This window comes from Salarias fasciatus, chromosome 8 (genome assembly GCF_902148845.1).
Source record: "Salarias fasciatus chromosome 8, fSalaFa1.1, whole genome shotgun sequence".
Taxonomy (NCBI): Eukaryota; Metazoa; Chordata; class Actinopteri; order Blenniiformes; family Blenniidae; genus Salarias; species Salarias fasciatus.
In genome coordinates, this window is record NC_043752.1 from 2,762,827 (window position 1) to 2,832,499 (window position 69,673).

General features: G+C 46.4%; 5 protein-coding genes across 5 annotated transcripts; 4 read left to right on the forward strand and 1 right to left on the reverse strand.

The window, feature by feature from the left end:
* The first annotated feature begins 7,367 nt into the window (after window positions 1–7,367).
* LOC115393692 (glucose-6-phosphatase-like) lies at window positions 7,368–16,146 on the forward strand. The gene is made up of 3 exons (XM_030098801.1): window positions 7,368–7,477; window positions 15,638–15,753; window positions 15,851–16,146. The coding sequence occupies exons 1-3, from the start codon at window positions 7,368–7,370 to the stop codon at window positions 16,144–16,146; spliced, it is 522 nt and encodes a 173-aa protein (XP_029954661.1).
* A 530-nt stretch (window positions 16,147–16,676) lies between these two features.
* LOC115393693 (ninein-like) lies at window positions 16,677–22,063 on the reverse strand. The gene is made up of 4 exons (XM_030098802.1): window positions 22,001–22,063; window positions 21,123–21,723; window positions 16,824–17,986; window positions 16,677–16,688 (listed from the first exon to the last, which is right to left on the reverse strand). Exons 3-4 carry the CDS (start codon window positions 17,856–17,858, stop codon window positions 16,677–16,679), a joined length of 1,047 nt encoding a protein of 348 aa, XP_029954662.1. The 5' UTR covers window positions 17,859–17,986; window positions 21,123–21,723; window positions 22,001–22,063.
* Window positions 22,064–35,992: 13,929 nt separating this feature from the next.
* On the forward strand, window positions 35,993–37,961 carry LOC115393694 (glucose-6-phosphatase-like). Its single transcript, XM_030098803.1, has 3 exons — window positions 35,993–36,027; window positions 37,453–37,568; window positions 37,666–37,961. Exons 1-3 carry the CDS (start codon window positions 35,993–35,995, stop codon window positions 37,959–37,961), a joined length of 447 nt encoding a protein of 148 aa, XP_029954663.1.
* A 19,302-nt stretch (window positions 37,962–57,263) lies between these two features.
* Window positions 57,264–58,706, forward strand: LOC115393696 (glucose-6-phosphatase-like). The gene is made up of 3 exons (XM_030098804.1): window positions 57,264–57,310; window positions 58,197–58,312; window positions 58,411–58,706. Exons 1-3 carry the CDS (start codon window positions 57,264–57,266, stop codon window positions 58,704–58,706), a joined length of 459 nt encoding a protein of 152 aa, XP_029954664.1.
* A 2,286-nt stretch (window positions 58,707–60,992) lies between these two features.
* LOC115393697 (glucose-6-phosphatase-like) lies at window positions 60,993–67,738 on the forward strand. The gene is made up of 3 exons (XM_030098805.1): window positions 60,993–61,033; window positions 67,229–67,344; window positions 67,443–67,738. The coding sequence occupies exons 1-3, from the start codon at window positions 60,993–60,995 to the stop codon at window positions 67,736–67,738; spliced, it is 453 nt and encodes a 150-aa protein (XP_029954665.1).
* The last annotated feature ends 1,935 nt before the right edge of the window (window positions 67,739–69,673 follow it).

Sequence of the window (69,673 nt, forward strand, 5' to 3'; positions counted from 1 at the left end):
GCATGCAAATTACACAACACTGGCAGTTGTGAATAAATCCTAATGGCGCGTTTCCACCTCCCCTACTCTACTCGGCTCGACTCCGCCCCACTTTACTCGACTCCACTCTACTCGGTCTGGTTGTGTCTCCACCGGCCCTGTTTGTCTCCCTGGAAACCCGTCAGTGGGCGGGGAAATCAGACGGTGAACACTCAGCCCCTCAGTGGATGTAAACACGCTGAAGCAGGACACAGAGGCCGTCATGTTTCTTTTGGCTGTTTTTTTTCTTCTTCTGTTTTTTCGTTGTAAGAAGAGAGTCATAAAATGTTACAAACAGCAAGAAATAATGTGAAAGATCAGTAGGGAAGGGTCTGGAAGGCCCTGCAGCCGAATCAAGCCCAAGATGAGACGTGAGGAGCCGGGAGGAGACGACAGCTCCAGGTGAGTTACCAATGCAACTGCAGCTATTAAGAGAAGTTTGTGCTTTAAATTATTTGCAATATTCTAACACCAGGTCACGTTTAGCATTAGCTTATTAGCAATTAGCAGTAGCTTCAGCAATTAAAGAGCATTTCTGTTCTGTTGTCAGCAGCTCAGAGGAGTCTTTTAAATGCTAAGATGAAATTTCAGATGCACGGTTGAACATGCATTTAGTGCACACGACAAACCCAGGAAAAGTAATAACAATTCAACAATTAAATTAATAGCCCCTCTTCAATGATTAGCGTTGCTGTGACATTAGAGGATCCAGGTTCTCAACACCGTTCCCTACATCAAGTTGTCATGAAACTATAAGCAGGCTGGAACAAACAAAGCTTTGTAACTATTGATATTTAAAAAGTGTAAATGGCCATAATGTTATTTTATTGTGTTTTAATTTGTATTAAATGGAAAACGAAACGGGTAAAAAGACAAAGGGCTGGACAAATATGGATTTGAATATTGTTGAGTAATGTGTGATTCATTTTGTATATTTTATATTCTTTGCATTTGAAAAGATGACCCGGAATTTACCTGCGCGCGATCTTTAAATGCGTCCGCTCGGCTGTCAGCTGTTTTGTTTGACACAGCTGTCAGGCAGCCGCTGCTGCTTCACTTGGAGTTTGCATTCTTTGGAGAGCGCAGCGAGGTAAATCGGGGAACTTATAATTGTGAAACGTTTAATATCTGATTGCACTGTGAAATGTTGATTTAAAATGTTTATCTTTTTTTTTTTGTTTTGTCTGCATGCATGTTTTAAAATACAGTTTCACGGTGCCGCAAGCAACGCATCCTGAGTGAAATAAAGAAACCTTGCGCATCAGTATGAGCTCACGCCTCGTCACTCCAAGGTCTGCTGCAGTGAAACTCGACGCTGAAGTGAACTTCATCACTACAAAGTGAGACTCAACGCTTCACCTGGGTCTTCTGCAGTACTGCTGATCTACACGCTGCTGTCATCGCAATCTGCGGACGCCGACGTGCTCCTCGTTGATCTGCAGGATCACAGGCAAGATGGAACAATGACAGCAATCTGAACGGAGGCTGCAGGCGCAGTGAGAGACTGGTAAATTTATTTACCAAAACGAACTGAGGTACTGACTTCATCGACCTGAAACGGACTGAGTTGCTGCACGCCATGATGTCATTCAAGTCATTTCTGGTTTCAATGATCGTGAAACAAGCCAAAGGTGCATGAAACTTTTGATCAACTTTAAGGTTAAATTCAGTCTGAAGGTTTGGGCATAAGTTTTATTTAATGATCCTGTTTAGTTACGTCTTTGGGAGCCCTTTTTGTGAAGCCGATCTGATTGATCTACGTAAAATATTTCACCTCACTCATGGTGGCTTGTGGAAGTGATATTCAGAGGCTGAAGCATAGTCTGGTGCGTAGTATTGTAATCAGCCATATCACAGATTCATCCAAGCATAAAATTCCACAAAATGTCAGCATCAGAAAGGGTGAAAGAAAGTCTTAATGAAAATCAGGAAGATATTCCCAGGAGGGATGTTCGTGAGCGGCAACTTACAGAAAAAGGAAAACAAATGCGGGATGAAGCAGCTAAAAAACACTTAAAGAGCTTCTTTAAGGCTTATGAATCCTGGAAGGTGATAGCCAGAAACTCCAGAACAAGACTAAAGAATTTCTGTGGAACTGAGGATTTGGAGAAGATGAACAAACAAATTCAAAGTGCATATGATCATGTGAATCAAAATTATGAGCCACTCCAACGCAACTCCCTAAATAATGATAATGTTGTGCAGAAAATGGACGCTTGTAATACTCTCACAACAGAAATATGTGATCTTGTCAGCAAACGACTGGAAGCGGAGCCAGATAAAACCACCTTTGAGGCTGAAGTTGAAAAGCAAAGAGTGCGCATGATGTTAAACCGTTACGAATATGCTTCAACATTTGGTGGTACAAACACAGAAACAGTTCTCTCTGAAAACTCGGACAACTCGTCAGCCATCTCCAAAACCTCAAGTAAGTGAGCAGATGCAGAAGCTGATCTTGCAGCTAAATTAGAACAAATAAGGTCCATGCAGGAAATAGAAGCTCAGAAAACTAAACTCAGTAAGCTTGAAACTGACTGGAAGCTGCATGAATCACAAATGATTGTTCAAATGAAGGAAAGGCAAGCTGAAGTTGACATGAAATTAGAGGAAGAGAAAACAAAACTAAAAATGCTGGCAGCACAGATGGATGTCAACGTGGCTGCAGCTCGTGTTCGAACTTACAATCAGATTGAAGGCAATGCAGGAGGGGAGTGCAATATCTCAACGTGTGCTGTCAACAGTGTTGGGAATAACGGCGTTAGAATAAATGGCGTTAGTAACGGCGTTATTTTTTTCAGTAACGAATAATCTAATTAGTTACTTTTCCCATCGTTGCAACGCCGTTACCGTTACTAAGAATATGAAGTGGCGCGTTACTACTGACTGAATGAAGCGCGAGTGTCCGCTGCTGCCGTACACATCAGCTGCAGGAGAGAGCAGGGAGGACGGGGGAGAGGGGAATGGAGAGGGGGGGGGGGGAGAGATGAAGACGCGATGATGATTGGTTGGTGGGCGGGCATGCCCTGCCCACGTGTCTCAGTCACTGCACGCGCTGACCGGTAAACACAACAAGACAGAGACAATGGCGTTGAGCTCGAGCCCAGGACATAGAAAGGTAGCGTTCTGAAACTGGAAGCCTCACTGGAAGACTTTATCCACGTCTGCCACATGCTAGCATGACACTTGTTGCTGCTGCTGCTAACCCGACCCCGAGTCCAAACGCAGCAGGAGGGAGAGGGGCCGCTCTGTTAAAGCTGGGGTTGGCGATCTTGGAAAACTAGCGTTAGCATGTAGCATCTCCCCAAGGCTCCGCCTGGCTAGCTCCGCCCAGCTCCCACCCCATTGGAGGAGCTCCCGTTGGCAACGGAGACGCGGAGACGTTCGCGGCGCGTGCGGTGCGCGCGGCACTTCCGCGTCCAGTGCGTTCCTGGCGTAACCTGTCCTCAGCGCTTCGTTTCTTCGTTTTTCTTTATTTGCACAAGGTATGGCGCACTGAACGGTGAGTGAATCTCCAAACATTCGTCTCCGCCGTTCTGCAACGACGCTCCGTCCTTCTACGTGCGCACTGAACCAGAGTCAGTGCAGGCGTACATGTACGCGCAGGGGGCAGGTCGAACGGCGAAGGGATTTGATTGGTTTAAAAAAAGGTGTCCCCTCAAGACTATTGGTTGCTGTTTTTCCTGTTTTACTCCTGCTGTAGATAGCGGATATTTTCCAAACTACTTTAAAAACACGCTATGAATTGCTTCCCATCAGGTCATAAAGATCATTTTAACCAGTATTTAAAAAAATGTATCTCATTCAAATCGCCAACCCCAGCTTTAAAACAAGCAACCAGCAGGCGACCAGAGCCGAGCTGAACACACTGACTGCAGGTCCACTGGAACACAGTAGGCCTAATGTACAGTTACAGAGATTTGCAATACTTAATGGCCAGAAGTTTACATTTGTGTTTTCTTAACAGGCTGCAATTTAGTTCAAATAAATACTAAATGTTCTAAAATACTGTATAAAGTGTTTTTATTCTTCAATCAGTTGATATAAACATCTTTGATGTTATAGATGTTATAGAATGTGGTAATGTGTAGAACATGAAAAAATAACGTCAGTTACTTTGCTGAGTAACTAATTACTTTTTCAATGAGGTAACTGAGTTACTAACTCAATTACTTTTTGGGAGAAGTAATTTGTAATTCTAACTAATTACTTTTTTAAAGTAACTTGCCCAACACTGGCTGTCAAGACAACCTCACCTATGGATTTGAATGGACAACGCAGCACAGCAGCCATGTTACCCTAGTCACAGGAATCTTCACAGAATCTAACAGCCAGCTTAGCTGAAGCAATTGCAAGCTCTCTTACTTTGAATCGTCTGCCCGTTCCCGAACCAACTATGTTTTCTGGTGACCCATTAAGATTTATAGATTTCAAAACGTCATTCACCACGCTAATTGACAAAAGGCCTATTCCTGTGTGTGAAAAAATGTTGTATCTGAAAAGTTACCTCACGGGAGAGGCACGGAAAGCTGTTGAAGGATTTTTCTACAGGAGCTCTGAAGATGCTTATGAGGGGGCCTGGTCTGTTTTAAAGGAAAGGTATGGAAATCCTTTTGTGGTTCAGAAGGCATTTCGAGATAAGCTCATGAGGTGGCCTAAGATTGATGCAAATGATCCCCTTGCACTCAGGGATTTTGCGGACTTCTTAAAGGGCTGTGCAGAGGCTATGCCCCATGTCAAAGGTCTGTCTATTCTGAATGATTGTGAAGAAAATCATAAACTTTTGAGAAAGTTGCCGGACTGGGTTGTACGCAAGTGGAGCAGGATTGTTGTGGAAGAACTTGATGCATCCGGGGAGTACCCCACCTTTGATTGCTTTACTGAGTTTGTGCAGAAAGAGGCTCATATAGCCTGCAATCCTATCGCTTCTCCGTGGCTGTTCAATTCTAGATCGTATGATGACAAACACTCTAAGAGAGTAAAGGCTCTTAACACCAATGCTAAAAGATCATACATCAGAAAGTCTTGTTCACAGGCCAAAACTGCCATGTCTCATCTGCATAAATGAGCTTCATGGCATAGCGAAGTGCCCGGTCTTTGCTTCCAAGTCAATGGGAGATAAAAGAACATTTATACATCAGCATCGTTTGTGCTTCAGTTGTCTGTGCAAAGGACATATGACGAAGGACTGTAGAACCAAACATATCTGTTTTGAGTGTGGCCGCCGCCATCCCACCTGTCTGCATGAGGAACGGGAGTCTGAGAGTGTGACAAGCAGAATCACTGCCCCTATGGAAGGAGAAACAGGGCAGGAGGTCCACAGGGCCTTGTCACATGCCCTGGTCCATCAAGCTTCTGTCACCTCCAGTGTTGTTCCAGTTTTCGTGTCATCTGCTAAGGAACCTCAGAAGGAGATTCTTACATATGCACTTCTTGATACTCAGAGCGATTCAACCTTCGTTTTGGAAGGCCTTGTCAGAGAGCTGGAGGTTATGACTCAACCTTTACAGTTGAAACTTAGCACGATGACTGCCGTTGACACAGTAATATCTAGTCAAAGTGTGTGTGGTTTGCGTGTTAGAAGTTTTCATTTTGAAAGGCACATACAGTTGCAGCAGGCATACACACGTGACTTTATTCCTGTCAACAAGTCCTGCATTCCAACCAAGATGTAGGAGCCAATTAGCACCGGAAGTATAAATAGGAAGTAATCACGGCCTGACAGGTGTTGCTGCCCGTGAGAGGAAACACGGTTTTGACCGCTGTCGCTGCTGCCTCGCCATCGCTGTGTGGTTCGTATCCTGTGGTGAATTTTGTAAGAAGTGGAAATAAATGGACATATTTCATTGACGCAAACAATCGCCTCAGCTACGTTATTCACTCCATTCAAGTGCCAGCGTGTCAGCCGAAAACTCCGGGTAGAAGCCGTAGGGGCTTCAAGCATAGGCTTTGCCCCTACATTCAAGTCAAAACCGTTTACAAGGACTAAGAACTCTGGTGGAAAGCCGCATGTGGATCACGCTGTGAGCAGCACACCTGTCAGCGCGCCGCACTGGTGTCGGAGAGCGCACCAGACAGGAGAGACGTGGCTGAGTGCACGATTGGAGAGTGCACGCAGGAGCTCACCCGTCGGGGTGGAGGTGCCACAGGGGCACCTGGTTCGCTCACCTCCCGGAGAGGACACTGGAGGGCCGGACGCCACATCAGCGGAGCCAGGTTTGCTCACCTGCCGGAGAGCGCGCCAGAGTGGAGGTGCGTCACCGCGGCGCTGCGGAGCTCACCTGCCGGAGAGGACACCGGAGGGGCGGACGCCACATCAACGACGCCTGATCTGCTCACCTGCCGGAGAGGACACCGGAGTGGAGGAGCCCCGCTTCGCGGCATCGTTGGGCACGGAGGCCGTGGAGGAGCGGAGTCGAGCAGCGGAGTGGCGAGCGGCCGCTGCGGTGCGGCAGTGAGCGTCGGAGACGGGGCCTGGCAAGGAGCCAGGTGTGCCTTTCTTTAATTGTGCAGCGCTGAGGACGCCGTGGGATTTCTTTGAATGGATCATGGAGCCGACTCTTCTGGACAAGGTAAGGAGAGCGCTACCATGTGATAATTGGCCATAAAACTCCGTGTGCACACACTGCTTGCATAAACCCAAGCCTTGGTTGTGGAAGCAAATGAACAAAGACACAACGACGCTGCAGCATTTCTTTTGCTGATCGACTCTGACTATTTAGTTTAAATGGAAAAGCGCGTCGTGCAGGACACACATTCTGGTGTGAACGTGTCCACAGTCGGTGCGCTGGACGCAGTGAGCAGCTCTAGTGACACACAACTGACTAAAAGATTGCCAAAGCTTTCTGCCAAAGCTCTTGCACATAAATTGGAGTGTTTGCAGCATGACAGAAAGGGTAAACTGAGCAAAGCTTCTCAGTTAAGAGACAAGATACAAGGTTGGATGCAAGAATGCAAAGTGGGAGATGTGCAAAGTGGTCTTGATCATTTACTTAAGTTATGTACTGAAATAAGGTTAATTCATGGTTCTGTTTTGAGTTTATTGCCACATGTTGAGAAAGAGCGACATGAAATATGGTTTAAAGCGAAAATGATGTTCAATGATGAGTTTATTGTCAACACTCAGGGCTGGTTGTCAGGTGATGGTGTGCGTGAAAGTGATGCAGTCAGTCATGAGGGGAGAGTGTCTCATCAGGATGACATCAATCCCAACGACAGTGTTTCGAATGCGGGTAAAATCAGGAACAAGAGTACATCCAGCTGCAGGTCAAGCACAACTTCCTCTGCACGAGTTAAAGCTGCTGCCGAGAGAGCTGCACTTCTCGCTCGCATGTCATCGTTAAAGGAGCGACATGCACTGGAGGAACAAGAACAACAAATACGGAGGAAAAGAGAGCAAGAACGACATGCACTGGAGGAACAAGAACAACAAATACGGAGGAAAAGAGAGCAAGAACGACATGCACTGGAGGAACAAGAACAACAAATAAGACGGAAAAAAGAGCAACTTGAACTGGAAACCGAGCTGGCTGCCTCCACTGCTAAGCTGGAAGTTCTGCAGTTCTCGGATCAAAGAAGTTCTTCTCATGGATCAGCAGATGGCATGAACTCTTACTTGGAGAAGGAGAAAAGGAAAATGACAACAAGCAACACTCTTGACCCTATGGCAAAGGAATATGAACCTGCAGCTTCAAAACAAACGCACACAGAGAAGAAACAATCAGCAATGGTCACAAAACCTAAGAGAACAGACACTCAAGAAAGGCATGTGCTGAATATGTGTGCTGACACACAACAGCAAAGATCTTTAAACCCAACAACAGCTTCACAACCTGGTGCAACAGCAGCTTGGTTAAAGAAAGCAGACGCTCAATGTATGGATCAACTGCAAAACAATCAAATACCTGCTGGAGACGTTGTAACCATCATGCATAGACAAAATGAGATCCCAAGCGCTCTTGTACATCAGCAGCGTTTACTGTCCCTGCCTGCACGGGACATTCCGGTGTATGAAGGTGATCCACTCCAGTACAAAGCTTTCATTAAAGCATTTGAACAAGGTGTTGAGGACAAAGCCAGTAGAGCTGACTGCTTGTACTATCTGGAACAGTTTATAGCAGGACAACCTAAGGAACTGGTTAGAAGCTGTCAGCACATGGCTCCTGAGCGTGGATACATCGTCGCGAAAGCTCTGCTACAAGAACATTTTGGCAATGAGTATAAGATTGCAAGAGCGTACATTGAGAAGGCTCTAGCCTGGCCAGCTATAAGGGCTGAAGATCTCAAAGCCATGCAAGCTTATGCCATGTTCTTGCGTGGTTGCTGTAATGTTATGGAGGAGCTGGATTACATGATAGAGCTGGACATGCCGACCAACATGAAACTGCTTGTGTCAAAGCTACCATTCAAACTCAGGGATCAGTGGAGATGCAAAGCACATGATATTTTTGAAGCCACAAATGACAGGGCTCATTTTGTGGATGTGGTTTCCTTTTTGGAAAGACATGTAAGAATTCTGTCTGATCCGATCTTTGGAGATCTGGAATATGCCTCAAAACCCACAGTTGGTGTGAGGAATCTCAACATGAAACCTCAGTCAAAGATAAGAATGAAAGGAAGTACCTTTGCTGTGACTGTGGAAGCCGTGGATGAGAAACTGGTTACAAATGTCAAGAAAAAGGAGATCTTGAGTTGTCTTTACTGTTCACGTGCTCATCTGTTGGAGAAGTGTAATCAATTTAGGAAAAAGAAGCACAGAGAAAAGATCCACTTCTTAAAGGAAAAAGGAGTGTGTTTTGGGTGTCTGTGCTCTGGTCATTTAAGCCGTGAGTGTACCAAACGCTTGTGCTGTGAGGTCTGTGAACAACAGCATCCGACTCTGCTTCACATCGAAAAGCCAAGCGAACAGTGTGAACAAATAACTGGTTTATCAGAGACAAAATTACAGGTTCCTCCTCAGCTGTGTGGTCGTACAGGGGCTGGTCAAGAGAGATGCTTACTTTCCATCATTCCAGTACATGTTAAGTCAGCAAAGGGAAATGAGATCATAAAGACTTATGCCTTTTTAGATCCTGGCAGTACGGCAACCTTTTGTTCTGAAAATCTCATGCGAAGGTTGAAGATGACGGGAACAAGAACTCATTTTCTGCTAAAAACCATGGGACAGGAAAGGCTTGTTCCGTCCTATTCTTTGGTCGGTCTGGAAGTGTCGGGGCTGGAAGCTAATAATTTCTATTCTTTGCCAAAGGTCCTCACACAAAAGCAAATTCCAGCCTCTTCAGATAACATCGCCACCACTGCTGACTTAAAAAGATGGTCTTACTTGTCTAGGATACATATCCACAACATACACGCTGACGTTGACTTGTTGATAGGTAGCAACGCTCCCAAGTTACTGGAACCATGGGAGATTGTCAACTGCTGTGGAGATGGCCCATATGCTATAAGAACAGTGTTAGGTTGGGTCATTAATGGTCCTTTAGGTGATAATGGTGAGAGCAATAAAGTCAAGCGTTCTTCTTTTGTTGTCAGCAGGATTTCTGTGACGACACTCGAACACATGTCAAACAGTCAAGGCAAACATGACTTCAATGAGAAGACATCAGTGGGCATGGAACCCTCTGCAGTGGTGCAGGATGTGAGGTACTCCTCGAAGTTTCCATTCAAAGAACCTGATGTTCAACTTCCAAGTCAATTTGCTATGGAAAAGCATAGACTTCATGGACTGAAGAAGTTTCTGAAAATTCCAGAGCTGTACAAGAAACATTCAGCATACGTCAATGAGGTGACTGAAAAGGGATATGCTGAAGCTGTACCTCAGAAGCGAGCTGTGAAACTCTGTATTGACGGAGACAATGAGGAAAGAAGAGAAGCTGTACAGGTGTCTTCTGAGAAGCAGAAGTCACCAGTCATGTTTCCAGAGAAGAAAGTGGCCCACAGCAATCTGAGACAGAAGCAGCAGATTGAAGCGCATCCAAGTGTGTTGTTCAAGAAACGCCTGGATGTCACTAACAAAGAGCTTAAAGATGAGCGCCATTGTTATGCCCTCCTGCAAAAACTCAGCTTGCAGGACAAAAGCCATCTGAAATTCCTTCTGAATGAAGCAACATCACAATCAACTGATGTTCACCTGAAGCTTGCAGATGTTTATAAGAAGATCGACACAGAGAGGAGCTGCTTCTCCAGACAGGTGGACAAGCTTGGTTGCAGACATGAGGATGATGCTGTCAGAGACACAAAGTTCACTGTCGACTTGCGATTCCAGCTGAAGCAGGTGCAAAGATGGTTCAAGGACCTGGCAGCTGTGCTAGACAAACTGAGAGGCGAGTTGCAAAGCAGAAGGAAAGCGAAAGAAGAGGACCGCACAAGGAGGTCTGAACTTGAGAGGGAGCAAGAGGCAATCGCCAAATATCACATTGATATGGAAAATTCAATGGATCAGAAATGGGGAAAAACCTGTTCTTTGGAGATGGAACATAAGCAGTCTGGATGCCAAAGGATGTAAGACTCAAAGAATACTGATGTGTGCATAAATGCTCTCCATCGGTTCAGCAGAGGAAAAGGAATCTTGTAGCTGGTGGTGTTATTCACGTCATCATGGATGTCTCAGGTTTTCGTGGTGCAAAGTACTACAGTTGTCATGGCAAATGGGGTCAATTTCTCTGTCAAGTTACAGACGAAAACTAGTGTGATGGAAAGACCTGTGACAAAGCTGTGTTTATTGCACGAAGTATGAACAGCTATGGTTTATATTATGATTTAAGTTATTTATGTTATGGCTCCTTGTATAACCTGTGTTGGAATTGTTATGTTTATGCACCAGTAACAATTAGGGGCTGGTGTGTAGGAGCCAATTAGCACCGGAAGTATAAATAGGAAGTAATCACGGCCTGACAGGTGTTGCTGCCCGTGAGAGGAAACACGGTTTTGACCGCTGTCGCTGCTGCCTCGCCATCGCTGTGTGGTTCGTATCCTGTGGTGAATTTTGTAAGAAGTGGAAATAAATGGACATATTTCATTGACGCAAACAATCGCCTCAGCTACGTTATTCACTCCATTCAAGTGCCAGCGTGTCAGCCGAAAACTCCGGGTAGAAGCCGTAGGGGCTTCAAGCATAGGCTTTGCCCCTACACAAGACCACAGCCTTGCAGTGGCCTCATATTAAACATCTTGCTGATAAGTTTCCACCACTTCAAGATTGTGATGTGGGACTATTAATTGGGTGCAACTGTCCTTCAGCTTTAGCCCCACTCAAAGTCATCAGGGGTGTTGGAAGTGAGCCGTTCGCACAGAAGACGGAGTTGGGATGGAGTATAATAGGCGCGGTAAATCCTCATCTTGACAGACAGGGTCCTGGACTCTTAAGGAAGGAGAGCGTTCAAAAGGAACTCCAACCATCATCTGACCTGATGGTTGGCGACCCAGAGGTCAAAACCGTCCAGGCCTTTGCCACAACAGCTCGTGAGAGTGTAGATGTGCTTGATCGTTTGTCGAGATTCTCTTCCTGGGCGACACTTCTTAAGGTGGTGGCAAGAATCAAGAGGCTGTCTTCAAAAAGGAAATGTCACGCAGGTGTTGTGACAGTCAAGGAGCGTGAAGTTGCTGCTGAAGCAGTGATAAAGCTTGTCCAAAACCAGGCTTTCAATAGAGAGATGAAGTTACTTGAAGCGGGCGAAGATCTTCCTTCCTCTAGTTCCCTCTTTCATCTTGATCCGTTTCTGAAGGAGGGCCTGTTGCGTGTTGGTGGGAGATTTAAATCGTCCTCTCACAGTGGAGAGTTCAAGCATCCGCTAATTCTCCCAAGGGACAGTCATGTCACTCAACTTATTATATCTCATTGTCATCTTCAAGTGTGCCACCAAGGCAGGAGTCAAACCCAGATGGAGCTCAGGTCAAATGGGTTTTGGATTGTTGGCTGCAGCAAGCTGGTTAAACAATTGATTCAAAGGTGTGTGCAATGCCGGAAACTGAGGCGTCCAGTTGAAGAACAACAGATGGTGGAGCTTCCAAGGGAGCGTGTTGAGGCATCTGCTCCATTCACATACTGTGGGACGGACTGTTCGAGGCCTTTTGCTGTTGAGAGGAATCATAAAGAGAATCAACAGAAGCGAAACTACCTTCTAAACATTTCAACCAAACAGAAGTGGCATGCGGCTCAGCGCAATCTCAGAGTGAATGATGTGGTCATCATAAAGGAACATATCCTCCCACGCAACCAGTGGCAATCGGGACGGATAGTAGAAGCGACCGTGGATAGTGATGGCCTGGTGCGAAGAGTGAAGCTACAAGTTGGATTAAAGGATTCAGGAAAGCTTGGAATAAAAGCTCCGGTCATAGAAAGACCAATTCAAAAATTAGTGCAGCTTCTTGAAGGCCAGTGATAAAAGCACATATGCACTTTATATTTTAAATGTCTAGCCCTGCATATTATGTAATCTATAGCGCGATTGGCACAATTTGAAGATTTTAAGGGCCTTCTTTTTCTTTTCGTTCTTCTCATTTTGGGTTAGAATCATTCATAAATATATTGGCTGTTATGAATGATTGGTGGGAGGGTAAATGGCCATAATGTTATTTTATTGTGTTTCAATTTGTATTAAAGGGAAAACGAAACGGGTAAAAAGACAAAGGGCTGGACAAATATGGATTTGAATATTGTTGAGTAATGTGTGATTCATTTTGTATATTTTATATTCTTTGCATTTGAAAAGACGACCCGGAAGTTACCTTCGATCTTTAAATGCGTCCGCTCGGCTGTCAGCTGTTTTGTTTGACACAGCTGTCAGGCAGCCGCTGCTGCTTCACTTGGAGTTTGCATTCTTTGGAGAGCGCAGCGAGGTAAATCGGGGAACTTATAATTGTGAAACGTTTAATATCTGATTGCACTGTGAAATGTTGATTTAAAATGTTTATCTTTTTTTTTTGTTTTGTCTGCATACATGTTTTAAAATACAGTTTCACGGTGCCGCAAGCAACGCATCCTGAGTGAAATACAGAAACCTTGCGCATCAGTATGAGCTCACGCCTCGTCACTCCAAGGTCTGCTACAAAAAGAAATGAGAAAAATTAACCACTGGGGTGACTGGTCATGTCTTGCCTGGTGATGTTTTAAGGTGTTAAGGCGATTATAATTATAAATTTAATTATTATAGATGATCTTTGTGGAATTAGTTGTATTATTAATAGTACCTGTTGTGGAATTTTTGGTGAATCAGAGCCAAAGATGACGAGTCAAGGTGTTGACGCTGCACAAGGAGGATTTATTGAGGATTGCAGAGGAAGCACACACAAATCAGCTGATTGAGAGCAAGGCTGTTGCTCCGGGGAGAATCCAACCCAACTCTGGCATGACTTCCGGCCATGCCAGGTCATATAGCTAGATCTCACGAGACTAGCAGACGCTGTTTCCAAGTGACTTCAGACAAAACAGAGCGGCCTTCACACTGTGTTCCTGAGAACTTTGAAAACAAAGCATTATTCCACATCAGTACCAGTAGTAGTCATGATAACTCATAATATCTATTGAAAAGTCAAAATGCCATCTTTATTTTGATCTAATTTCATTGCATATACTGTGTTTCTTTCAGAGGTTCTGTCCTATCAGGACCGGCTGGACCAGACCTGTCTCTGGACCCACATCTGAGCTGCAGTGGTGGATGAAAAGGTTCCAGCTTCTCAGCTGAGCGGTGGAGGGATGTTCCTGGTTCAGCAGCGCCGGAGGCCACAGGTGGAGTGGTGAAGATGTAGAAGCAGGAAATGGGATCCAGGATGTTCTGATGCTCCATCTGATCAATCACTATTAAGGACGACTGAGTTTTGAACAGATGGTTACTGTAATCAGTTAAACCAGCGTTGATCAATTGTAAAGACATAAAAACTGCTTTTTACTGCAGCATAAAAGTATGTTGAAAATAATGATTGCTGATCTAAGTTCACTGAATATTGCCCTTTGTGTTTTTTCAACCTGTCATTCAGTAAATTTGTTGTGCTTCTGCAGATCTGTTGTTTCCATACATGATTCAAAATATTTCACGTAACAATTTTCTCATATTGTTTACAACAGCAGAGAGTAAACCAAGCTTAAATAAAAACTTTATTGATAGTTAATATCAATTACAACTCCACAAAAAAAACAAATCCAGTTGTGTTATTAATGGTTCTCATGGTTCCCGGCCTCCTCCGTGTTGAGCAGGTCCTGTCAGAACCCAGAACAGCCGGACTGAAAGCAGCCTGGCGTCACTCTCTTCCCTCCTGCTCCCTGGATTCTCCAGCCTCGCTGAGGACCAGTTCAGATGTTCGTCTCGCTGGATCCGGTTCTGCCTCTGATGCTCCAGATCCTCAGAAAGGGTTTCTGGCAGGACAGCAGAGACGTCTGGCTGGAACAGGGTCCTGGTTCTCTGGCCTAAACAAACAGAGTGATGGAAACTGATATTAAATGTTGTTCAATCCCTCATCATCTTGTAGTTGTGATGGTTTTGTGTAACTACTTAAAATTGCACACTCTTCTACACTTCCCATTACCGCGTTTATACGGGTGTGTGACTTAAAAAATATATAAATATAAAGAAAGATTCAGATGAGCCTTCACATTTCGATTGAGGCTTTTGTCTTGATATCAGTGTTTGTTGCTGAGCAGCAACTGGATTTCCCCCCTGTGCAATTTAGAAAATATATGTCCGTGTATTTATAAAGATGTATGTGGAAACAGTTGGAAGGAAACCTACGGTGCAGAGCAGCAGGTGGAGGAGACGGTCCCTGTGCAGGAGGAGGAGATGGAGCTGCTGTCATGGCAGGGAGTCTGGGAGTTCAGATGGGGAGACCAAACTGTCCTCACTGAATGAAACAGAACACACACACACAAAGAACAATAAAGTCAAGTCAGTGTGGTTCAAACTCAGCCCTAACATGTTCTACTCATTTCGAAAGTCCACCTTCCTCTTTAGGAGGGGCTTTAAAATGTGTGTGATAACTTTAGTAGAGCAGTGCTCCCAAAAAACTGTTCAAAAAAATGTGTGAGCTTTCAGTCGACATGAGGGCTTTAATATTGACTGTCTCAAGTCGTTTTTTACATAATAATGAAGGGAAAAACACGTTTCATTTCACTACATGAAGGAAAAGAATCAGACACAGAATCTTTATGCATATGCTGAAATTGAAAGTGCCTCAGAAAATAAAACTTTGTCCGGTGGTTATGTTAAATACCAAGCGTGCTATCAGCAGCTTTACTGCTGGCTTTCTGAGTGTGATCACGTGACTTCGAGGACAATGACTGTAAACTCCTGAGAGCAGCAGCGTCTGAACACATTCTTACACAAACTGTCGATCCAGATAACTCATTTTTCTACCTTATAACAAACTCTGATCACCAGAAACTCACCATTATGCTCCATCAGCGACTCCAGCAGCGCCGTGGCAGAGTCGTGGTCACGTCCTGGTGTTTACAAGTCGGTGGCCGTAGATTGTCCATCTGATGGAACCATCCCCAGGTCTTTCCAGCCCTGCTCTTTGAGTTCTGGTCCGTGTTTCAGTTTTTCTTGGCACTGGGTTGCGGTTCGGTGGGCTCGTGCTTCAGACTGATCGGCCCCCGGACGACCTTTAACCCTCACACGTTTCGCTCCGTCAGGGCCGTGCAGGTGGGCCTGTGGGGTCTCATGGGCCTAGTGGAGCTGCTGGTCTGCATGTCCAGGGTCTTCATGGCCGCTCACTTCCCTCACCAGGTCATCGCTGGAGCCGTCACAGGTAGCAGGACGTCAGCCGTGAGGCGGCGGAGCGGCGTTTCAGGGTGTGAACGGAGCCCAGTAAACAGCCCGCCTGTGTTTTCTGTTTCGGCGAGCAGGCGTGCTGGTCGCCGAGCTGGTCTCCAGGGTCAAGTGGATCTACGGCGCCAGCCTGGCGAGGTACGTGCTGGTGACGCTCTTCCTGACCGGCTTCGCGGTGGGCTTCTACCTGCTGCTGCGCGCCGTGGGCGTGGACCTGCTGTGGACCATGGAGAAGGCCCAGCGCTGGTGCGTGAGGGCGGAGTGGGTGCACCTGGACTCCACGCCCTTCGCCAGCCTGCTGAGGAACATGGGCAGCCTGTTCGGGCTGGGCCTGGGCCTGCACTCGCCGACGATGCTCTATTTGTGGCTTTAAATGAGGAGTCTTCAGCTCCATTTGAGCAACTTTTAATTCCATCTGTTTAATTTGCAAAGAATAAAAAAGTGTGTGCATAATTTTGTTTTGATCACTATCATTAAAAACAGTGGTTTTGATATTTAAGGTTTTCTATATATTCAGCGAAGCAGAAGCTCTGTTATCTACAGTATGAAAAACTTTGAATGGAATAATCGACCAACGCTGGACATAAGGTTTAGATTGTTTTTTTTTTTTTCTTTTATTGTTCATAAACTGAGAAAAAAACAGAACAGGAAACAGCAGCTTTGTGTTTTCTAGCAGGTTTTGGGCTCATTTTAGCAGCAGCAGCAGCCCCCCCACCCCCCCCTCAGCAGCAGCAGCAGCAGCCCCCCCACCCCCAGCAGCAGCAGCAGCTCACCCCCCCTCAGCAGCAGCAGCCCCCCCTCAGCAGCAGCAGCACCCCCCCCCCCCCCCCCCCCCCCCCCCCCCCCCCCTCCCAGCAGCAGCAGGGGTGTGTCTTGAGAGACTGCTGACATCTTCACCGGCCTTCAACATGAAAACTTGTGGAAAAGATGATTGTTTTGTGTTTCTTAGCTTTTTCTTGATTTCTTTCTTCTGTGGAACAAGCGGCCCCAGAAGCCTTTGGGCCGGCTGTCCCCCTCCCCCTCCCTCTCCCCCTCCTCTGCTGCTTTCACCTCCTCCTGCTCTTCAGAAGCTGCTCCCTCTGACTGTCTTATCGCCAGTGCCTCTAATTCGGTCACCTTCCTCTTGAGCTCTTCTCCTTCCTCCAGCACTTCCACCTTGGAAACAGTCATGTTTCCCTCAATGGTGGTGACCACCTCCTTCACCCCAGAGCTGTTCTTTAAATGTAACACCGTCCATCTGCCGAACAAATCCCTCGTCTCCATCACAACAACCTTCTTTGTCTCCTCTGTGGCATTTACAGTCTTTTTTTTCTCTCCTCCTCTGAACAGCTTCCTGAAGCCTCCCTTCAGTTTTCTCCTGGCCTTTATAGTCTCCACCAAGATCTTGTTAGTGTCTTTGATCTTGGTCTTCTCTGCCTGGAGAGTCTGGTTCTGCTCCTGGAGGGTGTGCTTCTCCTCCTGGAGGATGTGGTTCTGCTCCTGCAGGAACTGCTTTTCCTCCTTTAGAGTTTGGTTCTGTTCCTGCAGGGTCTTGTTGTCCTCCTGGAGGATGCGGTTCTGCTCCTGGAGGATGCAGTTCTGCTCCTGGAGGATGTGGTTCTGCTCCTGGAGGATGTGGTTCTGCTCCTGCAGGAACTGCTTTTCCTCCTTTAGAGTTTGGTTCTGTTCCTGCAGGGTCTTGTTGTCCTCCTGGAGGATGCGGTTCTGCTCCTGGAGGATGTGGTTCTGCTCCTGGAGGAACTGCTTCCCCTCCTTTAAGGTCTGGTTCTCCTCCAAAACGGACTGGTTCTGGGCCTCAAGGAACTCGTTCCTCGAATGAAGGAACTGGCTCCTCGCCTGGAGGGACTCGTTTTTCTCCTGGAGGAGCTGGATTCTTGCCTGGAGGACCTCCTTCCCCTCCTGCTGCTCATCCTGCTCCCTCAGAGCAGTTTTCATAGCCAGCATCTCCATTTCTCTGTTGTGAAGCGTCTCCAGGAGCTGGTCGATGTGGGAGCGCATTTCTAGAAGCTCCTGAGGAATGTTGAATCTCCGGCGAGGGTTGCCAGGAAATCCTCTTCTGCCTCTGGGATTCTGACTGTGGGCCATTTCTGAGGCGTGTTTGTCGCTTGTGGCTGAAATGTGGCTGAAATGTGCTGAAACGCGTTGGATATCTCTCAGAGCTGCAGAGCCGCCAGATGTTCTGATGGTATGTGGACCAGATCAGCAGAGCAAAGCTGAAAGGAGCAGAACACATGATGATGTCATCAGAGATGGAACGCGGGATCAAAGCTTCAAAGCTCCGCCCAGTGACGTCACACCCAATGGTTTAACAGTAGCGTGGAAACCCCGCCCCCTTTACGTTTTGTTTTTCGTTTTGGCTTTTTTTTTTTTTTTTGCATGTTTGTCACCCCTAAATCAGATCACAAAATTCAGATCATTCAATACATTTAAATATAAGACCAAGATAACACCATTAAAAAAATAAGTAATGCAGTTTTGATTATTAAGAGAGGAAAAAGAAGCAAACCCACATGGAGAAGTGTGGCGGAACATAATATCTGTGGCCACTAGGTGGAGCTGGCGCTCCATTATGAGGTTGTTGTCGTGTTGTCAGCCTGCAGTAAAGACCGCTGAACCCAAGCTGCCTTCTCAGAGCTTTATTATGGATACTAAATGAGCACGTTGCAACCCACGAGCAACACAAGGCATGAAGCCACAACATGGTGTCGGAAGTTCGACTGCCAAGGGACAAGAGACAGCGGTAAGAGTAAACTAACTCAAGAAAGCTTGAAGCTAACAGGAGCTAGCTAAAACAAAGCAAGCAGTTTAAGCCGCCATCACCGCTTATGCTCACCGGCAATCTGTCTGAGGCGTGGCCTATGGAGTGAAATTAATGCCAAAACCTCTCCAACACAAAAAACGTGTTTTATTCACAGCCGATGATTCACACACAAACTCAGTGTGTTTTGCAAAAGCAAAATGTCATTCACAACTAATGCACTTAGGTGTGTCCATCAAAAAAACGTTCCACAAATTAAAAATATATATATATGCACTTACATTAAAATATTCTTTAAGTGCAAAATAAAATCTTTCAAGATTAATTTTTTTTTCCGAGTACAAAAAACAGTTCTGCGGGTTGGAGAAAAAATTCCGCGGGTTGGAGAAACTATTGGCTCCCCAGCGTCACGTGACTTTTGGCAGCGATTTTGCACCTTCCTGATTCGCATCCGCAGGATTTAGGATTTATTCACAACTGCCAGTGTTGTGTAATTTGCATGCCACGACAGGAGGTGGCGCTGTTGATGCCGTTTAACGCATAGCACCATCCACAACCAGCCAGGACCACAACCGAGTGAGTCAGTCGCCCCAGAACAACGCGCCCTGAGCAGCCAACAGGTGAGTTTGTGGTCATTGTTGATGAAAAATTTAATTATCTTCGTGGGTACATGTCATTTTTGTCACTGCCGGAGCTAACCCATGTTGTGGTGTCCGTGGTGTTAGCTGGTTGCTAGCGTTAGCCACGCTAGCTCAGGGCAGTAGTGGCAAAGCAAACACTCTTTCCTCCTCTTCTTTATAGATTACTGTTGAATTTATATCATAATTGTCCTCACTCATAGGAGATCGACTTTGAGAGTACATTGTAACTGACCTCATGTTAAAAGTCATAATGGGCAAGTGTGTTTTTCAGGAGAGCTGCTGATGAAGTGAATGAACCTCATCCAGACTGCGCTCCTGTCATCACATCTCAACACACGGAGGTGAAAGCTGCGGAAAGATTCCAACGGAGAAAAAGGAGACAGGAGAGTGTGACGGCAGTTAATGCAGCTGCTGCACCTGAACCTCACACACCTGATGTGTATCAAGCTCCACAACAGAACGACATGGTGGAGAATGAGCAGTGTGTCAGTTGTAAACGAATGAATGGTGAAATTAAGTCCATGTGTGCTGAGATGAACCGCTTGTTTTGTTTATCTTGTTTATATGTGACCAACTTCTGTTTTTCTGTAAATAAAATTGATGGCTAACAGTCTTCCTCTGCTTAATTCTAATATTTATCCTGAACATTTCATTCTGTCAGGACAGGTAAATCTCCTCAGCTGTTACTGCTCATATGGTGACAAAAACCAGCCTCTGCTTTAATAAGTTAATAAGACTATGGTGAAATTAAATGTTGTAGCTCAGTAGCCATTTATGAAACTTCATTTTAATGGGAAATCCTCTGTGAGACTGCGCCATTTACCCATGCTGCAATAATGTCACCATTTCTGGTTTCACTGTTAAAGTTACAGTTCAAATAAGGTGCAAAAGTCTGTGCAAACAAATATCACTGCAACTATATAAAGTACGATTAGATTGTGCATAAACAAATAACACTGCAAATAAAATAAAGGAAAACATTGTGCACCTTGCAGTCCACAGTAGTCCACACAACTAAGTCACAAAACTTAGCAGCTGTCACAAAGAATTCAGTCTGTCTGGCTGTAGTATTTCTGTGTCTGGCTGTAGTATTACTGTCTTCTTCAAGACAAAATGCCATCACTGAATCCAGACAAAAGTTTGTGCCCTGACAACCTGTAGCGCCGTGCTGCTGCGATGCTTTGATGGACATTTCACTTCCAGGCAGCCTTTTCCACAACAGGAGCGGTAAGTGAGCCCAGCCGGGTCTGAAAAGGGTCCAGCTGGTCTCCGTACGGTCCGTCGCCTTTCTGTTTTGGTTCATTTCTCCTTGTGTTTAATTCTGTCTTGTTGCAGCACAGTACATGATCATTTACTGTAAACACTGTAAACGTGAACGCGCACAGCGCCACCTCCTGTTGTGGCATGCAAATTACACAACACTGGCAGTTGTGAATAAATCCTAATGGCGCGTTTCCACCTCCCCTACTCTACTCGGCTCGACTCCGCCCCACTTTACTCTACTCGACTCTACTCGGTCTGGTTGTGTCTCCACCGGCCCTGTTTGTCTCCCTGGAAACCCGTCAGTGGGCGGGGAAATCAGACGGTGAACACTCCGCCCCTCAGTGGATGTAAACACGCTGAAGCAGGACACAGAGGCCGTCATGTTTCTTTTGGCTGTTTTTTTTCTTCTTCTTGTGGCAGAATGAATGGGGGGGATAACCAAAATTCAACCAAATCAAAGACAACGCCACCTGGGGGCTTGCACCCCAGGATCTCAAATGCTAAACCAAATTAAACCAAAAAAAACAAGGGCTCGCAGGTTCAAAGGATTCACTGGGACAGGAGACGTGAGTTCAAATTAAAACAAACTTTATTAAATTCCTAATGTTAAAATCAACAGACTAACTCAAAATAAATGGGGTTTGAGGCCTGCCAAACAAAACCAAACTGGACAGGGCTGGGGCTTACCACGACAGCGGTAACAGAAAGGGGGGAGGATCCAAAAACACACAGCACCCGTGACACGCAAACCAAAAAGTGAAAACGGAACCACCACCAGGGAACCGCTGCCGCTCTGGGGGCCCCAGCACCTGTCAAAAGAAAAGAAAATCAACAATTAAACTCACAAAATGATGGCAGCCCTCATACCCTGAAAACAAAAACCCAATACCTAAATATTCAAACGAAAAGAGGAACAAAGTAATTTATACGAAATGAAAAAAACAAATCATTACAAAATAACAAGAACCAAAGGGATAGAACAGAAAACAATAAAGCAACGTAATCACTATTAAACGCAATCGAACAGAAGAAGGAAAAAAAGAGGAAAATCAGAAAGAAAAGTGCATCTGCATTTCTAAAAATGCCCAAGCACGGCGCATGCCCAAGCTCCTAGGCTCGATGCAGGAGAGCCACACTTCTCAAGGAGCCTGGGTGGTCCATCAGGCCCTAGGGCAGCAGGGTGTACTGAGGAGGCCGTGGTGCGACGAGCAGGTGTCAAGCACATCCAAAGAAGGAGAGCCAAAACAGCAGTAAAGCCCGGGGTCAACTGCAGCTGATGACTGCACCACTGTAAAACAAACCATGAAATCACACCAAAATAATGAAATTAATCTAAACAATAAATCACTGTTCCCTACTGAGGAGGGATTGGCACTCCTGGCAGCATGAAGGAGAGCATACACAGCCCGATACAGCAGTGGCGGCGGCTGCAGGAAACACACCGCTCCCACACAGACTCCAGGGCAGTCCAGCTCCCAGTCAATTCACAGCTGTGAAACGCAGGGCTGGGGTAAATACACTGCTGAGGCTGCTAAGCGGACGAAAGAGAAACAGGACATGCGTACCTTTGTGGGAGGCCAAACACTATCCTGCACAGACACGCTGTCAGGACAGCAGCCACATGTCTGTCAGTCCCATGAAGGAGGAAGAGGAAGAGGAAGGGCGGAGCAGGGATATTTATAGACGCACAGTAATTAGAAGCCACACTGCCTCAAGTGGAGGGGAGTGCAACTCCCCACCATGCCACATCCTGTTTTTTCGTTGTAAGAAGAGAGTCATAAAATGTTACAAACAGCAAGAAATAATGTGAAAGATCAGTAGGGAAGGGTCTGGAAGGCCCTGCAGCCGAATCAAGCCCAAGATGAGACGTGAGGAGCCGGGAGGAGACGACAGCTCCAGGTGAGTTACCAATGCAACTGCAGCTATTAAGAGAAGTTTGTGCTTTAAATTATTTGCAATATTCTAACACCAGGTCACGTTTAGCATTAGCTTATTAGCAATTAGCAGTAGCTTCAGCAATTAAAGAGCATTTCTGTTCTGTTGTCAGCAGCTCAGAGGAGTCTTTTAAATGCTAAGATGAAATTTCAGATGCACGGTTGAACATGCATTTAGTGCACACAACAAACCCAGGAAAAGTAATAACAATTCAACAATTAAATTAATAGCCCCTCTTCAATGATTAGCATTGCTGTGACAGAGGATCCAGGTTCTCAACACCGTTCCCTACATCAAGTTGTCATGAAACTATAAGCAGGCTGGAACAAACAAAGCTTTGTAACTATTGATATTTAAAAAGTGTAAATGGCCATAATGTTATTTTATTGTGTTTTAATTTGTATTAAATGGAAAACGAAACGGGTAAAAAGACAAAGGGCTGGACAAATATGGATTTGAATATTGTTGAGTAATGTGTGATTCATTTTGTATATTTTATATTCTTTGCATTTGAAAAGACGACCCGGAATTTACCTGCGCGCGATCTTTAAATGCGTCCGCTCGGCTGTCAGCTGTTTTGTTTGACACAGCTGTCAGGCAGCCGCTGCTGCTTCACTTGGAGTTTGCATTCTTTGGAGAGCGCAGCGAGGTAAATCGGGGAACTTATAATTGTGAAACGTTTAATATCTGATTGCACTGTGAAATGTTGATTTAAAATGTTTATCTTTTTTTTTTGTTTTGTCTGCATGCATGTTTTAAAATACAGTTTCACGGTGCCGCAAGCAACGCATCCTGAGTGAAATAAAGAAACCTTGCGCATCAGTATGAGCTCACGCCTCGTCACTCCAAGGTCTGCTGCAGTGAAACTCGACGCTGAAGTGAACTTCATCACTACAAAGTGAGACTCAACGCTTCACCTGGGTCTTCTGCAGTACTGCTGATCTACACGCTGCTGTCATCGCAATCTGCGGACGCCGACGTGCTCCTCGTTGATCTGCAGGATCACAGGCAAGATGGAACAATGACAGCAATCTGAACGGAGGCTGCAGGCGCAGTGAGAGACTGGTAAATTTATTTACCAAAACGAACTGAGGTACTGACTTCATCGACCTGAAACGGACTGAGTTGCTGCACGCCATGATGTCATTCAAGTCATTTCTGGTTTCAATGATCGTGAAACAAGCCAAAGGTGCATGAAACTTTTGATCAACTTTAAGGTTAAATTCAGTCTGAAGGTTTGGGCATAAGTTTTATTTAATGATCCTGTTTAGTTACGTCTTTGGGAGCCCTTTTTGTGAAGCCGATCTGATTGATCTACGTAAAATATTTCACCTCACTCATGGTGGCTTGTGGAAGTGATATTCAGAGGCTGAAGCATAGTCTGGTGCGTAGTATTGTAATCAGCCATATCACAGATTCATCCAAGCATAAAATTCCACAAAATGTCAGCATCAGAAAGGGTGAAAGAAAGTCTTAATGAAAATCAGGAAGATATTCCCAGTAGGGATGTTCGTGAGCGGCAACTTACAGAAAAAGGAAAACAAATGCGGGATGAAGCAGCTAAAAAACACTTAAAGAGCTTCTTTAAGGCTTATGAATCCTGGAAGGTGATAGCCAGAAACTCCAGAACAAGACTAAAGAATTTCTGTGGAACTGAGGATTTGGAGAAGATGAACAAACAAATTCAAAGTGCATATGATCATGTGAATCAAAATTATGAGCCACTCCAACGCAACTCCCTAAATAATGATAATGTTGTGCAGAAAATGGACGCTTGTAATACTCTCACAACAGAAATATGTGATCTTGTCAGCAAACGACTGGAAGCGGAGCCAGATAAAACCACCTTTAAGGCTGAAGTTGAAAAGCAAAGAGTGCGCATGATGTTAAACCGTGACGAATATGCTTCAATATTTGGTGGTACAAACACAGAAACAGTTCTCTCTGAAAACTCGGACAACTCGTCAGCCATCTCCAAAACCTCAAGTAAGCGAGCAGATGCAGAAGCTGATCTTGCAGCTAAATTAGAACAAATAAGGTCCATGCAGGAAATAGAAGCTCAGAAAACTAAACTCAGTAAGCTTGAAACTGACTGGAAGCTGCATGAATCACAAATGATTGTTCAAATGAAGGAAAGGCAAGCTGAAGTTGACATGAAATTAGAGGAAGAGAAAACAAAACTAAAAATGCTGGCAGCACAGATGGATGTCAACGTGGCTGCAGCTCGTGTTCGAACTTACAATCAGATTGAAGGCAATGCAGGAGGGGAGTGCAATATCTCAACGTGTGCTGTCAACAGTGTTGGGAATAACGGCGTTAGAATAAATGGCGTTAGTAACGGCGTTATTTTTTTCAGTAACGAATAATCTAATTAGTTACTTTTCCCATCGTTGCAACGCCGTTACCGTTACTAAGAATATGAAGTGGCGCGTTACTACTGACTGAATGAAGCGCGAGTGTCCGCTGCTGCCGCACACATCAGCTGCAGGAGAGAGCAGGGAGGACGGGGGAGAGGGGAATGGAGGGGGGGGGAGATGAAGACGCGATGATGATTGGTTGGTGGGCGGGCATGCCCTGCCCACGTGTCTCAGTCGCTGCACGCGCTGACCGGTAAACACAACAAGACAGAGACAATGGGGTATTTTCACAGCTTCACTACTTCCTGAAAATAGCTGTGCACATTCATTTCCTGTCTTACATTATTGGCCAAACTGATTAATCCAGGTGTGTCTGGTTTAGACTGCTGCAACAAGACACACCTGGATTAATCATTTTGGCCAATAATGCAAGACAGGAAATGAATGTGCACAGTTAATTTCAGGAAGTAGTGGAGCTGTGAAAATGGCCCATGGCGTTGAGCTCGAGCCCAGGACATAGAAAGGTAGCGTTCTGAAACTGGAAGCCTCACTGGAAGACTTTATCCACGTCTGCCACATGCTAGCATGACACTTGTTGCTGCTGCTGCTAACCCGACCCCGAGTCCAAACGCAGCAGGAGGGAGAGGGGCCGCTCTGTTAAAGCTGGGGTTGGCGATCTTGGAAAACTAGCGTTAGCATGTAGCATCTCCCCAAGGCTCCGCCTGGCTAGCTCCGCCCAGCTCCTACCCCATTGGAGGAGCTCCCGTTGGCAACGGAGACGCGGAGACGTTCGCGGCGCGTGCGGTGCGCGCGGCACTTCCGCGTCCAGTGCGTTCCTGGCGTAACCTGTCCTCAGCGCTTCGTTTCTTCGTTTTTCTTTATTTGCACAAGGTATGGCGCACTGAACGGTGAGTGAATCTCCAAACATTCGTCTCCGCCGTTCTGCAACGACGCTCCGTCCTTCTACGTGCGCACTGAACCAGAGTCAGTGCAGGCGTACATGTACGCGCAGGGGGCAGGTCGAATGGCGAAGGGATTTGATTGGTTTAAAAAAAGGTGTCCCCTCAAGACTATTGGTTGCTGTTTTTCCTGTTTTACTCCTGCTGTAGATAGCGGATATTTTCCAAACTACTTTAAAAACACGCTATGAATTGCTTCCCATCAGGTCCTAAAGATCATTTTAACCAGTATTTAAAAAAATGTATCTCATTCAAATCGCCAACCCTAGCTTTAAAACAAGCAACCAGCAGGCGACCAGAGCCGAGCTGAACACACTGACTGCAGGTCCACTGGAACACAGTAGGCCTAATGTACAGTTACAGAGATTTGCAATACTTAATGGCCAGAAGTTTACATTTGTGTTTTCTTAACAGGCTGCAATTTAGTTCAAATAAATACTAAATGTTCTAAAATACTGTATAAAGTGTTTTTATTCTTCAATCAGTTGATATAAACATCTTTGATGTTATAGATGTTATAGAATGTGGTAATGTGTAGAACATGAAAAAATAACGTCAGTTACTTTGCTGAGTAACTAATTACTTTTTCAATGAGGTAACTGAGTTACTAACTCAATTACTTTTTGGGAGAAGTAATTTGTAATTCTAACTAATTACTTTTTTAAAGTAACTTGCCCAACACTGGCTGTCAAGACAACCTCACCTATGGATTTGAATGGACAACGCAGCACAGCAGCCATGTTACCCTAGTCACAGGAATCTTCACAGAATCTAACAGCCAGCTTAGCTGAAGCAATTGCAAGCTCTCTTACTTTGAATCGTCTGCCCGTTCCCGAACCAACTATGTTTTCTGGTGACCCATTAAGATTTATAGATTTCAAAACGTCATTCACCACGCTAATTGACAAAAGGCCTATTCCTGTGTGTGAAAAAATGTTGTATCTGAAAAGTTACCTCACGGGAGAGGCACGGAAAGCTGTTGAAGGATTTTTCTACAGGAGCTCTGAAGATGCTTATGAGGGGGCCTGGTCTGTTTTAAAGGAAAGGTATGGAAATCCTTTTGTGGTTCAGAAGGCATTTCGAGATAAGCTCATGAGGTGGCCTAAGATTGATGCAAATGATCCCCTTGCACTCAGGGATTTTGCGGACTTCTTAAAGGGCTGTGCAGAGGCTATGCCCCATGTCAAAGGTCTGTCTATTCTGAATGATTGTGAAGAAAATCATAAACTTTTGAGAAAGTTGCCGGACTGGGTTGTACGCAAGTGGAGCAGGATTGTTGTGGAAGAACTTGATGCATCCGGGGAGTACCCCACCTTTGATTGCTTTACTGAGTTTGTGCAGAAAGAGGCTCATATAGCCTGCAATCCTATCGCTTCTCCGTGGCTGTTCAATTCTAGATCGTATGATGACAAACACTCTAAGAGAGTAAAGGCTCTTAACACCAATGCTAAAAGATCATACATCAGAAAGTCTTGTTCACAGGCCAAAACTGCCATGTCTCATCTGCATAAATGAGCTTCATGGCATAGCGAAGTGCCCGGTCTTTGCTTCCAAGTCAATGGGAGATAAAAGAACATTTATACATCAGCATCATTTGTGCTTCAGTTGTCTGTGCAAAGGACATATGACGAAGGACTGTAGAACCAAACATATCTGTTTTGAGTGTGGCCGCCGCCATCCCACCTGTCTGCATGAGGAACGGGAGTCTGAGAGTGTGACAAGCAGAATCACTGCCCCTATGGAAGGAGAAACAGGGCAGGAGGTCCACAGGGCCTTGTCACATGCCCTGGTCCATCAAGCTTCTGTCACCTCCAGTGTTGTTCCAGTTTTCGTGTCATCTGCTAAGGAACCTCAGAAGGAGATTCTTACATATGCACTTCTTGATACTCAGAGCGATTCAACCTTCGTTTTGGAAGGCCTTGTCAGAGAGCTGGAGGTTATGACTCAACCTTTACAGTTGAAACTTAGCACGATGACTGCCGTTGACACAGTAATATCTAGTCAAAGTGTGTGTGGTTTGCGTGTTAGAAGTTTTCATTTTGAAAGGCACATACAGTTGCAGCAGGCGTACACACGTGACTTTATTCCTGTCAACAAGTCCTGCATTCACCACCAACCAAGATGTAGGAGCCAATTAGCACCGGAAGTATAAATAGGAAGTAATCACGACCTGACAGGTGTTGCTGCCCGTGAGAGGAAACACGGTTTTGGCCGCTGTCGCTGCTGCCTCGCCATCGCTGTGTGGTTCGTATCCTGTGGTGAATTTTGTAAGAAGTGGAAATAAATGGACATATTTCATTGACGCAAACAATCGCCTCAGCTACGTTATTCACTCCATTCAAGTGCCAGCGTGTCAGCCGAAAACTCCGGGTAGAAGCCGTAGGGGCTTCAAGCATAGGCTTTGCCCCTACATTCAAGTCAAAACCGTTTCCTCATAAGGAGGTTACAAGGACTAAGAACTCTGGTGGAAAGCCGCATGTGGATCACGCTGTGAGCAGCACACCTGTCAGCGCGCCGCACTGGTGTCGGAGAGCGCACCAGACAGGAGAGACGTGGCTGAGTGCACGATTGGAGAGTGCACGCAGGAGCTCACCCGTCGGGGTGGAGGTGCCACAGGGGCACCTGGTTCGCTCACCTCCCGGAGAGGACACTGGAGGGCCGGACGCCACATCAGCGGAGCCAGGTTTGCTCACCTGCCGGAGAGCGCGCCGGAGTGGAGGTGCGTCACCGCGGCGCTGCGGAGCTCACCTGCCGGAGAGGACACCGGAGGGGCGGACGCCACATCAACGACGCCTGATCTGCTCACCTGCCGGAGAGGACACCGGAGTGGAGGAGCCCCGCTTCGCGGCATCGTTGGGCACGGAGGCCGTGGAGGAGCGGAGTCGAGCAGCGGAGTGGCGAGCGGCCGCTGCGGTGCGGCAGTGAGCGTCGGAGACGGGGCCTGGCAAGGAGCCAGGTGTGCCTTTCTTTAATTGTGCAGCGCTGAGGACGCCGTGGGATTTCTTTTGAATGGATCATGGAGCTGACTCTTCTGGACAAGGTATGGAGAGCGCTACCATATGATAATTGGCCATAAAACTTAGTGTGCACACATTACTTGCATAAACCCAAACCTTGGTTGTGGAAGCAAATGAACAAAACACAACGACGCTGCAGCATTTCTTTTTGTTGATTGACTCTGACTATTTTGTTTAAATGGAAAAGCGTGTCGTACAAGACGCACATTCTGGTGTGAACGTGTCCACAGTTCGTGCACTGGACGCAGTGACCAGCTATAGTGACACACAACTGACTAAAAGATTGCCAAAGCTTTCTGCCAAAGCTCTTGCACATAAATTGGAGTGTTTGCAGCATGACAGAAAGGGTAAACTGAGCAAAGCTTCTCAGTTAAGAGACAAGATACAAGGTTGGATGCAAGAATGCAAAGTGGGAGATGTGCAAAGTGGTCTTGATCATTTACTTTAGTTATGTACTGAAATAAGGTTAATTCATGGTTCTGTTTTGAGTTTATTGCCACATGTTGAGAAAGAGCGACATGAAATATGGTTTAAAGCGAAAATGATGTTCAATGATGAGTTTATTGTCAACACTCAGGGCTGGTTGTCAGGTGATGGTGTGCGTGAAAGTGATGCAGTCAGTCATGAGGGGAGAGTGTCTCATCAGGATGACATCAATCCCAACGACAGTGTTTCGAATGCGGGTAAAATCAGGAACAAAAGTACATCCAGCTGCAGGTCAAGCACAACTTCCTCTGCACGAGTTAAAGCTGCTGCCGAGAGAGCTGCACTTCTCGCTCGCATGTCATCGTTAAAGGAGCGACATGCACTGGAGGAACAAGAACAACAAATAAGGAGGAAAAGAGAGCAAGAACGACATGCACTGGAGGAAGAAGAACAACAAATAAGGAGGAAAAGGGAGCAGGAACAACGTGCACTGGAGGAACAAGAACAACAAATAAGACGGAAAAAAGAGCAACTTGAACTGGAAACCGAGCTGGCTGCCTCCACTGCTAAGCTGGAAGTTCTGCAGTTCTCGGATCAAAGAAGTTCTTCTCATGGATCAGCAGATGGCATGAACTCTTACTTGGAGAAGGAGAAAAGGAAAATGACAACAAGCAACACTCTTGACCCTATGGCAAAGGAATATGAACCTGCAGCTTCAAAACAAACGCACACAGAGAAGAAACAATCAGCAATGGTCACAAAACCTAAGAGAACAGACACTCAAGAAAGACGTGCTGAATATGTGTGCTGACACACAACAGCAAAGATCTTTAAACCCAACAACAGCTTCACAACCTGGTGCAACAGCAGCTTGGTTAAAGAAAGCAGACGCTCAATGTATGGATCAACTGCAAAACAATCAAATACCTGCTGGAGACGTTGTAACCATCATGCATAGACAAAATGAGATCCCAAGCGCTCTTGTACATCAGCAGCGTTTACTGTCCCTGCCTGCACGGGACATTCCGGTGTATGAAGGTGATCCACTCCAGTACAAAGCTTTCATTAAAGCATTTGAACAAGGTGTTGAGGACAAAGCCAGTAGAGCTGACTGCTTGTACTATCTGGAACAGTTTACAGCAGGACAACCTAAGGAACTGGTTAGAAGCTGTCAGCACATGGCTCCTGAGCGTGGATACATCGTCGCGAAAGCTCTGCTACAAGAACATTTTGGCAATGAGTATAAGATTGCAAGAGCGTACATTGAGAAGGCTCTAGCCTGGCCAGCTATAAGGGCTGAAGATCTCAAAGCCATGCAAGCTTATGCCATGTTCTTGCGTGGTTGCTGTAATGTTATGGAGGAGCTGGATTACATGATAGAGCTGGACATGCCGACCAACATGAAACTGCTTGTGTCAAAGCTACCATTCAAACTCAGGGATCAGTGGAGATGCAAAGCACATGATATTTTTGAAGCCACAAATGACAGGGCTCATTTTGTGGATGTGGTTTCCTTTTTGGAAAGACATGTAAGAATTCTGTCTGATCCGATCTTTGGAGATCTGGAATATGCCTCAAAACCCACAGTTGGTGTGAGGAATCTCAACATGAAACCTCAGTCAAAGATAAGAATGAAAGGAAGTACCTTTGCTGTGACTGTGGAAGCCGTGGATGAGAAACTGGTTACAAATGTCAAGAAAAAGGAGATCTTGAGTTGTCTTTACTGTTCACGTGCTCATCTGTTGGAGAAGTGTAATCAATTTAGGAAAAAGAAGCACAGAGAAAAGATCCACTTCTTAAAGGAAAAAGGAGTGTGTTTTGGGTGTCTGTGCTCTGGTCATTTAAGCCGTGAGTGTACCAAACGCTTGTGCTGTGAGGTCTGTGAACAACAGCATCCGACTCTGCTTCACATCGAAAAGCCAAGCGAACAGTGTGAACAAATAACTGGTTTATCAGAGACAAAATTACAGGTTCCTCCTCAGCTGTGTGGTCGTACAGGGGCTGGTCAAGAGAGATGCTTACTTTCCATCATTCCAGTACATGTTAAATCAGCAAAGGGAAATGAGATCATAAAGACTTATGCCTTTTTAGATCCTGGCAGTACGGCAACCTTTTGTTCTGAAAATCTCATGCGAAGGTTGAAGATGACGGGAACAAGAACTCATTTTCTGCTAAAAACCATGGGACAGGAAAGGCTTGTTCCGTCCTATTCTTTGGTCGGTCTGGAAGTGTCGGGGCTGGAAGCTAATAATTTCTATTCTTTGCCAAAGGTCCTCACACAAAAGCAAATTCCAGCCTCTTCAGATAACATCGCCACCACTGCTGACTTAAAAAGATGGTCTTACTTGTCTAGGATACATATCCACAACATACACGCTGACGTTGACTTGTTGATAGGTAGCAACGCTCCCAAGTTACTGGAACCATGGGAGATTGTCAACTGCTGTGGAGATGGCCCATATGCTATAAGAACAGTGTTAGGTTGGGTCATTAATGGTCCTTTAGGTGATAATGGTGAGAGCAATAAAGTCAAGCGTTCTTCTTTTGTTGTCAGCAGGATTTCTGTGACGACACTCGAACACATGTCAAACAGTCAAGGCAAACATGACTTCAATGAGAAGACATCAGTGGGCATGGAACCCTCTGCAGTGGTGCAGGATGTGAGGTACTCCTCGAAGTTTCCATTCAAAGAACCTGATGTTCAACTTCCAAGTCAATTTGCTATGGAAAAGCATAGACTTCATGGACTGAAGAAGTTTCTGAAAATTCCAGAGCTGTACAAGAAACATTCAGCATACGTCAATGAGGTGACTGAAAAGGGATATGCTGAAGCTGTACCTCAGAAGCGAGCTGTGAAACTCTGTATTGACGGAGACAATGAGGAAAGAAGAGAAGCTGTACAGGTGTCTTCTGAGAAGCAGAAGTCACCAGTCATGTTTCCAGAGAAGAAAGTGGCCCACAGCAATCTGAGACAGAAGCAGCAGATTGAAGCGCATCCAAGTGTGTTGTTCAAGAAACGCCTGGATGTCACTAACAAAGAGCTTAAAGATGAGCGCCATTGTTATGCCCTCCTGCAAAAACTCAGCTTGCAGGACAAAAGCCATCTGAAATTCCTTCTGAATGAAGCAACATCACAATCAACTGATGTTCACCTGAAGCTTGCAGATGTTTATAAGAAGATCGACACAGAGAGGAGCTGCTTCTCCAGACAGGTGGACAAGCTTGGTTGCAGACATGAGGATGATGCTGTCAGAGACACAAAGTTCACTGTCGACTTGCGATTCCAGCTGAAGCAGGTGCAAAGATGGTTCAAGGACCTGGCAGCTGTGCTAGACAAACTGAGAGGCGAGTTGCAAAGCAGAAGGAAAGCGAAAGAAGAGGACCGCACAAGGAGGTCTGAACTTGAGAGGGAGCAAGAGGCAATCGCCAAATATCACATTGATATGGAAAATTCAATGGATCAGAAATGGGGAAAAACCTGTTCTTTGGAGATGGAACATAAGCAGTCTGGATGCCAAAGGATGTAAGACTCAAAGAATACTGATGTGTGCATAAATGCTCTCCATCGGTTCAGCAGAGGAAAAGGAATCTTGTAGCTGGTGGTGTTATTCACGTCATCATGGATGTCTCAGGTTTTCGTGGTGCAAAGTACTACAGTTGTCATGGCAAATGGGGTCAATTTCTCTGTCAAGTTACAGACGAAAACTAGTGTGATGGAAGACCTGTGACAAAGCTGTGTTTATTGCACGAAGTATGAACAGCTATGGTTTATATTATGATTTAAGTTATTTATGTTATGGCTCCTTGTATAACCTGTGTTGGAATTGTTATGTTTATGCACCAGTAACAATTAGGGGCTGGTGTGTAGGAGCCAATTAGCACCGGAAGTATAAATAGGAAGTAATCACGGCCTGACAGGTGTTGCTGCCCGTGAGAGGAAACACGGTTTTGACCGCTGTCACTGCTGCCTCGCCATCGCTGTGTGGTTCGTATCCTGTGGTGAATTTTGTAAGAAGTGGAAATAAATGGACATATTTCATTGACGCAAACAATCGCCTCAGCTACGTTATTCACTCCATTCAAGTGCCAGCGTGTCAGCCGAAAACTCCGGGTAGAAGCCGTAGGGGCTTCAAGCATAGGCTTTGCCCCTACACAAGACCACAGCCTTGCAGTGGCCTCATATTAAACATCTTGCTGATAAGTTTCCACCACTTCAAGATTGTGATGTGGGACTATTAATTGGGTGCAACTGTCCTTCAGCTTTAGCCCCACTCAAAGTCATCAGGGGTGTTGGAAGTGAGCCGTTCGCACAGAAGACGGAGTTGGGATGGAGTATAATAGGCGCGGTAAATCCTCATCTTGACAGACAGGGTCCTGGACTCTTAAGGAAGGAGAGCGTTCAAAAGGAACTCCAACCATCATCTGACCTGATGGTTGGCGACCCAGAGGTCAAAACCGTCCAGGCCTTTGCCACAACAGCTCGTGAGAGTGTAGATGTGCTTGATCGTTTGTCGAGATTCTCTTCCTGGGCGACACTTCTTAAGGTGGTGGCAAGAATCAAGAGGCTGTCTTCAAAAAGGAAATGTCACGCAGGTGTTGTGACAGTCAAGGAGCGTGAAGTTGCTGCTGAAGCAGTGATAAAGCTTGTCCAAAACCAGGCTTTCAATAGAGAGATGAAGTTACTTCCTTCCTCTAGTTCCCTCTTTCATCTTGATCCGTTTCTGAAGGAGGGCCTGTTGCGTGTTGGTGGGAGATTTAAATCGTCCTCTCACAGTGGAGAGTTCAAGCATCCGCTAATTCTCCCAAGGGACAGTCATGTCACTCAACTTATTATATCTCATTGTCATCTTCAAGTGTGCCACCAAGGCAGGAGTCAAACCCAGATGGAGCTCAGGTCAAATGGGTTTTGGATTGTTGGCTGCAGCAAGCTGGTTAAACAATTGATTCAAAGGTGTGTGCAATGCCGGAAACTGAGGCGTCCAGTTGAAGAACAACAGATGGTGGAGCTTCCAAGGGAGCGTGTTGAGGCATCTGCTCCATTCACATACTGTGGGACGGACTGTTCGAGGCCTTTTGCTGTTGAGAGGAATCATAAAGAGAATCAACAGAAGCGAAACTACCTTCTAAACATTTCAACCAAACAGAAGTGGCATGCGGCTCAGCGCAATCTCAGAGTGAATGATGTGGTCATCATAAAGGAACATATCCTCCCACGCAACCAGTGGCAATCGGGACGGATAGTAGAAGCGACCGTGGATAGTGATGGCCTGGTGCGAAGAGTGAAGCTACAAGTTGGATTAAAGGATTCAGGAAAGCTTGGAATAAAAGCTCCGGTCATAGAAAGACCAATTCAAAAATTAGTGCAGCTTCTTGAAGGCCAGTGATAAAAGCACATATGCACTTTATATTTTAAATGTCTAGCCCTGCATATTATGTAATCTATAGCGCGATTGGCACAATTTGAAGATTTTAAGGGCCTTCTTTTTCTTTTCGTTCTTCTCATTTTGGGTTAGAATCATTCATAAATATATTGGCTGTTATGAATGATTGGTGGGAGGGTAAATGGCCATAATGTTATTTTATTGTGTTTCAATTTGTATTAAAGGGAAAACGAAACGGGTAAAAAGACAAAGGGCTGGACAAATATGGATTTGAATATTGTTGAGTAATGTGTGATTCATTTTGTATATTTTATATTCTTTGCATTTGAAAAGACGACCCGGAAGTTACCTTCGATCTTTAAATGCGTCCGCTCGGCTGTCAGCTGTTTTGTTTGACACAGCTGTCAGGCAGCCGCTGCTGCTTCACTTGGAGTTTGCATTCTTTGGAGAGCGCAGCGAGGTAAATCGGGGAACTTATAATTGTGAAACGTTTAATATCTGATTGCACTGTGAAATGTTGATTTAAAATGTTTATCTTTTTTTTTTGTTTTGTCTGCATGCATGTTTTAAAATACAGTTTCACGGTGCCGCAAGCAACGCATCCTGAGTGAAATACAGAAACCTTGCGCATCAGTATGAGCTCACGCCTCGTCACTCCAAGGTCTGCTACAAAAAGAAATGAGAAAAATTAACCACTGGGGTGACTGGTCATGTCTTGCCTGGTGATGTTTTAAGGTGTTAAGGCGATTATAATTATAAATTTAATTATTATAGATGATCTTTGTGGAATTAGTTGTATTATTAATAGTACCAGTAGTAGTCATGATAACTCATAATATCTATTGAAAAGTCAAAATGCCATCTTTATTTTGATCTAATTTCATTGCATACACTGTGTTTCTTTCAGAGGTTCTGTCCTATCAGGACCGGCTGGACCAGGCCTGTCTCTGGACCCACATCTGAGCTGCAGTGGTGGATGAAAAGGTTCCAGCTTCTCAGCTGAGCGGTGGAGGGATGTTCCTGGTTCAGCAGCGCCGGAGGCCACAGGTGGAGTGGTGAAGATGTAGAAGCAGGAAATGGGATCCAGGATGTTCTGATGCTCCATCTGATCAATCACTATTAAGGACGACTGAGTTTTGAACAGATTGTTACTGTAATCAGTTAAACCAGCGTTGATCAATTGTAAAGACATAAAAACTGCTTTTTACTGCAGCATAAAAGTATGTTGAAAATAATGATTGCTGATCTAAGTTCACTGAATATTGCCCTTTGTGTTTTTTCAACCTGTCATTCAATAAATTTGTTGTGCTTCTGCAGATCTGTTGTTTCCATACATGATTCAAAATATTTCACGTAACAATTTTGTCATATTGTTTACAACAGCAGAGAGTAAACCGAGCTTAAATAAAAACTGTATTGATAGTTAATATCAATTACAACTCCACAAAAAAAACAAATGCAGTTGTGTTATTAAGGGTTCTCATGGTTCCCGGCCTCCTCCGTGTTGAGCAGGTCCTGTCAGAACCCAGAACAGCCGGACTGAAAGCAGCCTGGCGTCACTCTCTTCCCTCCTGCTCCCTGGATTCTCCAGCCTCGCTGAGGACCAGTTCAGATGTTCGTCTCGCTGGATCCGGTTCTGCCTCTGATGCTCCAGATCCTCAGAAAGGATTTCTGGCAGGACAGCAGAGACGTCTGGCTGGAACAGGGTCCTGGTTCTCTGGCCTAAACAAACAGAGTGATGGAAACTGATATTAAATGTTGTTCAATCCCTCATCATCTTGTAGTTGTGATGGTTTTGTGTAACTACTTAAAATTGCACACTCTTCTACACTTCCCATTACCGCGTTTATACGGGTGTGTGACTTAAAAAATATATAAATATAAAGAAAGATTCAGATGAGCCTTCACATTTCGATTGAGGCTTTTGTCTTGATATCAGTGTTTGTTGCTGAACAGCAACTGGATTTCCCCCCTGTGCAATTTAGAAAATATATGTCCGTGTATTTATAAAGATGTATGTAGAAACAGTTGGAAGGAAACCTACGGTGCAGAGCAGCAGGTGGAGGAGACGGTCCCTGTGCAGGAGGAGGAGATGGAGCTGCTGTCATGGCAGGGAGTCTGGGAGTTCAGATGGAGAGACCAAACTGTCCTCACTGAATGAAACAGAACACACACACACAAAGAACAATAAAGTCAAGTCAGTGTGGTTCAAACTCAGCCCTAACATGTTCTACTCATTTCGAAAGTCCACCTTCCTCCTTCGGAGGGGCTTTAAAATGTGTGTGATGACTTTAGTAGAGCAATGCTCCCAAAAAACTGTTCAAAAAAATGTGTGAGCTTTCAGTCGACATGAGGGCTTTAATATTGACTGTCTCAAGTCGTTTTTTACATAATAATGAAGGGAAAAACACGTTTCATTTCACTACATGAAGGAAAAGAATCAGACACAGAATCTTTATGCATATGCTGAAATTGAAAGTGCCTCAGAAAATAAAACTTTGTCCGGTGGTTATGTTAAATATCAAGCGTGCTATCAGCAGCTTTACTGCTGGCTTTCTGAGTGTGATTACGTGACTTCGAGGACAATGACTGTAAACTCCTGAGAGCAGCAGCGTCTGAACACATTCTTACACAACTCTCAATCCAGATAACTCATTTTTCTACCTTATAACAAACTCTGATCACCAGAAACTCACCATTATGCTCCATCAGCGACTCCAGCAGCGCCGTGGCAGAGTCGTGGTCACGTCCTGGTGTTTACAAGTCGGTGGCCGTAGATTGTCCATCTGATGGAACCATCCCCAGGTCTTTCCAGCCCCGCTCTTTGAGTTCTGGTCCGTGTTTCAGTTTTTCTTGGCACTGGGTTGCGGTTCAGTGGGCTCGTGCTTCAGACTGATCGGCCCCCGGACGACCTTTAACCCTCACACGTTTCGCTCCGTCAGGGCCGTGCAGGTGGGCCTGTGGGGTCTCATGGGCCTAGTGGAGCTGCTGGTCTGCATGTCCAGGGTCTTCATGGCCGCTCACTTCCCTCACCAGGTCATCGCTGGAGCCGTCACAGGTAGCAGGACGTCAGCCGTGAGGCGGCGGAGACGGTTTTCAGGGTGTGAACGGAGTCCAGTAAACAGCCCGCCTGTGTTTTCTGTTTCGGCGAGCAGGCGTGCTGGTCGCCGAGCTGGTCTCCAGGGTCAAGTGGATCTACGGCGCCAGCCTGGCGAGGTACGTGCTGGTGACGCTCTTCCTGACCGGCTTCGCGGTGGGCTTCTACCTGCTGCTGCGCGCCGTGGGCGTGGACCTGCTGTGGACCATGGAGAAGGCCCAGCGCTGGTGCGTGAGGGCGGAGTGGGTGCACCTGGACTCCACGCCCTTCGCCAGCCTGCTGAGGAACATGGGCAGCCTGTTCGGGCTGGGCCTGGGCCTGCACTCGCCGACGATGCTCTATTTGTGGCTTTAAATGAGGAGTCTTCAGCTCCATTTGAGCAACTTTTAATTCCATCTGTTTAATTTGCAAAGAATAAAAAAGTGTGTGCATAATTTTGTTTTGATCACTATCATTAAAAACAGTGGTTTTGATATTTAAGGTTTTCTATATATTCAGCGAAGCAGAAGCTCTGTTATCTACAGTATGAAAAACTTTGAATGGAATAATCGACCAACGCTGGAAATAAAGTTTAGATTGTTGTTTTTTTTTTTCTTTTATTGTTCATAAACTGAGAAAAAAACAGAACAGGAAACAGCAGCTTTGTGTTTTCTAGCAGGTTTTGGGCTCATTTTAGCAGCAGCAGCAGCCCCCCCACCCCCCCTCAGCAGCAGCAGCAGCTCACCCCCCCTCAGCAGCAGCAGCAGCACCCCCCCCCCCCCCCCCTCCCAGCAGCAGCAGGGGTGTGTCTTGAGAGATTGCTGACATCTTCACCGGCCTTCAACATGAAAACTTGTGGAAAAGATGATTGTTTTGTGTTTCTTAGCTTTTTCTTGATTTCTTTCTTCTGTGGAACAAGCGGCCCCAGAAGCCTTTGGGCCGGCTGTCCCCCTCCCCCTCCCTCTCCCCCTCCCCCTCCCCCTCCTCTGCTGCTTTCACCTCCTCCTGCTCTTTAGAAGCTGCCCCCTCTGACTGTCTTATCGCCAGTGCCTCTAATTCGGTCACCTTCCTCTTGAGCTCTTCTCCTTCCTCCAGCACTTCCACCTTGGAAACAGTCATGTTTCCCTCAATGGTGGTGACCACCTCCTTCACCCCAGAGCTGTTCTTTAAATGTAACACCGTCCATCTGCCGAACAAATCCCTCGTCTCCATCACAACAACCTTCTTTGTCTCCTCTGTGGCATTTACAGTCTTTTTTTTCTCTCCTCCTCTGAACAGCTTCCTGAAGCCTCCCTTCAGTTTTCTCCTGGCCTTTATAGTCTCCACCAAGATCTTGTTAGTGTCTTTGATCTTGGTCTTCTCTGCCTGGAGAGTCTGGTTCTGCTCCTGGAGGGTGTGCTTCTCCTCCTGGAGGATGTGGTTCTGCTCCTGCAGGAACTGCTTTTCCTCCTTTAGAGTTTGGTTCTGTTCCTGCAGGGTCTTGTTGTCCTCCTGGAGGATGCGGTTCTGCTCCTGGAGGATGTGGTTCTGCTCCTGGAGGAACTGCTTCCCCTCCTTTAAGGTCTGGTTCTCCTCCAAAACGGACTGGTTCTGGGCCTCAAGGAACTCGTTCCTCGAATGAAGGAACTGGCTCCTCGCCTGGAGGGACTCGTTTTTCTCCTGGAGGAACTGGATTCTTGCCTGGAGGACCTCCTTCCCCTCCTGCTGCTCATCCTGCTCCCTCAGAGCAGTTTTCATAGCCAGCATCTCCATTTCTCTGTTGTGAAGCGTCTCCAGGAGCTGGTCGATGTGGGAGCGCATTTCTAGAAGCTCCTGAGGAATGTTGAATCTCCGGCGAGGGTTGCCAGGAAATCCTCTTCTGCCTCTGGGATTCTGACTGTGGGCCATTTCTGAGGCGTGTTTGTCGCTTGTGGCTGAAATGTGGCTGAAATGTGCTGAAACGCGTTGGATATCTCTCAGAGCTGCAGAGCCGCCAGATGTTCTGATGGTATGTGGACCAGATCAGCAGAGCAAAGCTGAAAGGAGCAGAAGACATGATGATGTCATCAGAGATGGAACGCGGGATCAAAGCTTCAAAGCTCCGCCCAGTGACGTCACACCCAATGGTTTAACAGTAGCGTGGAAACCCCGCCCCCTTTACGTTTTGTTTTTCGTTTTGGCTTTTTTTTTTTTTTTGCATGTTTGTCACCCCTAAATCAGATCACAAAATTCAGATCATTCAATACATTTAAATATAAGACCAAGATAACACCATTAAAAAAATAAGTAATGCAGTTTTGATTATTAAGAGAGGAAAAAGAAGCAAACCCACATGGAGAAGTGTGGCGGAACATAATATCTGTGGCCACTAGGTGGAGCTGGCGCTCCATTATGAGGTTGTTGTCATGTTGTCAGCCTGCAGTAAAGACCGCTGAACCCAAGCTGCCTTCTCAGAGCTTTATTATGGATACTAAATGAGCACGTTGCAACCCACGAGCAACACAAGGCATGAAGCCACAACATGGTGTCGGAAGTTCGACTGCCAAGGAACAAGAGACAGCGGTAAGAGTAAACTAACTCAAGAAAGCTTGAAGCTAACAGGAGCTAGCTAAAACAAAGCAAGCAGTTTAAGCCGCCATCACCGCTTATGCTCACCGGCAATCTGTCTGAGGCGTGGCCTATGGAGTGAAATTAATGCCAAAACCTCTCCAACACAAAAAACGTGTTTTATTCACAGCCGATGATTCACACACAAACTCAGTGTGTTTTGCAAAAGCAAAATGTCATTCACAACTAATGCACTTAGGTGTGTCCATCAAAAAAATGTTCCACAAATTAAAAATATATATATATGCACTTACATTAAAATATTCTTTAAGTGCAAAATAAAATCTTTCAAGATTAATTTTTTTTCCCGAGTACAAAAAACAGTTCTGCGGGTTGGAGAAAAAATTCCGCGGGTTGGAGAAACTATTGGCTCCCCAGCGTCACGTGACTTTTGGCAGTGATTTTGCACCTTCCTGATTCGCATCCGCAGGATTTAGGATTTATTCACAACTGCCAGTGTTGTGTAATTTGCATGCCACGACAGGAGGTGGCGCTGTTGATGCCGTTTAACGCATAGCACCATCCACAACCAGCCAGGACCACAACCGAGTGAGTCAGTCGCCCCAGAACAACGCGCCCTGAGCAGCCAACAGGTGAGTTTGTGGTCATTGTTGATGAAAAATTTAATTATCTTCGTGGGTACATGTCATTTTTGTCACTGCCGGAGCTAACCCATGTTGTGGTGTCCGTGGTGTTAGCTGGTTGCTAGCGTTAGCCACGCTAGCTCAGGGCAGTAGTGGCAAAGCAAACACTCTTTCCTCCTCTTCTTTATAGATTACTGTTGAATTTATATCATAATTGTCCTCACTCATAGGAGATTGACTTTGAGAGTACATTGTAACTGACCTCATGTTAAAAGTCATAATGGGCAAGTGTGTCTTTCAGGAGAGCTGCTGATGAAGTGAATGAACCTCATCCAGACTGCGCTCCTGTCATCACATCTCAACGCACGGAGGTGAAAGCTGCGGAAAGATTCCAACGGAGAAAAAGGAGACAGGAGAGTGTGACGGCAGTTAATGCAGCTGCTGCACCTGAACCTCACACACCTGATGTGTATCAAGCTCCACAACAGAACGACATGGTGGAGAATGAGCAGTGTGTCAGTTGTAAACGAATGAATGGTGAAATTAAGTCCATGTGTGCTGAGATGAACCGCTTGTTTTGTTTATCTTGTTTATATGTGACCAACTTCTGTTTTTCTGTAAATAAAACTGATGGCTAACAGTCTTCCTCTGCTTAATTCTAATATTTATCCTGAACATTTCATTCTGTCAGGACAGGTAAATCTCCTCAGCTGTTACTGCTCATATGGTGACAAAAACCAGCCTCTGCTTTAATAAGTTAATAAGACTATGGTGAAATTAAATGTTGTAGCTCAGTAGCTATTTATGAAACTTCATTTTAATGGGAAATCCTCTGTGAGACTGCGCCATTTACCCATGCTGCAATAATGTCACCATTTCTGGTTTCAAAGTCTTTTCTGTTTATTACCAACCTTCTTGTGTAGTGCAAACACACTGTTAAAGTTACAGTTCAAATAAGGTGCAAAAGTCTGTGCAAACAAATATCACTGCAACTATATAAAGTACGATTAGATTGTGCATAAACAAATAACACTGCAAATAAAATGAAGGAAAACATTGTGCACCTTGCAGTCCACAGTAGTCCACACAACTAAGTCACAAAACTTAGCAGCTGTCACAAAGATTTCAGTCTGTCTGGCTGTAGTATTACTGTCTTCTTCAAGACAAAATGCCATCACTGAATCCAGACAAAAGTTTGTGCCCTTACAACCTGTAGCGCTGTGCTGCTGCGATGCTTTGATGGACATTTCACTTCCAGGCAGCCTTTTCCACAACAGGAGCGGTAAGTGAGCCCAGCCGGGTCTGAAAAGGGTCCAGCTGGTCTCCGTACGGTCCGTCGCCTTTCTGTTTTGGTCCATTTCTCCTTGTGTTTAATTCTGTCTTGTTGCAGCACAGTACATGATCATTTACTGTAAACGCTGTAAACGTGAACGCGCACAGCGCCACCTCCTGTTGTGGCATGCAAATTACACAACACTGGCAGTTGTGAATAAATCCTAATGGCGCGTTTCCACCTCCCCTACTCTACTCGGCTCGACTCCGCCCCACTTTACTCGACTCCACTCTACTCGGTCTGGTTGTGTCTCCACCGGCCCTGTTTGTCTCCCTGGAAACCCGTCAGTGGGCGGGGAAATCAGACGGTGAACACTCCGCCCCTCAGTGGATGTAAACACGCTGAAGCAGGACACAGAGGCCGTCATGTTTCTTTTGGCTGTTTTTTTTCTTCTTCTGTTTTTTCGTTGTAAGAAGAGAGTCATAAAATGTTACAAACAGCAAGAAATAATGTGAAAGATCAGTAGGGAAGGGTCTGGAAGGCCCTGCAGCCGAATCAAGCCCAAGATGAGACGTGAGGAGCCGGGAGGAGACGACAGCTCCAGGTGAGTTACCAATGCAACTGCAGCTATTAAGAGAAGTTTGTGCTTTAAATTATTTGCAATATTCTAACACCAGGTCACGTTTAGCATTAGCTTATTAGCAATTAGCAGTAGCTTCAGCAATTAAAGAGCATTTCTGTTCTGTTGTCAGCAGCTCAGAGGAGTCTTTTAAATGCTAAGATGAAATTTCAGATGCACGGTTGAACATGCATTTAGTGCACACAACAAACCCAGGAAAAGTAATAACAATTCAACAATTAAATTAATAGCCCCTCTTCAATGATTAGCATTGCTGTGACATTAGAGGATCCAGGTTCTCAACACCGTTCCCTACATCAAGTTGTCATGAAACTATAAGCAGGCTGGAACAAACAAAGCTTTGTAACTATTGATATTTAAAAAGTGTAAATGGCCATAATGTTATTTTATTGTGTTTTAATTTGTATTAAATGGAAAACGAAACGGGTAAAAAGACAATGGGCTGGACAAATATGGATTTGAATATTGTTGAGTAATGTGTGATTCATTTTGTATATTTTATATTCTTTGCATTTGAAAAGACGACCCGGAAGTTACCTGCGCGCGATCTTTAAATGCGTCCGCTCGGCTGTCAGCTGTTTTGTTTGACACAGCTGTCAGGCAGCCGCTGCTGCTTCACTTGGAGTTTGCATTCTTTGGAGAGCGCAGCGAGGTAAATCGGGGAACTTATAATTGTGAAACGTTTAATATCTGATTGCACTGTGAAATGTTGATTTAAAATGTTTATCTTTTTTTTTTGTTTTGTCTGCATGCATGTTTTAAAATACAGTTTCACGGTGCCGCAAGCAACGCATCCTGAGTGAAATAAAGAAACCTTGCGCATCAGTATGAGCTCACGCCTCGTCACTCCAAGGTCTGCTGCAGTGAAACTCGACGCTGAAGTGAACTTCATCAGTACAAAGTGAGACTCAACGCTTCACCTGGGTCTTCTGCAGTACTGCTGATCTACACGCTGCTGTCATCGCAATCTGCGGACGCCGACGTGCTCCTCGTTGATCTGCAGGATCACAGGCAAGATGGAACAATGACAGCAATCTGAACGGAGGCTGCAGGCGCAGTGAGAGACTGGTAAATTTATTTACCAAAACGAACTGAGGTACTGACTTCATCGACCTGAAACGGACTGAGTTGCTGCACGCCATGATGTCATTCAAGTCTTTTCTGGTTTCAATGATCGTGAAACAAGCCAAAGGTGCATGAAACTTTTGATCAACTTTAAGGTTAAATTCAGTCTGAAGGTTTGGGCATAAGTTTTATTTAATGATCCTGTTTAGTTACGTCTTTGGGAGCCCTTTTTGTGAAGCCGATCTGATTGATCTACGTAAAATATTTCACCTCACTCATGGTGGCTTGTGGAAGTGATATTCAGAGGCTGAAGCATAGTCTGGTGCGTAGTATTGTAATCAGCCATATCACAGATTCATCCAAGCATAAAATTCCACAAAATGTCAGCATCAGAAAGGGTGAAAGAAAGTCTTAATGAAAATCAGGAAGATATTCCCAGTAGGGATGTTCATGAGCGGCAACTTACAGAAAAAGGAAAACAAATGCGGGATGAAGCAGCTAAAAAACACTTAAAGAGCTTCTTTAAGGCTTATGAATCCTGGAAGGTGATAGCCAGAAACTCCAGAACAAGACTAAAGAATTTCTGTGGAACTGAGGATTTGGAGAAGATGAACAAACAAATTCAAAGTGCATATGATCATGTGAATCAAAATTATGAGCCACTCCAACGCAACTCCCTAAATAATGATAATGTTGTGCAGAAAATGGACGCTTGTAATACTCTCACAACAGAAATATGTGATCTTGTCAGCAAACGACTGGAAGCGGAGCCAGATAAAACCACCTTTAAGGCTGAAGTTGAAAAGCAAAGAGTGCGCATGATGTTAAACCGTGACGAATATGCTTCAATATTTGGTGGTACAAACACAGAAACAGTTCTCTCTGAAAACTCGGACAACTCGTCAGCCATCTCCAAAACCTCAAGTAAGCGAGCAGATGCAGAAGCTGATCTTGCAGCTAAATTAGAACAAATAAGGTCCATGCAGGAAATAGAAGCTCAGAAAACTAAACTCAGTAAGCTTGAAACTGACTGGAAGCTGCATGAATCACAAATGATTGTTCAAATGAAGGAAAGGCAAGCTGAAGTTGACATGAAATTAGAGGAAGAGAAAACAAAACTAAAAATGCTGGCAGCACAGATGGATGTCAACGTGGCTGCAGCTCGTGTTCGAACTTACAATCAGATTGAAGGCAATGCAGGAGGGGAGTGCAATATCTCAACGTGTGCTGTCAACAGTGTTGGGAATAACGGCGTTAGAATAAATGGCGTTAGTAACGGCGTTATTTTTTTCAGTAACGAATAATCTAATTAGTTACTTTTCCCATCGTTGCAACGCCGTTACCGTTACTAAGAATATGAAGTGGCGCGTTACTACTGACTGAATGAAGCGCGAGTGTCCGCTGCTGCCGCACACATCAGCTGCAGGAGAGAGCAGGGAGGACGGGGGAGAGGGGAATGGAGGGGGGTGTGGGGGTGGGGTGGGGGGGATGAAGACGCGATGATGATTGGTTGGTGGGCGGGCATGCCCTGCCCACGTGTCTCAGTCGCTGCACGCGCTGACCGGTAAACACAACAAGACAGAGACAATGGCGTTGAGCTCGAGCCCAGGACATAGAAAGGTAGCGTTCTGAAACTGGAAGCCTCACTGGAAGACTTTATCCACGTCTGCCACATGCTAGCATGACACTTGTTGCTGCTGCTGCTAACCCGACCCCGAGTCCAAACGCAGCAGGAGGGAGAGGGGCCGCTCTGTTAAAGCTGGGGTTGGCGATCTTGGAAAACTAGCGTTAGCATGTAGCATCTCCCCAAGGCTCCACCTGGCTAGCTCCGCCCAGCTCCCACCCCATTGGAGGAGCTCCCGTTGGCAACGGAGACGCGGAGACGTTCGCGGCGCGTGCGGTGCGCGCGGCACTTCCGCGTCCAGTGCGTTCCTGGCGTAACCTGTCCTCAGCGCTTCGTTTCTTCGTTTTTCTTTATTTGCACAAGGTATGGCGCACTGAACGGTGAGTGAATCTCCAAACATTCGTCTCCGCCGTTCTGCAACGACGCTCCGTCCTTCTACGTGCGCACTGAACCAGAGTCAGTGCAGGCGTACATGTACGCGCAGGGGGCAGGTCGAACGGCGAAGGGATTTGATTGGTTTAAAAAAAGGTGTCCCCTCAAGACTATTGGTTGCTGTTTTTCCTGTTTTACTCCTGCTGTAGATAGCGGATATTTTCCAAACTACTTTAAAAACACGCTATGAATTGCTTCCCATCAGGTCATAAAGATCATTTTAACCAGTATTTAAAAAAATGTATCTCATTCAAATCGCCAACCCTAGCTTTAAAACAAGCAACCAGCAGGCGACCAGAGCCGAGCTGAACACACTGACTGCAGGTCCACTGGAACACAGTAGGCCTAATGTACAGTTACAGAGATTTGCAATACTTAATGGCCAGAAGTTTACATTTGTGTTTTCTTAACAGGCTGCAATTTAGTTCAAATAAATACTAAATGTTCTAAAATACTGTATAAAGTGTTTTTATTCTTCAATCAGTTGATATAAACATCTTTGATGTTATAGATGTTATAGAATGTGGTAATGTGTAGAACATGAAAAAATAACGTCAGTTACTTTGCTGAGTAACTAATTACTTTTTCAATGAGGTAACTGAGTTACTAACTCAATTACTTTTTGGGAGAAGTAATTTGTAATTCTAACTAATTACTTTTTTAAAGTAACTTGCCCAACACTGGCTGTCAAGACAACCTCACCTATGGATTTGAATGGACAACGCAGCACAGCAGCCATGTTACCCTAGTCACAGGAATCTTCACAGAATCTAACAGCCAGCTTAGCTGAAGCAATTGCAAGCTCTCTTACTTTGAATCGTCTGCCCGTTCCCGAACCAACTATGTTTTCTGGTGACCCATTAAGATTTATAGATTTCAAAACGTCATTCACCACGCTAATTGACAAAAGGCCTATTCCTGTGTGTGAAAAAATGTTGTATCTGAAAAGTTACCTCACGGGAGAGGCACGGAAAGCTGTTGAAGGATTTTTCTACAGGAGCTCTGAAGATGCTTATGAGGGGGCCTGGTCTGTTTTAAAGGAAAGGTATGGAAATCCTTTTGTGGTTCAGAAGGCATTTCGAGATAAGCTCATGAGGTGGCCTAAGATTGATGCAAATGATCCCCTTGCACTCAGGGATTTTGCGGACTTCTTAAAGGGCTGTGCAGAGGCTATGCCCCATGTCAAAGGTCTGTCTATTCTGAATGATTGTGAAGAAAATCATAAACTTTTGAGAAAGTTGCCGGACTGGGTTGTACGCAAGTGGAGCAGGATTGTTGTGGAAGAACTTGATGCATCCGGGGAGTACCCCACCTTTGATTGCTTTACTGAGTTTGTGCAGAAAGAGGCTCATATAGCCTGCAATCCTATCGCTTCTCCGTGGCTGTTCAATTCTAGATCGTATGATGACAAACACTCTAAGAGAGTAAAGGCTCTTAACACCAATGCTAAAAGATCATACATCAGAAAGTCTTGTTCAGAGGCCAAAACTGCCATGTCTCATCTGCATAAATGAGCTTCATGGCATAGCGAAGTGCCCGGTCTTTGCTTCCAAGTCAATGGGAGATAAAAGAACATTTATACATCAGCATCGTTTGTGCTTCAGTTGTCTGTGCAAAGGACATATGACGAAGGACTGTAGAACCAAACATATCTGTTTTGAGTGTGGCCGCCGCCATCCCACCTGTCTGCATGAGGAACGGGAGTCTGAGAGTGTGACAAGCAGAATCACTGCCCCTATGGAAGGAGAAACAGGGCAGGAGGTCCACAGGGCCTTGTCACATGCCCTGGTCCATCAAGCTTCTGTCACCTCCAGTGTTGTTCCAGTTTTCGTGTCATCTGCTAAGGAACCTCAGAAGGAGATTCTTACATATGCACTTCTTGATACTCAGAGCGATTCAACCTTCGTTTTGGAAGGCCTTGTCAGAGAGCTGGAGGTTATGACTCAACCTTTACAGTTGAAACTTAGCACGATGACTGCCGTTGACACAGTAATATCTAGTCAAAGTGTGTGTGGTTTGCGTGTTAGAAGTTTTGATTTTGAAAGGCACATACAGTTGCAGCAGGCGTACACACGTGACTTTATTCCTGTCAACAAGTCCTGCATTCCAACCAAGATGTAGGAGCCAATTAGCACCGGAAGTATAAATAGGAAGTAATCACGGCCTGACAGGTGTTGCTGCCCGTGAGAGGAAACACGGTTTTGACCGCTGTCGCTGCTGCCTCGCCATCGCTGTGTGGTTCGTATCCTGTGGTGAATTTTGTAAGAAGTGGAAATAAATGGACATATTTCATTGACGCAAACAATCGCCTCAGCTACGTTATTCACTCCATTCAAGTGCCAGCGTGTCAGCCGAAAACTCCGGGTAGAAGCCGTAGGGGCTTCAAGCATAGGCTTTGCCCCTACATTCAAGTCAAAACCGTTTCCTCATAAGGAGGTTACAAGGACTAAGAACTCTGGTGGAAAGCCGCATGTGGATCACGCTGTGAGCAGCACACCTGTCAGCGCGCCGCACTGGTGTCGGAGAGCGCACCAGACAGGAGAGACGTGGCTGAGTGCACGATTGGAGAGTGCACGCAGGAGCTCACCCGTCGGGGTGGAGGTGCCACAGGGGCACCTGGTTCGCTCACCTCCCGGAGAGGACACTGGAGGGCCGGACGCCACATCAGCGGAGCCAGGTTTGCTCACCTGCCGGAGAGCGCGCCGGAGTGGAGGTGCGTCACCGCGGCGCTGCGGAGCTCACCTGCCGGAGAGGACACCGGAGGGGCGGACGCCACATCAACGACGCCTGATCTGCTCACCTGCCGGAGAGGACACCGGAGTGGAGGAGCCCCGCTTCGCGGCATCGTTGGGCACGGAGGCCGTGGAGGAGCGGAGTCGAGCAGCGGAGTGGCGAGCGGCCGCTGCGGTGCGGCAGTGAGCGTCGGAGACGGGGCCTGGCAAGGAGCCAGGTGTGCCTTTCTTTAATTGTGCAGCGCTGAGGACGCCGTGGGATTTCTTTTGAATGGATCATGGAGCTGACTCTTCTGGACAAGGTATGGAGAGCGCTACCATATGATAATTGGCCATAAAACTTAGTGTGCACACATTACTTGCATAAACCCAAACCTTGGTTGTGGAAGCAAATGAACAAAACACAACGACGCTGCAGCATTTCTTTTTGTTGATTGACTCTGACTATTTTGTTTAAATGGAAAAGCGTGTCGTACAAGACACACATTCTGGTGTGAACGTGTCCACAGTTGGTGCACTGGACGCAGTGACCAGCTATAGTGACACACAACTGACTAAAAGATTGCCAAAGCTTTCTGCCAAAGCTCTTGCACATAAATTGGAGTGTTTGCAGCATGACAGAAAGGGTAAACTGAGCAAAGCTTCTCAGTTAAGAGACAAGATACAAGGTTGGATGCAAGAATGCAAAGTGGGAGATGTGCAAAGTGGTCTTGATCATTTACTTAAGTTATGTACTGAAATAAGGTTAATTCATGGTTCTGTTTTGAGTTTATTGCCACATGTTGAGAAAGAGCGACATGAAATATGGTTTAAAGCGAAAATGATGTTCAATGATGAGTTTATTGTCAACACTCAGGGCTGGTTGTCAGGTGATGGTGTGCGTGAAAGTGATGCAGTCAGTCATGAGGGGAGAGTGTCTCATCAGGATGACATCAATCCCAACGACAGTGTTTCGAATGCGGGTAAAATCAGGAACAAGAGTACATCCAGCTGCAGGTCAAGCACAACTTCCTCTGCACGAGTTAAAGCTGCTGCCGAGAGAGCTGCACTTCTCGCTCGCATGTCATCGTTAAAGGAGCGACATGCACTGGAGGAACAAGAACAACAAATACGGAGGAAAAGAGAGCAAGAACGACATGCACTGGAGGAACAAGAACAACAAATAAGACGGAAAAAAGAGCAACTTGAACTGGAAACCGAGCTGGCTGCCTCCACTGCTAAGCTGGAAGTTCTGCAGTTCTCGGATCAAAGAAGTTCTTCTCATGGATCAGCAGATGGCATGAACTCTTACTTGGAGAAGGAGAAAAGGAAAATGACAACAAGCAACACTCTTGACCCTATGGCAAAGGAATATGAACCTGCAGCTTCAAAACAAACGCACACAGAGAAGAAACAATCAGCAATGGTCACAAAACCTAAGAGAACAGACACTCAAGAAAGACATGTGCTGAATATGTGTGCTGACACACAACAGCAAAGATCTTTAAACCCAACAACAGCTTCACAACCTGGTGCAACAGCAGCTTGGTTAAAGAAAGCAGACGCTCAATGTTTGGATCAACTGCAAAACAATCAAATACCTGCTGGAGACGTTGTAACCATCATGCATAGACAAAATGAGATCCCAAGCGCTCTTGTACATCAGCAGCGTTTACTGTCCCTGCCTGCACGGGACATTCCGGTGTATGAAGGTGATCCACTCCAGTACAAAGCTTTCATTAAAGCATTTGAACAAGGTGTTGAGGACAAAGCCAGTAGAGCTGACTGCTTGTACTATCTGGAACAGTTTATAGCAGGACAACCTAAGGAACTGGTTAGAAGCTGTCAGCACATGGCTCCTGAGCGTGGATACATCGTCGCGAAAGCTCTGCTACAAGAACATTTTGGCAATGAGTATAAGGTTGCAAGAGCGTACATTGAGAAGGCTCTAGCCTGGCCAGCTATAAGGGCTGAAGATCTCAAAGCCACGCAAGCTTATGCCATGTTCTTGCGTGGTTGCTGTAATGTTATGGAGGAGCTGGATTACATGATAGAGCTGGACATGCCGACCAACATGAAACTGCTTGTGTCAAAGCTACCATTCAAACTCAGGGATCAGTGGAGATGCAAAGCACATGATATTTTTGAAGCCACAAATGACAGGGCTCATTTTGTGGATGTGGTTTCCTTTTTGGAAAGACATGTAAGAATTCTGTCTGATCCGATCTTTGGAGATCTGGAATATGCCTCAAAACCCACAGTTGGTGTGAGGAATCTCAACATGAAACCTCAGTCAAAGATAAGAATGAAAGGAAGTACCTTTGCTGCGACTGTGGAAGCCGTGGATGAGAAACTGGTTACAAATGTCAAGAAAAAGGAGGTCTTGAGTTGTCTTTACTGTTCACGTGCTCATCTGTTGGAGAAGTGTAATCAATTTAGGAAAAAGAAGCACAGAGAAAAGATCCACTTCTTAAAGGAAAAAGGAGTGTGTTTTGGGTGTCTGTGCTCTGGTCATTTAAGCCGTGAGTGTACCAAACGCTTGTGCTGTGAGGTCTGTGAACAACAGCATCCGACTCTGCTTCACATCAAAAAGCCAAGCGAACCGTGTGAACAAATAACTGGTTTATCAGAGACAAAATTACAGGTTCCTCCTCAGCTGTGTGGTCGTACAGGGGCTGGTCAAGAGAGATGCTTACTTTCCATCATTCCAGTACATGTTAAATCAGCAAAGGGAAATGAGATCATAAAGACTTATGCCTTTTTAGATCCTGGCAGTACGGCAACCTTTTGTTCTGAAAATCTCATGCGAAGGTTGAAGATGACGGGAACAAGAACTCATTTTCTGCTAAAAACCATGGGACAGGAAAGGCTTGTTCCGTCCTATTCTTTGGTCGGTCTGGAAGTGTCGGGGCTGGAAGCTAATAATTTCTATTCTTTGCCAAAGGTCCTCACACAAAAGCAATTCCAGCCTCTTCAGATAACATCGCCACCACTGCTGACTTAAAAAGATGGTCTTACTTGTCTAGGATACATATCCACAACATACACGCTGACGTTGACTTGTTGATAGGTAGCAACGCTCCCAAGTTACTGGAACCATGGGAGATTGTCAACTGCTGTGGAGATGGCCCATATGCTATAAGAACAGTGTTAGGTTGGGTCATTAATGGTCCTTTAGGTGATAATGGTGAGAGCAATAAAGTCAAGCGTTCTTCTGTTGTTGTCAGCAGGATTTCTGTGACGACACTCGAACACATGTCAAACAGTCAAGGCAAACATGACTTCAATGAGAAGACATCAGTGGGCATGGAACCCTCTGCAGTGGTGCAGGATGTGAGGTACTCCTCGAAGTTTCCATTCAAAGAACCTGATGTTCAACTTCCAAGTCAGTTTGCTATGGAAAAGCATAGACTTCATGGACTGAAGAAGTTTCTGAAAATTCCAGAGCTGTACAAGAAACATTCAGCATACGTCAATGAGGTGACTGAAAAGGGATATGCTGAAGCTGTACCTCAGAAGCGAGCTGTGAAACTCTGTATTGACGGAGACAATGAGGAAAGAAGAGAAGCTGTACAGGTGTCTTCTGAGAAGCAGAAGTCACCAGTCATGTTTCCAGAGAAGAAAGTGGCCCACAGCAATCTGAAACAGAAGCAGCAGATTGAAGCGCATCCAAGTGTGTTGTTCAAGAAACGCCTGGATGTCACTAACAAAGAGCTTAAAGATGAGCGCCATTGTTATGCCCTCCTGCAAAAACTCAGCTTGCAGGACAAAAGCCATCTGAAATTCCTTCTGAATGAAGCAACATCACAATCAACTGATGTTCACCTGAAGCTTGCAGATGTTTATAAGAAGATCGACACAGAGAGGAGCTGCTTCTCCAGACAGGTGGACAAGCTTGGTTGCAGACATGAGGATGATGCTGTCAGAGACACAAAGTTCACTGTCGACTTGCGATTCCAGCTGAAGCAGGTGCAAAGATGGTTCAAGGACCTGGCAGCTGTGCTAGACAAACTGAGAGGCGAGTTGCAAAGCAGAAGGAAAGCGAAAGAAGAGGACCGCACAAGGAGGTCTGAACTTGAGAGGGAGCAAGAGGCAATCGCCAAATATCACATTGATATGGAAAATTCAATGGATCAGAAATGGGGAAAAACCTGTTCTTTGGAGATGGAACATAAGCAGTCTGGATGCCAAAGGATGTAAGACTCAAAGAATACTGATGTGTGCATAAATGCTCTCCATCGGTTCAGCAGAGGAAAAGGAATCTTGTAGCTGGTGGTGTTATTCACGTCATCATGGATGTCTCAGGTTTTCGTGGTGCAAAGTACTACAGTTGTCATGGCAAATGGGGTCAATTTCTCTGTCAAGTTACAGACGAAAACTAGTGTGATGGAAAGACCTGTGACAAAGCTGTGTTTATTGCACGAAGTATGAACAGCTATGGTTTATATTATGATTTAAGTTATTTATGTTATGGCTCCTTGTATAACCTGTGTTGGAATTGTTATGTTTATGCACCAGTAACAATTAGGGGCTGGTGTGTAGGAGCCAATTAGCACCGGAAGTATAAATAGGAAGTAATCACGACCTGACAGGTGTTGCTGCCCGTGAGAGGAAACACGGTTTTGACCGCTGTCGCTGCTGCCTCGCCATCGCTGTGTGGTTCGTATCCTGTGGTGAATTTTGTAAGAAGTGGAAATAAATGGACATATTTCATTGACGCAAACAATCGCCTCAGCTACGTTATTCACTCCATTCAAGTGCCAGCGTGTCAGCCGAAAACTCCGGGTAGAAGCCGTAGGGGCTTCAAGCATAGGCTTTGCCCCTACACAAGACCACAGCCTTGCAGTGGCCTCATATTAAACATCTTGCTGATAAGTTTCCACCACTTCAAGATTGTGATGTGGGACTATTAATTGGGTGCAACTGTCCTTCAGCTTTAGCCCCACTCAAAGTCATCAGGGGTGTTGGAAGTGAGCCGTTCGCACAGAAGACGGAGTTGGGATGGAGTATAATAGGCGCGGTAAATCCTCATCTTGACAGACAGGGTCCTGGACTCTTAAGGAAGGAGAGCGTTCAAAAGGAACTCCAACCATCATCTGACCTGATGGTTGGCGACCCAGAGGTCAAAACCGTCCAGGCCTTTGCCACAACAGCTCGTGAGAGTGTAGATGTGCTTGATCGTTTGTCGAAATTCTCTTCCTGGGCGACACTTCTTAAAGCGATACTTCAACATTTTGGCAAATTGGCCCATCTAGGGCAATTCGGTAGTCATTTAGAACAGCATACTTACTTTTTTTGTGAGGGTGAGCTGTTGTTTATTCAGCGGTGAGTCTGAGGAGAGCTTCACGGCGGACATAATGGAAGTGGATGGTACAGTAGCTTCCCTCGTCAAACTCATCAATCCAACACAATCCAACAACCCCGAAACACACTTTGGTGGACACGTTATAATCCCCACATTCACTACGCTGTGAAATATTAATGCAAAATTACGAGATTGAGCGTTTTTTTACGAAGATTGCTAAAACGGAACTACTTACTAAACATGGCGTCTGGGCGTAGTGATCTCAAAAGAAAAAGTAGTTCCCAATATTTGCTTCAATGTCGTAATGCTACAATATTATTTGTTGGTGTTTCACAGCGTAGTGAATGTGTGGATTATAACGTGTCCACCAAAGTGTGTTTTGGGGTTGTTGGATTGTGTATTTGATGAGTTTGACGAGGTGAAGCAACTGTACCGTCCACTTCCATTATGTCCGCCGTGAAGCTCTCCTCAGACGCACCGCTGAATAAACAACAGCTCGCCCTCACAAAAAAAGTAAGTATGCTGTTCTAAATGACTACCGAATTGCCCTAGATGGGCCAATTTGCCAAAATGTTGAAGTATCGCTTTAAGGTGGTGGCAAGAATCAAGAGGCTGTCTTCAAAAAGGAAATGTCACGCAGGTGTTGTGACAGTCAAGGAGCGTGAAGTTGCTGCTGAAGCAGTGATAAAGCTTGTCCAAAACCAGGCTTTCAATAGAGAGATGAAGTTACTTGAAGCGGGCGAAGATCTTCCTTCCTCTAGTTCCCTCTTTCATCTTGATCCGTTTCTGAAGGAGGGCCTGTTGCGTGTTGGTGGGAGATTTAAATCGTCCTCTCACAGTGGAGAGTTCAAGCATCCGCTAATTCTCCCAAGGGACAGTCATGTCACTCAACTTATTATATCTCATTGTCATCTTCAAGTGTGCCACCAAGGCAGGAGTCAAACCCAGATGGAGCTCAGGTCAAATGGGTTTTGGATTGTTGGCTGCAGCAAGCTGGTTAAACAATTGATTCAAAGGTGTGTGCAATGCCGGAAACTGAGGCGTCCAGTTGAAGAGCAACAGATGGTGGAGCTTCCAAGGGAGCGTGTTGAGGCATCTGCTCCATTCACATACTGTGGGACGGACTGTTCGAGGCCTTTTGCTGTTGAGAGGAATCATAAAGAGAATCAACAGAAGCGAAACTACCTTCTAAACATTTCAACCAAACAGAAGTGGCATGCGGCTCAGCGCAATCTCAGAGTGAATGATGTGGTCATCATAAAGGAACATATCCTCCCACGCAACCAGTGGCAATCGGGACGGATAGTAGAAGCGACCGTGGATAGTGATGGCCTGGTGCGAAGAGTGAAGCTACAAGTTCGATTAAAGGATTCAGGAAAGCTTGGAATAAAAGCTCCGGTCATAGAAAGACCAATTCAAAAATTAGTGCAGCTTCTTGAAGGCCAGTGATAAAAGCACATATGCACTTTATATTTTAAATGTCTAGCCCTGCATATTATGTAATCTATAGCGCGATTGGCACAATTTGAAGATTTTAAGGGCCTTCTTTTTCTTTTCGTTCTTCTCATTTTGGGTTAGAATCATTCATAAATATATTGGCTGTTATGAATGATTGGTGGGAGGGTAAATGGCCATAATGTTATTTTATTGTGTTTCAATTTGTATTAAAGGGAAAACGAAACGGGTAAAAAGACAAAGGGCTGGACAAATATGGATTTGAATATTGTTGAGTAATGTGTGATTCATTTTGTATATTTTATATTCTTTGCATTTGAAAAGACAACCCGGAAGTTACCTTCGATCTTTAAATGCGTCCGCTCGGCTGTCAGCTGTTTTGTTTGACACAGCTGTCAGGCAGCCGCTGCTGCTTCACTTGGAGTTTGCATTCTTTGGAGAGCGCAGCGAGGTAAATCGGGGAACTTATAATTGTGAAACGTTTAATATCTGATTGCACTGTGAAATGTTGATTTAAAATGTTTATCTTTTTTTTTTGTTTTGTCTGCATGCATGTTTTAAAATACAGTTTCACGGTGCCGCAAGCAACGCATCCTGAGTGAAATACAGAAACCTTGCGCATCAGTATGAGCTCACGCCTCGTCACTCCAAGGTCTGCTACAAAAAGAAATGAGAAAAATTAACCACTGGGGTGACTGGTCATGTCTTGCCTGGTGATGTTTTAAGGTGTTAAGGCGATTATAATTATAAATTTAATTATTATAGATGATCTTTGTGGAATTAGTTGTATTATTAATAGTACCAGTAGTAGTCATGATAACTCATAATATCTATTGAAAAGTCAAATGCCATCTTTATTTTGATCTAATTTCATTGCATACACTGTGTTTCTTTCAGAGGTTCTGTCCTATCAGGACCGGCTGGACCAGGCCTGTCTCTGGACCCACATCTGAGCTGCAGTGGTGGATGAAAAGGTTCCAGCTTCTCAGCTGAGCGGTGGAGGGATGTTCCTGGTTCAGCAGCGCCGGAGGCCACAGGTGGAGTGGTAAAGATGTAGAAGCAGGAAATGGGATCCAGGATGTTCTGATGCTCCATCTGATCAATCACTATTAAGGACGACTGAGTTTTGAACAGATTGTTACTGTAATCAGTTAAACCAGCGTTGATCAATTGTAAAGACATAAAAACTGCTTTTTACTGCAGCATAAAAGTATGTTGAAAATAATGATTGCTGATCTAAGTTCACTGAATATTGCCCTTTGTGTTTTTTCAACCTGTCATTCAATAAATTTGTTGTGCTTCTGCAGATCTGTTGTTTCCATACATGATTCAAAATATTTCACGTAACAATTTTCTCATATTGTTTACAACAGCAGAGAGTAAACCGAGCTTAAATAAAAACTTTATTGATAGTTAATATCAATTACAACTCCACAAAAAAAACAAATGCAGTTGTGTTATTAAGGGTTCTCATGGTTCCCGGCCTCCTCCGTGTTGAGCAGGTCCTGTCAGAACCCAGAACAGCCGGACTGAAAGCAGCCTGGCGTCACTCTCTTCCCTCCTGCTCCCTGGATTCTCCAGCCTCGCTGAGGACCAGTTCAGATGTTCGTCTCGCTGGATCCGGTTCTGCCTCTGATGCTCCAGATCCTCAGAAAGGATTTCTGGCAGGACAGCAGAGACGTCTGGCTGGAACAGGGTCCTGGTTCTCTGGCCTAAGCAAACAGAGTGATGGAAACTGATATTAAATGTTGTTCAATCCCTCATCATCTTGTAGTTGTGATGGTTTTGTGTAACTACTTAAAATTGCACACTCTTCTACACTTCCCATTACCGCGTTTATACGGGTGTGTGACTTAAAAAATATATAAATATAAAGAGAGATTCAGATGAGCCTTCACATTTCGATTGAGGCTTTTGTCTTGATATCAGTGTTTGTTGCTGAGCAGCAACTGGATTTCCCCCCTGTGCAATTTAGAAAATATATGTCCGTGTATTTATAAAGATGTATGTGGAAACAGTTGGAAGGAAACCTACGGTGCAGAGCAGCAGGTGGAGGAGACGGTCCCTGTGCAGGAGGAGGAGATGGAGCTGCTGTCATGGCAGGGAGTCTGGGAGTTCAGATGGAGAGACCAAACTGTCCTCACTGAATGAAACAGAACACACACACACACAAAGAACAATAAAGTCAAGTCAGTGTGGTTCAAAGTCAGCCCGAACATGTTCTACTCATTTCGAAAGTCCACCTTCCTCCTTAGGAGGGGCTTTAAAATGTGTGTGATAAATTTAGTAGAGCAATGCTCCCAAAAAACTGTTCAAAAAAATGTGTGAGCTTTCAGTCGACATGAGGGCTTTAATATTGACTGTCTCAAGTCGTTTTTTACATAATAATGAAGGGAAAAACACGTTTCATTTCACTACATGAAGGAAAAGAATCAGACACAGAATCTTTATGCATATGCTGAAATTGAAAGTGCCTCAGAAAATAAAACTTTGTCCGGTGGTTATGTTAAATATCAAGCGTGCTATCAGCAGCTTTACTGCTGGCTTTCTGAGTGTGATTACGTGACTTCGAGGACAATGACTGTAAACTCCTGAGAGCAGCAGCGTCTGAACACATTCTTACACAAACTGTCGATCCAGATAACTCATTTTTCTACCTTATAACAAACTCTGATCACCAGAAACTCACCATTATGCTCCATCAGCGACTCCAGCAGCGCCGTGGCAGAGTCGTGGTCACGTCCTGGTGTTTACAAGTCGGTGGCTATAGATTGTCCATCTGATGGAACCATCCCCAGGTCTTTCCAGCCCCGCTCTTTGAGTTCTGGTCCGTGTTTCAGTTTTTCTTGGCACTGGGTTGCGGTTCGGTGGGCTCGTGCTTCAGACTGATCGGCCCCCGGACGACCTTTAACCCTCACACGTTTCGCTCCGTCAGGGCCGTGCAGGTGGGCCTGTGGGGTCTCATGGGCCTGGTGGAGCTGCTGGTCTGCATGTCCAGGGTCTTCATGGCCGCTCACTTCCCTCACCAGGTCATCGCTGGAGCCGTCACAGGTAGCAGGACGTCAGCCGTGAGGCGGCGGAGCGGCGTTTTCAGGGTGTGAACGGAGCCCAGTAAACAGCCCGCCTGTGTTTTCTGTTTCGGCGAGCAGGCGTGCTGGTCGCCGAGCTGGTCTCCAGGGTCAAGTGGATCTACGGCGCCAGCCTGGCGAGGTACGTGCTGGTGACGCTCTTCCTGACCGGCTTCGCGGTGGGCTTCTACCTGCTGCTGCGCGCCGTGGGCGTGGACCTGCTGTGGACCATGGAGAAGGCCCAGCGCTGGTGCGTGAGGGCGGAGTGGGTGCACCTGGACTCCACGCCCTTCGCCAGCCTGCTGAGGAACATGGGCAGCCTGTTCGGGCTGGGCCTGGGCCTGCACTCACCGACGATGCTCTATTTGTGGCTTTAAATGAGGAGTCTTCAGCTCCATTTGAGCAACTTTTAATTCCATCTGTTTAATTTGCAAAGAATAAAAAAGTGTGTGCATAATTTTGTTTTGATCACTATCATTAAAAACAGTGGTTTTGATATTTAAGGTTTTCTATATATTCAGCGAAGCAGAAGCTCTGTTATCTACAGTATGAAAAACTTTGAATGGAATAATCGACCAACGCTGGAAATAAAGTTTAGATTGTTTTTTTTTTTCTTTTATTGTTCATAAACTGGGAAAAAAACAGAACAGGAAACAGCAGCTTCGTGTTTTCTAGCAGGTTTTGGGCTCATTTTAGCAGCAGCAGCAGCCCCCCCACCCCCAGCAGCAGCAGCAGCACCCCCCCTCAGCAGCAGCAGCAGCAGCCCCCCCCCCCCCCCCCCCCCCCCCCCCCCCCCCCTCCCAGCAGCAGCAGGGGTGTGTCTTGAGAGACTGCTGACATCTTCCCCGGCCTTCAACATGAAAACTTGTGGAAAAGATGATTGTTTTGTGTTTCTTAGCTTTTTCTTGATTTCTTTCTTCTGTGGAACAAGCGGCCCCAGAAGCCTTTGGGCCGGCTGTCCCCCTCCCCCTCCCCCTCCCCCTCCCCCTCCCCCTCCTCTGCTGCTTTCACCTCCTCCTGCTCTTTAGAAGCTGCTCCCTCTGACTGTCTTATCGCCAGTGCCTCTAATTCGGTCACCTTCCTCTTGAGCTCTTCTCCTTCCTCCAGCACTTCCACCTTGGAAACAGTCATGTTTCCCTCGATGGTGGTGACCACCTCCTTCACCCCAGAGCTGTTCTTTAAATGTAACACCGTCCATCTGCCAAACAAATCCCTCGTCTCCATCACAACAACCTTCTTTGTCTCCTCTGTGGCATTTACAGTCTTTTTTTTCTCTCCTCCTCTGAACAGCTTCCTGAAGCCTCCCTTCAGTTTTCTCCTGGCCTTTATAGTCTCCACCAAGATCTTGTTAGTGTCTTTGATCTTGGTCTTCTCTGCCTGGAGAGTCTGGTTCTGCTCCTGGAGGGTGTGCTTCTCCTCCTGGAGGATGTGGTTCTGCTCCTGCAGGAACTGCTTTTCCTCCTTTAGAGTTTGGTTCTGTTCCTGCAGGGTCTTGTTGTCCTCCTGGAGGATGCGGTTCTGCTCCTGGAGGATGCAGTTCTGCTCCTGGAGGATGTGGTTCTGCTCCTGGAGGATGTGGTTCTGCTCCTGCAGGAACTGCTTTTCCTCCTTTAGAGTTTGGTTCTGTTCCTGCAGGGTCTTGTTGTCCTCCTGGAGGATGCGGTTCTGCTCCTGGAGGATGTGGTTCTGCTCCTGGAGGAACTGCTTCCCCTCCTTTAAGGTCTGGTTCTCCTCCAAAACGGACTGGTTCTGGGCCTCAAGGAACTCGTTCCTCGAATGAAGGAACTGGCTCCTCGCCTGGAGGGACTCGTTTTTCTCCTGGAGGAACTGGATTCTTGCCTGGAGGACCTCCTTCCCCTCCTGCTGCTCATCCTGCTCCCTCAGAGCAGTTTTCATAGCCAGCATCTCCATTTCTCTGTTGTGAAGCGTCTCCAGGAGCTGGTCGATGTGGGAGCGCATTTCTAGAAGCTCCTGAGGAATGTTGAATCTCCGGCGAGGGTTGCCAGGAAATCCTCTTCTGCCTCTGGGATTCTGACTGTGGGCCATTTCTGAGGCGTGTTTGTCGCTTGTGGCTGAAATGTGGCTGAAATGTGCTGAAACGCGTTGGATATCTCTCAGAGCTGCAGAGCCGCCAGATGTTCTGATGGTATGTGGACCAGATCAGCAGAGCAAAGCTGAAAGGAGCAGAAGACATGATGATGTCATCAGAGATGGAACGCGGGATCAAAGCTTCAAAGCTCCGCCCAGTGACGTCACACCCAATGGTTTAACAGTAGCGTGGAAACCCCGCCCCCTTTACGTTTTGTTTTTCGTTTTGGCTTTTTTTTTTTTTTTTGCATGTTTGTCACCCCTAAATCAGATCACAAAATTCAGATCATTCAATACATTTAAATATAAGACCAAGATAACACCATTAAAAAAATAAGTAATGCAGTTTTGATTATTAAGAGAGGAAAAAGAAGCAAACCCACATGGAGAAGTGTGGCGGAACATAATATCTGTGGCCACTAGGTGGAGCTGGCGCTCCATTATGAGGTTGTTGTTGTCATGTTGTCAGCCTGCAGTAAAGACCGCTGAACCCAAGCTGCCTTCTCAGAGCTTTATTATGGATACTAAATGAGCACGTTGCAACCCACGAGCAACACAAGGCATGAAGCCACAACATGGTGTCGGAAGTTCGACTGCCAAGGGACAAGAGACAGCGGTAAGAGTAAACTAACTCAAGAAAGCTTGAAGCTAACAGGAGCTAGCTAAAACAAAGCAAGCAGTTTAAGCCGCCATCACCGCTTATGCTCACCGGCAATCTGTCTGAGGCGTGGCCTATGGAGTGAAATTAATGCCAAAACCTCTCCAACACAAAAAACGTGTTTTATTCACAGCCGATGATTCACACACAAACTCAGTGTGTTTTGCAAAAGCAAAATGTCATTCACAACTAATGCACTTAGGTGTGCCCATCAAAAAAACGTTCCACAAATTAAAAATATATATATATGCACTTACATTAAAATATTCTTTAAGTGCAAAATAAAATCTTTCAAGATTAATTTTTTTTCCCGAGTACAAAAAACAGTTCTGCGGGTTGGAGAAAAAATTCCGCGGGTTGGAGAAACTATTGGCTCCCCAGCGTCACGTGACTTTTGGCAGCGATTTTGCACCTTCCTGATTCGCATCCGCAGGATTTAGGATTTATTCACAACTGCCAGTGTTGTGTAATTTGCATGCCACGACAGGAGGTGGCGCTGTTGATGCCGTTTAACGCATAGCACCATCCACAACCAGCCAGGACCACAACCGAGTGAGTCAGTCGCCCCAGAACAACGCGCCCTGAGCAGCCAACAGGTGAGTTTGTGGTCATTGTTGATGAAAAATTTAATTATCTTCGTGGGTACATGTCATTTTTGTCACTGCCGGAGCTAACCCATGTTGTGGTGTCCGTGGTGTTAGCTGGTTGCTAGCGTTAGCCACGCTAGCTCAGGGCAGTAGTGGCAAAGCAAACACTCTTTCCTCCTCTTCCTTATAGATTACTGTTGAATTTATATCATAATTGTCCTCACTCATAGGAGATTGACTTTGAGAGTACATTGTAACTGACCTCATGTTAAAAGTCATAATGGGCAAGTGTGTCTTTCAGGAGAGCTGCTGATGAAGTGAATGAACCTCATCCAGACTGCGCTCCTGTCATCACATCTCAACACACGGAGGTGAAAGCTGCGGAAAGATTCCAACGGAGAAAAAGGAGACAGGAGAGTGTGACGGCAGTTACTGCAGCTGCTGCACCTGAACCTCACACACCTGATGTGTATCAAGCTCCACAACAGAACGACATGGTGGAGAATGAGCAGTGTGTCAGTTGTAAACGAATGAATGGTGAAATTAAGTCCATGTGTGCTGAGATGAACCGCTTGTTTTGTTTATCTTGATTATATGTGACCAACTTCTGTTTTTCTGTAAATAAAATTGATGGCTAACAGTCTTCCTCTGCTTAATTCTAATATTTATCCTGAACATTTCATTCTGTCAGGACAGGTAAATCTCCTCAGCTGTTACTGCTCATATGGTGACAAAAACCAGCCTCTGCTTTAATAAGTTAATAAGACTGTGGTGAAATTAAATGTTGTAGCTCAGTAGCTATTTATGAAACTTCATTTTAATGGGAAATCCTCTGTGAGACTGCGCCATTTACCCATGCTGCAATAATGTCACCATTTCTGGTTTCAAAGTCTTTTGTTTATTACCAACCTTCTTGTGTAGTGCAAACACACTGTTAAAGTTACAGTTCAAATAAGGTGCAAAAGTCTGTGCAAACAAATATCACTGCAACTATATAAAGTACGATTAGATTGTGCATAAACAAATAACACTGCAAATAAAATAAAGGAAAACATTGTGCACCTTGCAGTCCACAGTAGTCCACACAACTATAATACAATATATAACAATATATAAATATAAAGAGAGATTCAGATGAGCCTTCACATTTTGATTGAGGCTTTTGTCTTGATATCAGTGTTTGTTGCTGAGCAGCAACTGGATTTCCCCCCTGTGCAATTTAGAAAATATATGTCCGTGTATTTAAAAAGGTCAGGGGGAAGCTCCCCCCTGACCTGCCACCTTAAAGTGGTGGGGGAGTTTGAGTGCCCACGTGATCCCAGGAGCTATGTTGTCCGGGGCTTTATGCCCCTGGCAGGGTCTCCCATGACAAACAGGTCCTGGGTGATGGGCCAGACCAAGGGCAGGTCAATAGCCCTTATGAATATATTACAATCGAGGCCCGTGACGTCGCCCGGTATGGCGCAGCCGGGGCCCCACCCTGGAGCCAGGCCTGGGGTTGGGGCTCGCAAGCGAGCGCCTGGTGGCCGGGCCTTTGCCCACGGGGCCCGGCCGGGCTCAGCCCGAAGGGGCGACGTGGGCCGACCCTCCGGTGGACCCACCACCCGCCGAGGGAATCGTAGGGGCTGGGTGCAATGTGGATTGGGTGGCAGCCGATGGCAGGGTGCCCGGCGACCTGATCCTCAGACACAGAGACTAGCTCTAGGGACATGGAATGTCACCTCGTTGGGGGGGAAGGAGCCCGAGCTTGTAAGGGAGGTTGAGAGATACCGGCTAGATATAGTCGGGCTCACCTCCACACATAGCCTGGGCTCTGGAACCCAACCTCTCGAGAAGGGCTGGACTCTCCACTTCTCTGGCGTTGCCCGCGGTGAGAGGCGGCGGGCTGGTGTGGGTTTGCTTATAGCCCCGCAGCTCAGCCGCCATGTGTTGGAGTTCACCCCAGTGAACGAGAGGGTCGCATCCCTGCGCCTTCGGGTCGGGGATAGGTGCCTCACTGTTGTTTCAGCTTATGGGCCGAACAGCAGTGCAGAGTACCCGGCCTTCTTGGAGTCCCTGGGAGGGGTGCTGGACAGTGCTCCGACTGGAGACTCCATTGTTCTACTGGGGGACTTCAATGCCCACGTGGGCAGCGACAGTGAGACCTGGAAGGGGGTGATTGGATCGCATGGCCTCTCTGATCTGAACCCGAGTGGTGTTCTGTTATTGGACTTCTGTGCTAGTCACAGTTTGTCCATAACGAACACCATGTTCGAGCACAGGGGTGTCCATAAGTGCACTTGGCACCAGGACACCCTCGGGCGGAGGTCGATGATCGACTTTGTTGTCGTGTCATCTGACCTTCGGCCGCGTGTTTTGGACACTCGGGCGAAGAGAGGAGCAGAGCTGTCGACCGATCACCACCTGGTGGTGAGTTGGATTCGCTGGCGGAGGAGAAAACCGGACAGACTTGGCAGACCCAAACGTATTGTGAGGGTCTGTTGGGAACGTCTGGTGGAACCCTCTGTCAGCAGGGTTTTCAACTCCCACCTCCGGGAGAGCTTCTCTCATGTCCCGAGGGAGGTTGGAGACATTGAGTCCGAGTGGACCATGTTCTCCACCTCCATTGTCGAAGCAGCTGCTCGGAGCTGTGGTCGTAAGGTCTCCGGTGCCTGTCGTGGCGGCAACCCCCGAACCCGGTGGTGGACACCGGAAGTAAGGGCTGCCGTCAAGCTGAAGAAGGAGTCCTATCGAGCCTTGCTGGCTCATGGGACTCCCGAAGCAGCTGACGGGTACCGGCAGGCCAAGCGAACTGCAGCCCGAGCAGTTGTGGAGGCAAAAACTCGGGTCTGGGAGGAGTTCGGGGAGGCCATGGAGGAGGACTATCGGTCAGCCTCGAAGAAATTCTGGCAAACCGTCCGGCGCCTCAGGAGGGGAAAGCAGGTCTCCGCCAACACTGTTTACAGTGAAGGTGGGGAGTTGCTGACCTCAACTGGGGATATCACAGGACGGTGGAAGGAATACTTCGAGGACCTCCTCAATCCTGTCGCCACATCTTCCGTGGAGGAAGCAGAGGCTGAGGTCTCAGAGGTGGACTCGTCCATCACCCAAGCTGAAGTCACCGAGGTGGTTGGTAAGCTCCTCGGTGGCAAGGCACCGGGGGTGGATGAGATTCGCCCTGAGTACCTCAAGTCTCTGGATGTGCAGGGACTGTCTTGGTTGACACGTCTCTGCAACATCGCGTGGCGGTCGGGGACGGTGCCTCTGGATTGGCAGACCGGGGTGGTGGTCCCCCTGTTTAAAAAGGGGGACCGGAGGGTGTGCTCCAACTATAGGGGGATCACACTCCTCAGCCTCCCCGGGAAAGTCTATTCCAGGGTACTGGAGAGGAGGATCCGACCGATAGTCGAACCTCGGATTCAGGAGGAACAATGCGGTTTTCGTCCTGGTCGTGGAACAGTGGACCAGCTCTATACCCTCCATAGGGTGCTCGAGGGTTCGTGGGAGTTTGCCCAACCAGTCCACATGTGTTTTGTGGATTTGGAGAAGGCATTCGACCGCGTCCCTCGTGGTGTCTTGTGGGGGGTGCTCCGGGAATACGGAGTCCGGGGCCCCTTGTTAAGGGCCGTCCGGTCTTTGTATGACCGGAGTAGGAGTCTGGTCCGCATTGCCGGCAGTAAGTCGGACCTGTTCCCGGTGCATGTTGGACTCCGGCAGGGCTGCCCTTTGTCACCGGTTTTGTTCATCATTTTTATGGACAGAATTTCTAGGTGCAGCCAGGGGTCGGAGGGGGTCCGGTTCGGGGACCACAGGATTTCATCTCTGCTTTTTGCAGATGATGTTGTCCTGTTGGCTTCATCGAACCAGGACCTACAGCATGCACTGGGGCGGTTCGCAGCCGAGTGTGAAGCGACAGGAATGAGGATCAGCACCTCCAAATCCGAGGCCATGGTCCTCGACCGGAACAAGGTGGCTTGCCCTCTCCAGGTAGGTGGAGAGACCCTAGCCCAGGTGGAGGAGTTTAAGTATCTTGGGGTCTTGTTCACGAGTGGGGGACGGATGGAGCGTGAGATTGACAGGCGGATCGGTGCAGCGTCTGCAGTGATGCAGTCGTTGTATCGGTCCGTTGTGGTGAAGAGGGAGCTGAGCCGAAAGGCGAAGCTCTCGATTTACCAGTCAATCTACGTTCCCACCCTCACCTATGGTCATGAACTTTGGGTCATGACCGAAAGGACAAGATCCCGGATACAAGCGGCCGAAATGAGCTTCCTCCGTAGGGTGGCTGGGCGCTCCCTTAGAGATAGGGTGAGGAGCTCAGTCACCAGGGAGGAGCTCAGAGTAGAGCCGCTTCTCCTCCACATCGAGAGGGGCCAGCTGAGGTGGCTCGGGCATCTGTTCAGGATGCCTCCTGGACGCCTCCCTGGGGAGGTTTTCCGGGCATGTCCCACCGGGAGGAGACCCCGGGGAAGACCCAGGACACGCTGGAGAGACTATGTCTCTCGGCTGGCCTGGGAACGCCTTGGGATCCTCCCAGAAGAGCTGGAGGAAGTGTCTGGGGACAGGGAAGTCTGGGCATCCCTGCTGAGACTGCTGCCCCCGCGACCCGGCCCCGGATAAGCGGCTGAAGATGGATGGATGGATGGATGGTATTTATAAAGATGTATGTAGAAACAGTTGGAAGGAAACCTACGGTGCAAAGCAGCTGGTGGAGGAGACGGTCCCTGTGCAGGAGGAGGAGATGGAGCTGCTGTCATGGCAGGGAGTCTGGGAGTTCAGATGGGGAGACCAAACTGTCCTCACTGAATGAAACAGAACACACACACACAAAGAACAATAAAGTCAAGTCAGTGTGGTTCAAACTCAGCCCTAACATGTTCTACTCATTTCGAAAGTCCACCTTCCTCCTTAGGAGGGGCTTTAAAATGTGTGTGATAACTTTAGTAGAGCAGTGCTCCCAAAAAACTGTTCAAAAAAATGTGTGAGCTTTCAGTCGACATGAGGGCTTTAATATTGACTGTCTCAAGTCGTTTTTTACATAATAATGAAGGGAAAAACACGTTTCATTTCACTACATGAAGGAAAAGAATCAGACAGAATCTTTATGCATATGCTGAAATTGAAAGTGCCTCAGAAAATAAAACTTTGTCCGGTGGTTATGTTAAATATCAAGCGTGCTATCAGCAGCTTTACTGCTGGCTTTCTGAGTGTGATTACGTGACTTCGAGGACAATGACTGTAAACTCCTGAGAGCAGCAGCGTCTGAACACATTCTTACACAAACTGTCGATCCAGATAACTCATTTTTCTACCTTATAACAAACTCTGATCACCAGAAACTCACCATTATGCTCCATCAGCGACTCCAGCAGCGCCGTGGCAGAGTCGTGGTCACGTCCTGGTGTTTACAAGTCGGTGGCTATAGATTGTCCATCTGATGGAACCATCCCCAGGTCTTTCCAGCCCCGCTCTTTGAGTTCTGGTCCGTGTTTCAGTTTTTCTTGGCACTGGGTTGCGGTTCGGTGGGCTCGTGCTTCAGACTGATCGGCCCCCGGACGACCTTTAACCCTCACACGTTTCGCTCCGTCAGGGCCGTGCAGGTGGGCCTGTGGGGTCTCATGGGCCTAGTGGAGCTGCTGGTCTGCATGTCCAGGGTCTTCATGGCCGCTCACTTCCCTCACCAGGTCATCGCTGGAGCCGTCACAGGTAGCAGGACGTCAGCCGTGAGGCGGCGGAGCGGCGTTTTCAGGGTGTGAACGGAGTCCAGTAAACAGCCCGCCTGTGTTTTCTGTTTCGGCGAGCAGGCGTGCTGGTCGCCGAGCTGGTCTCCAGGGTCAAGTGGATCTACGGCGCCAGCCTGGCGAGGTACGTGCTGGTGACGCTCTTCCTGACCGGCTTCGCGGTGGGCTTCTACCTGCTGCTGCGCGCCGTGGGCGTGGACCTGCTGTGGACCATGGAGAAGGCCCAGCGCTGGTGCGTGAGGGCGGAGTGGGTGCACCTGGACTCCACGCCCTTCGCCAGCCTGCTGAGGAACATGGGCAGCCTGTTCGGGCTGGGCCTGGGCCTGCACTCGCCGACGATGCTCTATTTGTGGCTTTAAATGAGGAGTCTTCAGCTCCATTTGAGCAACTTTTAATTCCATCTGTTTAATTTGCAAAGAATAAAAAAGTGTGTGCATAATTTTGTTTTGATCACTATCATTAAAAACAGTGGTTTTCATATTTAAGGTTTTCTATATATTCAGCGAAGCAGAAGCTCTGTTATCTACAGTATGAAAAACTTTGAATGGAATAATCGACCAACGCTGGAAATAAAGTTTAGATTGTTGTTTTTTTTTTTCTTTTATTGTTCATAAACTGAGAAAAAAACAGAACAGGAAACAGCAGCTTCATGTTTTCTAGCAGGTTTTGGGCTCATTTTAGCAGCAGCTCGCCCCCCCCAGCAGCAGCAGCAGCAGCAGCACCCCCCCCCCCCCCCCCCCCAGCAGCAGCAGCAGCAGCAGCACCCCCCCCCCCCCCCAGCAGCAGCAGGGGTGTGTCTTGAGAGACTGTTGACGTCTTCACCGGCCTTCAACATGAAAACGTGTGGAAACGATGATTGTTTTGTGTTTCTTAACTTTTTCTTGACTTCTTTCCTCTGTTGAACAAGCGGCTCCAGAAGCCTTTGGGCCGGCTGTCCCCCTCCCCCTCCCCCTCCCCCTCCCCCTCCTCTGCTGCTTTCACCTCCTCCTGCTCTTTAGAAGCTGCTCCCTCTGACTGTCTTATCGCCAGAGCCTCTAATTCGGTCACCTTCCTCTTGAGCTCTTCTCCTTCCTCCAGCACTTCCACCTTGGAAACAGTCATGTTTCCCTCAATGGTGGTGACCACCTCCTTCACCCCAGAGCTGTTCTTTAAATGTAACACCGTCCATCTGCCGAACAAATCCCTCGTCTCCATCACAACAACCTTCTTTGTCTCCTCTGTGGCATTTACAGTCTTTTTGTTCTCTCCTCCTCTGAACAGCTTCCTAAAGCCTCCCTTCAGTTTTCTCCTGGCCTTTATAGTCTCCACCAAGATCTTGTTAGTGTCTTTGATCTTGGTCTTCTCTGCCTGGAGAGTCTGGTTCTGTTGCTGGAGGGTGTGCTTCTCCTCCTGGAGGATGTGGTTCTGCTCCTGCAGGAACTGCTTTTCCTCCTTTAGAGTTTGGTTCTGTTCCTGCAGGGTCTTGTTGTCCTCCTGGAGGATGCGGTTCTGCTCCTGGAGGATGTGGTTCTGCTCCTGGAGGAACTGCTTCCCCTCCTTTAAGGTCTGGTTCTCCTCCAAAACGGACTGGTTCTGGGCCTCAAGGAACTCGTTCCTCGAATGAAGGAACTGGCTCCTCGCCTGGAGGGACTCGTTTTTCTCCTGGAGGAATTGGATTCTTGCCTGGAGGACCTCCTTCCCCTCCTGCTGCTCATCCTGCTCCAGCTGTCCATTCTTCTCCCTCAGAGCAGTTTTCATAGCCAGCATCTCCATTTCTCTGTTGTGAAGCGTCTCCAGGAGCTGGTCGATGTGGGAGCGCATTTCTAGAAGCTCCTGAGGAATGTTGAATCTCCGGCGAGGGTTGCCAGGAAATCCTCTTCTGCCTCTGGGATTCTGACTGTGGGCCATTTCTGAGGTGTGTTTGTCGCTTGTGGCTGAAATGTGGCTGAAATGTGCTGAAATGTGCTGAAACGCGTTGGATATCTCTCAGAGCTGCAGAGCCGCCAGATGTTCTGATGGTATGTGGACCAGATCAGCAGAGCAAAGCTGAAAGGAGCAGAAGACATGATGATGTCATCAGAGATGGAACGGGGGATCAAAGCTTCAAAGCTCCGCCCAGTGACGTCACACCCAATGGTTTAACAGTAGCGTGGAAACCCCGCCCCCTTTACGTTTTGTTTTTCGTTTTGGCTTTTTTTTTTTTTTTGCATGTTTGTCACCCCTAAATCAGATCACAAAATTCAGATCATTCAATACATTTAAATATAAGACCAAGATAACACCATTAAAAAAATAAGTAATGCAGTTTTGATTAT

What these genes read in the sequence shown, in the direction of transcription:
- LOC115393694 (XM_030098803.1), top strand. Translation starts at nt 35,993, where the DNA reads ATGGTTCCCGGCCTCCTCCGTGTTGAGCAGGTCCT. An exon ending in CTCCGTGTTGAGCAGGTCCT is followed by an intron (nt 36,028 to 37,452) that starts GTCAGAACCCAG and finishes TCGCTCCGTCAG; the next exon opens with GGCCGTGCAGGTGGGCCTGT. An exon ending in CATCGCTGGAGCCGTCACAG is followed by an intron (nt 37,569 to 37,665) that starts GTAGCAGGACGT and finishes TTCGGCGAGCAG; the next exon opens with GCGTGCTGGTCGCCGAGCTG.
- LOC115393693 (XM_030098802.1), bottom strand. Translation starts at nt 17,858, where the DNA reads ATGGCCCACAGTCAGAATCCCAGAGGCAGAAGAGGATTTCCTGGCAAC.
- LOC115393697 (XM_030098805.1), top strand. Translation starts at nt 60,993, where the DNA reads ATGGTGTCGGAAGTTCGACTGCCAAGGGACAAGAGACAGCG. An exon ending in CCAAGGGACAAGAGACAGCG is followed by an intron (nt 61,034 to 67,228) that starts GTAAGAGTAAAC and finishes TCGCTCCGTCAG; the next exon opens with GGCCGTGCAGGTGGGCCTGT. An exon ending in CATCGCTGGAGCCGTCACAG is followed by an intron (nt 67,345 to 67,442) that starts GTAGCAGGACGT and finishes TTCGGCGAGCAG; the next exon opens with GCGTGCTGGTCGCCGAGCTG.
- LOC115393692 (XM_030098801.1), top strand. Translation starts at nt 7,368, where the DNA reads ATGCACTGGAGGAACAAGAACAACAAATACGGAGGAAAAGAGAGCAAG. An exon ending in AAAGAGAGCAAGAACGACAT is followed by an intron (nt 7,478 to 15,637) that starts GCACTGGAGGAA and finishes TCGCTCCGTCAG; the next exon opens with GGCCGTGCAGGTGGGCCTGT. An exon ending in CATCGCTGGAGCCGTCACAG is followed by an intron (nt 15,754 to 15,850) that starts GTAGCAGGACGT and finishes TTCGGCGAGCAG; the next exon opens with GCGTGCTGGTCGCCGAGCTG.
- LOC115393696 (XM_030098804.1), top strand. Translation starts at nt 57,264, where the DNA reads ATGTATGTGGAAACAGTTGGAAGGAAACCTACGGTGCAGAGCAGCAG. An exon ending in CCTACGGTGCAGAGCAGCAG is followed by an intron (nt 57,311 to 58,196) that starts GTGGAGGAGACG and finishes TCGCTCCGTCAG; the next exon opens with GGCCGTGCAGGTGGGCCTGT. An exon ending in CATCGCTGGAGCCGTCACAG is followed by an intron (nt 58,313 to 58,410) that starts GTAGCAGGACGT and finishes TTCGGCGAGCAG; the next exon opens with GCGTGCTGGTCGCCGAGCTG.